At 37.8% G+C, this 60,948-nt stretch overlaps 1 protein-coding gene across 1 annotated transcript; it reads left to right on the plus strand.

Annotated features, from left to right (window-relative positions):
* The first annotated feature begins 15,517 nt into the window (after nt 1-15,517).
* On the plus strand, nt 15,518-55,647 carry LOC123588067 (solute carrier family 5 member 4). The gene is made up of 15 exons (XM_045458291.1): nt 15,518-15,652; nt 16,439-16,510; nt 18,173-18,277; nt 20,263-20,322; nt 22,638-22,742; nt 26,510-26,615; nt 34,741-34,821; nt 37,144-37,364; nt 40,415-40,550; nt 41,573-41,680; nt 43,736-43,886; nt 46,441-46,609; nt 48,205-48,420; nt 50,860-50,962; nt 54,492-55,647. Exons 1-15 carry the CDS (start codon nt 15,518-15,520, stop codon nt 54,704-54,706), a joined length of 1,983 nt encoding a protein of 660 aa, XP_045314247.1. The 3' UTR covers nt 54,707-55,647.
* Nucleotides 55,648-60,948: the final 5,301 nt, after the last annotated feature.

Here is a 60,948-nt window from a genome sequence, read left to right on the forward strand (position 1 = left end):
GGGCTTTGGCTCAGGTCATGACCTCGCAGTCTGTGAGTTGGAGCCCCGTGTAAAGCTCTGTGTTGACAGCTCAGAGTTTGGAGTCTGCTTCAGATTCAGTGTCTCCCTCTCTCTCTCTCAGCCCATCCCCTGCTCATGCTCTGCTCTCTCTCAAAAACAAAAAAAAATTAAATAAATAGATAAATAAACAGAAAAATTAAAACATAAACTAAAATAAAAACAAAAAAAGAAAACTTTTAATATAATATGCCATGTTAATAAGCCAAAAGATAAGATCATATTGTCTCAATAGATTCTGAGTCTTTCACCAAATTTAATAACTATTCCTAATTAAAAAAAAAAGGTAAGAAAATAAAAACAGACAGATACATTTATAATATGAAATACATTGTCTCACAAACACATATAATTTAGTCCCAAAGTTAGCATCTTACTTAATGGAGGTATCTCCACAAAAATCAGGAAAAAAGAGGGTTGCTCATTACCTCCATTATTAGTCAACATTGTTCTATAACTATTAGACAATGCAATTTTTAAAAGTGAAATCAATGGTTAGGTCTAAGCCTTGACAGAACCACATGAGTAGACATTGCTAAAGACCTAAATGCCTTAGATCTTCCTGTGCTGGTAGCAGAAATGACAGCAGAAACATCTCCAGTGAGCTAGTGTTAGTCACAGGTTGTGATAGGGGAGTAAATGGGTAGGCAAAGGAGGCTGAGAGGATGCCTTGGCCCCTTCTGTAGAGCCAAGAACACAGTACAATCTCTGAAGAGGCTATAATTTCAGGTCTGCCCCTCAGGCTACAGTCAGGGAACAACAATCATCGCATTTATAGTGCTTCAAGTTGACAGCTATTGATGCAAGATTGCATTAAAATTACCCACACTTTTAAGGCTTCCACTGAAGAAGTTGGAGACCTTCCGTCCAAGTGACCAATACACTGAGACAGAGGGTTGTGAGTCTAGTATCACAGCACACCTGATTCTTGGAGGCCAGAGGAAAAAAAGCAGATCCTGTGTGACCTTAAAGAACCCCTCGGGGCGCCTGGGTGGCGCAGTCGGTTAGGCGTCCGACTTCAGCCAGGTCACGATCTCGAGGTCCGTGAGTTCGAGCCCCGCATCAGGCTCTGGGCTGATGGCTCAGAGCCTGGAGCCTGTTTCCGATTCTGTGTCTCCCTCTCTCTCTGCCCCTCCCCCGTTCATGCTCTGTCTCTCTCTGTCCCAAAAAGGAATAAACGTTGAAAAAAAAAAATTAAAAAAAAAAAAAAAAAAGAACCCCTCACCTAAACCTCTGGCAAATTCTCCATTTACAAAAGACTGAGGAGAAAAAGCTCCAGGGCATGCTGGAGATGCCTCAGAGCTCTGTCTTCTGAAACTCCACTGTGGGGATAATGCCAACAAACTGTCATAGCCCCTAGCCAGACTCTCACAAGAGCAGACTTACTCTGTCCCCATATATTCTGGGTCTTTATTGTCTATCAGCCCTTTCTAGACAGATTTGAGTGAAGACTTTGCAAAAGAAAAGGATACGACCCAAATCTGAACCAGTAGGAAAGCCAGACCCAGAAGCTCATGGGATGATGGGGGATTGGCATCACAGGTGGAGGAAAGTCACACATCAGTGAGGACACAGTTTGCCCAAATTCCCTAGAGCCGGCTGAGCGGTTTACCAGCTATCTGGCATATTTTAGGACGTCACACAGCACCCCCAGCTGGCCACAGTGCCCACATTCTCCAGTCACTGTGGTAACACTGTGGTAAGCACAAGGGACAGTGTCTTTGCACTGTATTTCTTCCTAGTGTCACTACCCAAGACAATAGAATGAGAAGAGACCTCAGTATGTCCACCATTGGAATAGTGATAACCTAACACCTAGATTTTTACCTTGATGGAAAACTATCATTTTTTTTCAAACTGTCAGTCTCTGCCAACTGTATCCCTATAGGTCCAATTCTGCCTGCTCTTTCCAGACACACTGTATATGGTATGTGAAAAGACAGTTTAATTAAGGGTGCAACAGAAACACAAATATGGGGACATTTCTCTGTGTGCATATTGATAGGTACAGAAAGTTGAGTCAAAAATCTCAAAAAGAGGGGAGGCTGGTTGTTGGTGACCCTGTAGAAAGGCCACTTGAGGTTGCAGAGTTGAACAATCTGAGCATGTGAATCCAGCACCTCCAAGTGGAATAGAAAAGAAAAATCTGGGAAAAAAAAATATTCCGTTAGTTTAAATCTTGTATTCCTTTTTATCAATTTTAAATGCATGTGAATGTACATATCTTTAAATTGCCATAAATATATTCACAATGATATTTCCTATATATATTTGCCAATTGTGTAGGTCCAGTCATTTTAACTCATTATTTTTTAAAGTACTTTGTGGTGGTAAGATCTTGCTTTTTAGGTTTATTTATTTATTTTTGAGAGAGAGAGCACCAGCTGTGGGGGAGGAGAAAGAAAGAGGGAGACACAGGATCCAAAGCAGGCTCCAGGCTCCAGGCTCCAAGCTGTTAGCACAGAGCCTGATGCAGGGCTCAAACTCGCAAACCAGGAGATCATGACCTGAGCTGAAGTCAGACACTCAGCTGACTAAGCCACCCAGGTGTCCCTCATATTATTTTTAATACTTTTGAATAGTACACTCTGCTGTCACTTGGAACTCAGCCTTATCTTTTCATGGGTCCAAGCTCTGTGTGCTTCCCAATGCACTGGGTGAGGTCAAGAGAGCTCAGGTTTTGTGTTTCACTTCCCCACTGGCCTGAATCACTGTGTAAGTGCTGAGGCTGCTGTCCCCATGCTGAGCAGTAATAACCAGCCTCATCATTAGGCTGGAGCCCAGACATGGTCAGGGAAGCCATGCTGCCTGAACTGGAGCAAGAGAATCAGCTTGATATATGATACAATTATGATATGATATGATATGATATGATATGATATGATATGATAATAATATTATCATGATGCATTTGGGGAACCAAAGAAAGAAAATTCTGAACCACAGAACCAAGCTGCTTATTTTAGAACTGAAGACTTAGGAAAAACCTAGTAAGGCTACCAAACTTCTGCTGGAATTATTCATGCTTCTGCTGATTCATAGATATCTCCTATGACTCTATCGATGCCCTTCCTCAGGGTAATGACAGCTGTGAAGTCACCAACAGTAAGAAGTCTCCACCTTTAACATTGGGGTTCATCCAGCTGGCAAGCACTAAGAGCAGACTATCCATGATTAGTCCCACAGCACCCCCAGCTAGTCCAAGCCAAACCCCCTCTCCTCCAAGACCTGATAGTCCTGGAGCTTTCCTTGTTTTAACTGGTTTCCTAGAGTTTGCAATGCACATTTTTTACATAACTCCAGTGTGCCAGGCACTATCCTAGGCCTTAATATTAGAATAACTAACATAGTCCCTTACTGTGTGACTCTTTATATTTGGGTCTCCCAGAGGAGTTGGAACGTGTTCTAGTTCTAAAGGGCTAGCAGAAAGGACATTGTAAGAAATGGAAATAGAAGGCCTACAACCCCTGCAGCATTCAAGATCCGGGACATCCAGGAGGTGTCAGGAATCTGCCTGTGGGTGCCAACTGGAGATAGGGTGAGGTGGAGAAGGGCTAAGCAGATAAAAAAACAAGATAGACTTGTGGTGAGGGAAGCCAGAAAAGTGCTTTATATGCCATCTTTGGGACTTAGGGCTTCAATTACTTGAAAGGACACTGAAAAGTTTAAACATTGCAGTGACATTTTCAGGTTTCCATATATGAAACTTTTAAAAACATAGCATAAAATGGAGAAACACAGCAAGAAGAGAGTATGGCTGTGTGATAGCGTCCCTGGCATGGAAATCAAGAAGAGATGAGTTTGGAATGTGATTAGGAGTAGAATCTACCCAGCTGGTGACTACATGGATCTGGTGGGTGAGAAAAAGCTAATTAAGTTTGAAGTTAACTAAGGTGGTGGGTTTGAGTGACTGTGTCAATGACTCTAAACCAGAGGTGATTTTGTCCCCCAGGGGACTTTTGACAATGATCATAGACATTTTTGGCTGTCATGCTTGGGGGTAGGAGGAGGGGTTGCTAATGGCATCCAGTGGATAGTAGCTGGGAATGCTGTTAACATCCCACAATGCACAGGGCAGCCTCCCACAACAAAAAATTATCCAGCCCAAAATATCAATAGTGGTGAGGTTGTGAGATCATGACTGATATGGGAAACATTTGGGAAACAGTAAAATTGAGAAAGTCAGTGATGAGTCTGGTTTTGTACTTGTTGATTTATGGAACCTGGTAGCATTCAGTGGAAATATGGGGGTAAAACTCAGGGAAAGATCAGGGCTGCAGGTACTCTATTTTCTCCTCCTATGGGAAAGGTATGAAAATAGCCCACTTTCCAGGGTCTTAGCATTCATTAATTCAGTAAGTAATTGTTTAAGGAATGTCTAGTATATACCAGTGATAGGACAGGTGACAGACGGAAGGCCACTGTAGCTGTAGCAGGGAGATGAGGACACAGGAAGTGGATGGAACCATCCCCAAATGCTAACCCAGACTCACACATATGCAAAAATAGTTTTCAAACCAACTCTTCCATATAGATCTCCCAAGGAAAGCAGAAGAATTTGCTTTTCTTTTGGATGGCCCAAAGATTACTTTATTAATTTTTCAGTCTGGTCAACAGGAACTATAGACCCAAAGGTCTCTGAGGTCTCTTCATATCAGATTCTCTCCTCCTCCTTCTTCCCTCTGGCCTTGGGCCTGAGATGAGAGTATATAAGTATGTGAATGCACAGTGGTGGGAACGAGGGAGGCTGAAGCCACATGGCCTGGAGTAGCAAAGGCTTCAAAAGGCAGGGAAGCTACACCTTCAGACTCCACTCTTCCCCCAGGATAAAGTTGGGGCCCAAATGATCAAAACTCCAGGCCTTTAGGCGGAAGGCGATGTGTACCCAACAGAAACTTCTTACTCAGACAGAAAAAATGATCTAAAGGAAACCATTGCTTTCTTTCAACAAAGTTAATTTAATGGGTTAATTTGATGGGTAAATGGAAGTTGTGACTATGCATCAATTTATGAGAGCTTACCACATCTTTTATTTCTTGTGGATTTTCTCACCTCACATGAAGGTTTCAGACCCTGGGCTCTTAGGGTCTCTAAAAAGTGACATATTCTTGCCTTATTCTGAAGCCAACCTTAATTTTTTTTCTAGTGAAACAGAATTGGGCCGGAGCTTCTTCTGTGTTAAAATAAGGGTTAGATAATTTAGCTCTACTCTTATTCTCCTGAATCAGGATCTATTAGATTTTCCACTCGGCTCTTATTGAGGCTTACATTTCATCAGTCTTACACTTTATCCTGCATTTAAATGGTCAGAAATGGACCTAGGGAGGAGTTAAGATGGGGAATAGTAAGAGGACCCTGGGTTTTTCTTGTCCCTCAAACACAGCTAGATCAACATCAAAACATTTTGAACACCTAGGAAATTGATCTGAAGATTAACAGAAAAATCTGCATAATTTGAGAGAGAGAATGTGGCAGGTATGGGGTGCAGAGAGGTGAAATGGGAGAGAGGAGCCCTGGTGCCACGGAGTTGGGGGAGCCCTTTTCATGGAAAGGAGAAAGAGGGAGGGGGAGATTGAGCAGGTCATCCGGTCCATGCAAGAAAAAGACTCCCCCTGAAAGTAGTTAGAAAGAGTGAAAACAAGTGCAGGGACGCACAAGAAAACTTTTCCCCCAAACCACTGGCAGAGAGAAAGGAAAAGGTTTCAATACTTCCAGTTTTTTGGCCAACTGAGTCAGAGTCTGAAGGTTTGGAGGTCAGCACCTTTTTGGAGTGCAGAGTCTGAAGGTTTGGAGGTCAGCACCTGGCAGTGCTACAGTGACAGAATGGGGAGCATGGTCTGAAGATCCTCCTAGGTCACCCAGGGAGAAGTGGTTCCTCTGCTTAGAGTGCATTTGGTAGGGATGATATGGTCTCCCCACAGGCAAAAGAATAGTGAGCACCATAGAGCTGCCCCATTTATCCATATAGGAACAAAAATGCAGCTCAGGACAGCAAACCCTGGCACCAGCTGTCTGTTTTGATTTGCCAAAGTGTGGGGTTTTGAAACACAGCCACACCTGAGATAAAACTCTGAGGGAGGCACCACCTGGCAGGTGGACAGCTCAGACACTGACAAAGGGAAGGTGGGGAGCTGATGGAAGCCAGGGACACAGGAAGGGTGATGGATCACAGGTATGTACGAACTTCCCACTCTAGAGACTAGAGAGTGGGACAAAGCCATTTTCACCCCTAACCCAACAGCACTGATCCACCCCAGTGAGTTAAGCAGTGCTACCAAATGGAAGAGGAGATGTTACACCAAGCCACACCTCGCTGAGCCCTCTAGGTACCTCTCCATTAAGGCAAGTCCCCCTGAGAATCAGAGCAGCAGACTCCTTCCCCAGAACCAGCACAAACCCCTTCCATGCACTAAGCTTACTGATCATCGAGTGCTGCAAAGTTTCAGCTCTAGGGGAAACTGGATCTAGGTTTATTTGTGACTGTTTGTTTGTTTGTTTGTCTGGGGTTTTTTGTTTGTTTTGTTTTGTTTTATTTTTTCTTCTGTTTTTTTTTCTGTTGTGTTTTGTGGTTTTTCTTCTTTGATACAGAAAAAGCAAATTTTTTAATTTAATTTAATGTTACTTTTATTTATTTTATTTCTTTTGCTCTTTTCTCTTTTTCCTATCAAGCTTCTCTTAACAAACAGACCAAAACACATCTAATATCTAGTTTCCTTTATGTGTTTTTTAAAAATTTTATTTCATTTTATTACTTTTTTCTCTCTTCTTCCAAAATAACAAGATGAAGAAGTTCACCTCAAAAGAAAGAAAAGGAAGAAATGATGGCCAGGGTTTTAATCAAGACAGTTAAAGGTAAGATGTCTGAACTAGAATTTAAAACAATTATAAGAATTCTAGCTGGGCTTGGAAAAAGCATAGAACACAGTACAGAATCCCTTACTGCAGAGATGAAAACTAAAATCTAGTCAGGCCGAAATTCTATAACCAAGATGCAAATGGGAATGGATGCCATGACAGTGAGGATGGGCAAAGGAGAGGAGTGAATTAGTGATATAAGAGATAAAACTATGGAAAATAATGAAGCTGAAAAGAAGAAGGAAAAAAAGATAATGGATCCCAAAGATAGACTTAGGGAACTCAGTGACTTATTAAAATGAAAAAAACATTCATATCATAGGTGTCCCAGAAGATGAAGAGAGAGAAAAGGGGGCAGAAGGTTTGTGTGAGAAAATTATAGCTGAAAACATCCCTAATCTATGGAAGGGCACAGACATCAAAATCCAAGAAGCATAGAGAACTCCCATTAAATTCAACAAAAGGCAGCCATCACCAAGACATATCATAGTCAAATTCACAAAATACAAATATTAGGAAAGGATCCTGAAAGTAGCAAGGGAAAAGAGTCTTTAACCTACAAGGGAAGACATCAGTTTCACAGCAGATTTGTCCACAGAAACTTGGCAGGCCAGAAGGGAGTGGCAGGATATACTCAATATGCTGAATGGGAAAAATATGAAGCTCAGAATTCTTTATCCAGCAGGCTGTCATTCAGAATAGAGGAGAGATAAAGAGTTTCCCAGACAAACAAAAAACTAAAAGAGTTTATGATCACTAAACCAGCCCTGTAAGAAATATTAAAGGGGAACCCTTTGACTGGGAGGGGAAAAAAAGACCAAAAGGAACAGAGAACATCACCAGAAACACCAAGTTTATAGGTAATGCTATGGCACTAATCACCCTGAATGTAAATGGACTAAATGCTTGAATCAAAAGGCATAGGGTATCAGAATGGATTGAAAAAACAAGACCATATATATGCTGCCTGCAAGAGACTCATTTTAGACATAAGCACATTGGCAGGTTGAAAGGGAGGAGATGGAGAACCACCTATCATGCTAATGGACAGCAAAAGAAAGCCAGAGGAACCATACTTGTATCAGACAAACTAGATTGTAAACCCAAGACTATAACAAGACAAAGAAGGGCATTATATCATAATTAAGGGGTCTATGGATCAAGAAGATAAAAACTATTTTTTTGAAAGAATAAACAAAATTTATAAACCTCAATTGTAAATATTTATGCCCCATCTTGGGCCACCCAAATATATAAATCAATTAATAACAAACATAAATAAACCCATGACAGTAATACAATAATAGTAGGGGACTTTTTTTAACGTTTATTTATTTTGAGAGACAGAGCATGCACGGAGGAGGGGGGCAGAGAGACAAGGAGATCCAGAATCCAAAGCAGGCTCCAGGCTCTTAGCTGTCAGCACAGGGCCCAACAGGGGGCTCAAACCCATGAACCATGAGATCATGACCTTAGCCGAAGTTGGAAGCTTAATCGACTGAGCCGCCCAAGTACCCCAATATTAGGGGACTTTAACACCCCACTAACAGCAATGGACAGATCATCTAAGCAGAAAATCAACAAGGAAACAATGGCTTTGAATGACACACTGGACCAGATGGACTTAACAGATATATTCAGAACATTAATCTTAAAGCAGCAGAATACACATTATTCTCAAATGCATATGGAACATTCTCCAGAATAGATCACATGCTGGCTCACAAATCAGCCCTCAACAGATACAAAAATATTGAAATCATACCATGCATAATTTCAGAATACAACACTATGAAACTTGAGGTCAACCACAAGAAAAACATTGGAAAGCCCTCAAATACATGGAAGTTAAAGAACATCATACTAAAGAATAAATGGGTTAAACAAAAAATTAAAGAAGAAATAAAAAATACAGAGAAGCCTATGAAAATAAAAATATGACAGTCCAAACCCTTTGGAATACAGAAAAGGCAGTCCAAAGAGGAAAGTATATTGCAATTTAGGCCCATCTCAAGAAGCAAGAAAGGTCCGCAAAACACAACTTAACCTTAAACCTAAAGGAGTTAGAAAAGGAACAGCAAATAAACCCAAAAGCCAGCAGAAGAAGAGAAATAATAAAGATTAGAGCAGAAATAAACAACAGATGGAGAAACAACAAAAACAAACAAACAAAAACCAGTAGAACAGATCAACGAAACTAGGAGCTGGTTTTTTGAAAGAATAAACAAAATTTATAAACTCTAAGCCAGACTTATCAAAAAGAGAAAATAACCCAAATAGATAAAATCATGAATGAATGAAAGAGGAGAGATCACAACCAACATCACAGTATAAAAACATTTGTAAGAGAATACTGTGAAAATAACATGCAAACAAACTGGGCAATCTGGAAGAACTGGACAAATTCCTAGAAACTCACACACTACCAAAACTGAAACTGGCAGAAATAGAAAATTTGAACAGATCCATAATCAGCAAAGAAATTGGAACACTGAGCAAGAATCTCCCAACAGTTAAGAGTCCTGGGCCAGATGGCTTCCCAGGGGATTTCTACCAGACATTTAAAGAGTTAATACCTATTCTTCTCAACGGTTCCAAAAAAAAATACAAATAGAAGGAAACTTTCAAACTCATTCTACACAGCCAGCATCACCTTGATTCCAAAACCAGACAAAGACTCCACAAAAAAGGAGAATTACAAGGCAATATCCCTAATGAACATGGTTGCAAAAATTCTCAACAAAATACTAGAAAATGGAATTCAACAGTACTTTAAAAGAGTTATTCACCATGATCAAGTGGGATTTACTCCTGGGCTTCAGGGGTGGTTCAATATTTGCAAATAAATCAATGTAATACACCACATTAATAAAAGAAAGGATAAGAACCATATGATCCTCTCAATAGATGCAGAAAAAGCATTTGACAAAATACAGCAACCACTCTTGATAAAAACCCTCAAGAAAGTAGGGATAGAAAGACCCCCCTAAGTTCAGGAGCATGACAGGGATATCCACTCTCACCACTGTTGTTCAACATAGTACTGGAAGTCCTAGCCTCAGCAATCAGACAACAAAAAGAAATAAAAGGCATCCAAATTGGTAAGGAAGAAGTCAAATTTTCACTCTTCCCAGACAAACAATACTCTATGTGGAAAACTCAAATGACTCCACCAAAAAACTGCCGGAGCTGATACATAAATTCCACAAAGTCTCAGGATATAAAATCAACATATAGAAATCAGTTGCATTTCTATACATCAATAATGAAGCAGCAGAAAGAGATATCAAGGAATTAATCCCATTTATAATTGTACCAAAAACCATAAGATACTTAGGAGTAAACTTAACAAAAGCGGTAAAAGATCTGTATACCGAAAACTATAGAAAGCTTATAAAGAAATTGAAGAAGACACAAAATATGGAAAAAACAATCCATGCTCATGGATCTGAAGAAGAAATATTATTAAAATGTCTAGGGGCACCTGGGTGGCTCAGTCGGTTGAGCGTCCAACTTCGGCTCAGGTCATGATCTCACAGCTTGTGAGTTCAAGCCCCGTGTCAGGCTCTGTGCTGACAGCTTGGAGCCTGGAACCTGCTTCGGATTATGTGTGTGTGTGTCTCTCTCTCTGCCCTTAACCCACTCACATTCTGTCTCTGTCTCTCTCAAAAATAAATAAGAATTAAAAAAAATTTTTAATAAAATAAAAAAATAAAATAAAATAAAATGTCATATTACCCAAAGGAATCTACGTATTCAATACAATACATATGAAAATAATACCAGCATTCTTCACAGAACTAGAACAATTCTAAAATTTGATGAAACCAGAAAAGACTCCAAACAACCAAAGTAATGTTAAAAAAGAAAACCAAAGCTGGAGGCATCACAGTTCCAGACTTCAAGCTGTATTACAAAGCTGTAGTCATGAAGACAGTATGATACTGGCACAAAAATGACACATAGATCAATGGAACAGAACATAAAACCCAGAAATGGACCCACAAATGTATGGCCAACTAATATTCAGCAAAGCAGGAAAGAATATCCAATGGAAAAAAATACAGTCTCTTCAGCAAATGATGCTGGGAAAACTGGACAGTGACATGCAGAAGAATGATACTGGACCACATTCTTATACCATACAAAAAATAAATTCAAAATGGATTAAAGACTTAAATGTAAGACAAAAAAAATCATCAAAATCCTACAGGAGAAAACAGGCAGCAACCTTTTAGACCTCAGCCACAGCAATTTCTTACTAGACATGTCATTGGAGGCAAGAGAAACAAAAGCAAAAATGAACTATTGGGATCTCATCAAGATAAAAACCTCTTCAGGGTGAAGAAAACAATCAACAAAACTAAAAGGCAGCCAATGGAATGGGAGACATATGCAAATGACATATCAGATAAAGGGTTGGTATCCACAATCTATAGAGAACTGAGAAAACTCAACACCCAAAAACAAAAAATCCAGTGAAGAAATGGGCAGAAGACATGAATAGACGCTTTTCCAAAGAAGACACCCAGAGGGCTAGCAGACACATGAAAAGATGCTCAACATCACTCATTATCAGAGAATACTAATCAAAAGCACAATGAGATATCACCTCACACCTGTTAGAATGGCTAAAATTAACAACTCAGGAAACAACAGATGTTGGCAAGGATGTGGAGAAAGAGGAACATTTTTGCACTGTTAGTGGGAATGCAAACTGTTGTAGCCACTCTGAAGAACAGTATGAAGGTTCCTCAAAAAATTTTAAATAGAACTACCCTATGACTCAGCAATTGCGCTACTAAGTATTTCTCCAAAGAATACAAAAATGTTGATTTGAAGGGGCACATGCACCCCAATGTTTATAGCAGCACTATCAACAATATCCAAATTATGGAAAGAGCCCAAATGCCCATTGACTGATGAATAGGTAAAGAAGATGTGGTATATATATACAATGGAATATTGCTCAGCGATCAAAAAGAATGAAATCTTACCATTTGCAACAACATGGATGCAACTAGAGTGTATTAGGCTGAGTGAAATAAGTCAGTCAGAGAAAAACAAATATAGTATGATTTCATTCATATGTGGAATTTAAGAAACAAAACAGATGAATATAGGGGAAGTAAAGGAAAATTAAGATAAAAACAGAGAGAGGCAGACCATAAGAGATTCTTAAATACAGAGAACAAACTGAGGGTTCATGGAGAGGAGGTGGGTGGGAGGAGGGGCTAAATGGGTGATGTCATTAAGTAGGGCACTTGGGATGAGCACTTGGTGTTATATGTAAGTGATGAATCACTATGTTCTACTCCTGAAACCAATACTACACTGTATGTTTACTAGAATTTAATTTTTTTTAGTTTATTTATTTTTGACAGAGACAGAGTATGAGCATGAGCAGGGGGAGGGACAGAGAGAAAGAGAGGGAGACACAGAGTCAGAAGCAGGCTTCAGGCTCCAAGCTCCAAGCTGTCAGCACAGAGCCTGATGCGGGGCTCGAACTCACAAACTGTGAGATCATGACCTGGGCCAAAGTCAGATGCTTAACTGACTGAGCCACCCAGATGCCCCTAAAAGAAAGAGGAAACAAACCATGAAAGATTCTTAAAAATAGAGAACTGGGGAACCTGGGTAGCTCAGTCTGTTAAGGCTCTGACTCTTGATTTCAGCTCAGGTCATGATTTCATGGTTTGGTTCGTGGATTTGAGCCCCACATGGGGCTCCACGCTGGTGGTGCAGAGCCTGCTTGGGATTCTGTCTCTCCCTCTCTCCCTGCCTCTCTCAAAATAAATAAATAAACTTTAAAAGGGAGGCCTTGGAGGTTTCACACTTTGTGATTTCAAAACTTACTACAAACCCACCTACAGTAATCAAAACAATGTGGTACTGGCTTAAGAACAAACATACAGAACAATAGAAAAGAAAAAGATCCCAGGGGAAAAAAGAAAAAAAAAACCTTGTTTGTGGCACTAAATTATTTATTTTTTTTTTAATTTTTTTTTCAACGTTTATTTATTTTTGGGACAGAGAGAGACAGAGCATGAACGGGGGAGGGGCAGAGAGAGAGGGAGACACAGAATCGGAAACAGGCTCCAGGCTCTGAGCCATCAGCCCAGAGCCTGACGCGGGGCTCGAACTCACGGACCGCGAGATTGTGACCTGGCTGAAGTCGGGCGCCCAACCGACTGCGCCACCCAGGCGCCCCCTAAATTATTTTTTATAAGGGTAAAAAGGTCACTCAACGGGGGAAAAAAAGTCTTCAATAAATAATAAAAACTGGATATGCACATGAAATTGGACCCTTGCCTTACATCATGTTCAAAAATTAGATCATATTCTAGATCTAAGAACTAGAACTATAATACATAGGGTAAAATCTTTGTCATTGGATTTGGTGATGATTTCTTGAATATGACACTAATAGCACAAGCAAAAAAAAAGAAAAAATAAGAAAAACTGAACTTCACTATAATTAAAAATTTTGTGCAAAAGACACTATCATAGGAAATAAAATACAATCCATGGAATGGGAAAAAACTGCTTTCAAACTCTCTGATGAGAGATTAACATCCAGAATATCTAAAGAACTCCATTTTCAACAACAAAAACAAAAACAAACAATCCAATTCTAAAATTGTCCAATTCTAAAAGCAGAAGACTTGAATAAACATTTCTTCAAAAATATATACAAATAGCCAATAAGCACATGAAAAGATGTTCAACATCATTATTGTTGCACTAAAAGTAGAAATCAAAACCACAATGAGATACCACTACACACCTACAAGGATGGCTATAATTTTAAAAACTGAAAATAACACATGTTGGTGAGTTTATGGAGAAATTGGAAATCTTGTGCATTGTTGCTGGGAAAGTTAAATGATGTGTAAAAAAAGCATGGTGGTTCCTTAAAATGTTAAATATAGAATTATCATAAAACCCGGTGATTCTAGGGGCGCCTGGGTGGCTCAGTCGGTTGGGCAGCCGACTTCGGCTCAGGTCACGATCTCGCGCTCCGTGAGTTCGAGCCCCGCGTCGGGCTCTGTGCTGACAGCTCGGAGCCTGGAGCCTGTTTCGGATTCTGTGTCTCCCTCTCTCTGACCCTCCCCCGTTCATACTCTGTCTCTCTCTGTCTCAAAAATAAATAAACGTTAAAAAAAATTAAAAAAAAAACCCAGTGATTCTAATTCTAGGTGTGTACTCAAAAAATTGGATGTAGGCACTCAAACAGATACTTGTACACCAAGTTCATAGCAGTAGTATTCACAATATCTAAAAGGTACAAATAACACAAATGTTCCTTAACAGATAAATAGGTAAACAAAATGTGATATATCCATGCAATGGAATATTATTCAGCTTTGCAAAGGAATCCAGTGCTGATACATGCTACAGCATGGATGAATCTTGAAAACATAATGCTAAGCAAAATAAATCCAACACATAAAGGCAAATATTATAAGATTCCACTTATTTGAGGTACCTAGAACAGGCTAATCTACAGAAGGTAGAACAGAGGTTACCAGAGGCTGGGAATAGGGAGGAATGAGTTTTATTTATTAGGTGCTGAACTTCTGTTAGGGATGATTACAAGTTCTGAAAATGATAGTGGTGATGGTTGCACAACATTGAGAATGTACTTAACACCACTGAATTATACACTTAAAATATGACAACAATGGGGACCCCTGGATGGCTCAGTCAGTGGAGCATGCAATTCTTGATCTCAGGATTGTGAGTTCAAGCCCCACATTGGGCATGGAGCTTGCTTTTAAAAAATGGCAACAACGGCAAATTTTATATTATCCATATCTTACCACATTATTTTACCCAAAAATATGGAGGGAAAAAAATAAAATGATTTACTTTTAACTTTAGGCAGTCAGTAGGGTCCTGGGTCCCCAGATAAACAAAATATGGTATATACATCCAATGGAATATTATTCAACCTTGAGAAGGAATTCATTAGTAATACAAGTCACTATCACATGCTTTTAGGTTGATTCACTCATTGTCAAAACCGGCCCCGTCCCACAACAGCCCTGCTTGTAGAGCCACTTCCCTTTCCTACATGGGCCACCATGATCCTAATGTGTCATATAAAGCCCATTTAGATTACCTGTTCAAAGAAATATAGGCTTTGAAACCCATGAAATGCACAATTAACTTCATTTTCAAGGGATATAATTCCTTGGTCAGGAATCGTCTGTTCCATGAAAGACTCTCACCCCATCCTTCTTGGCTCTTTTCTTGACCTTTCACTCTGTCCTTCTTCTTTCCTTGTCCCTTTCATCTCTCCTTAATCCCCACTCAACCTGGTCAAATCTTAAAAACCCATCTTTCCTTTCAGTGAACTCCCCACTCTTGACCTGCAATTCTTATCCCATTTCTTATCTTTCACTGCTCATTCCCACTTTCCATAAGACTTAGGTCAATATTGATTGCTGGAAGACCAGGGTCTCAGAGTTTCAAAGAAGAGGTTTAAAGGTCTCCCATGCCCAGGAGTTTGTTCTGATAGCATGCCCCACCTGCTCAAGGCTGATTATTAACCCAGAGCTTATATAAAGGGCCATCCCTGGGATGGGAAAGTACCATGGCCATGGCCAGCACGTTAAGCCCCAGCACCATGACTGGGACCCTGGGTCCTCCTGAGATGTCAGAGCGCATCCAAAATGCTGCTGACATCTCTGTCATTGCCATCTATTTCATGGTGGTGATGGCTGTCGGGCTGTGGGTATGTAGGAGTCCAATGGGGTGTTCTGGGTGGGCACCAAGTTTGGGGTTAAAATGTCTGAGGGAGGGAAGGGTGTGGTATAACAATGTGACAATGCTGAGAAAACACTAACAGCTGTCAGATTTCATATCCTTTTCTCAGAACCATTGTCTCATGTGTGACGTAAATAATATTTACTCAGTTAATTTATTCTCCTACCAACACCATCATTTGAACAGAGCCAGCAGTGAGAACTTCAGACATATTCTGTTTGGCGTGTCCAGTACCTGGCATAATGAATAAGGATGTTATTTTCATTATCTCACATCTTTTATTTTCCTTTGTTTTTTTGCTCACTTTCTTTTTTCAAATTTTTATTTAAACTCTAGTTAGTTAACATCTAGTGTAACATTGATTTCAGGAGTAGAATTTTGCTCACTTTCTAAATGATTCAGTTGGATGCCTAATTCATTTACACTCATTCTTTCTATTTAGTAATGAGTGTAAGGCTGCAAAATTACTTCCAAGCACAGATTTACTGATACCTTGCATTGTTTTTATAAATGAAAATAAACAGAGCAATTAGGACAGATGTTGAGGAATATGATTTCTTAAAGTCCCTCCATTTCGATGAAACTATGATTTTCAAGTCCTTTTAAAATTGATGCTATATCACAGTTTCTAAGAAAATGTTTCTCTTTAAGAGTGTTGAAAAAGTGACCACTATGAATATTCTGACCAGAGCATCTGTAACATCCTGGGTGAATTTGCGGTGTTTGACCCTCACATGTCTTCCTTTCTGCTTAGGCAATGCTGAAGACCAACCGGGGCACTGTTGGAGGCTTCTTCTTGGCTGGTCGAGATATGACCTGGTGGCCGGTGAGTGCGCCAGAGTTTCCCAGAGATAAATTTCCTATGTGTGTGTTTAAGAGTAAATAGAGAAGACACTGGGAATGCTGATAGTTTCTGAAGTGCATTGGTTGCCTACTTGCTGGTGTCTCTTCCTAAATCCCTGACCCCAGAGTTCTATTCTGCCATTCCAGTAAATAATAGTACATCACCTATTATGAGAGCAAGTATAGTGTGGCATTTGAGAAGACTCAGTTAATCTCTGTGTCATATTCTTTTTCCCTGGTCCTCATCAAGAATCTTCTGCCTTAAGCTCCTTACCATCCCCAGCACATTCCTTCTTTGCTCCCAAACCCGAACTAGTGCCACCCCTCTTGTTTGGATGAACATCCGCCTCTCTGCTCTCCTCCTTCAACACCCAACTCAAGCCCTGCTTCATCTGAGAAGTCTCACCCTGCATTCCAGCCTGTCTAGTCCTTATAATCCATGCAGTTATGATAGTGGATGTGTGTGTTCTCTGTGATGTTGTGTATGGTGGTATCTCTTTGACTCTTGCCCAGTTGATCTCTTCCTTTCTGGGTTTTTATGTCTGGCCTCCTTGGCAAGAGTCCCATTGCACCAAAGAGTGCATCTTCTTCTCTGAATCCATACTGTGTCAGCAGTCAGTTGGGTATACAGTGGATGCTCAGTACATTCTTCCTTCATGAATCTGCTGACTAAATAGTATGAATGGAAGCAGAGACTGGGAAATGACCTGGCAAGAGTGGTTGAAGCAGACCACCTCCAAGCTTGAAATGGATTTTAATTGGAATGTCCAATCAAGCATTGCCTTCTAAGGACTGTTTCCGTGAAACATTCAAGACTCAACCAATCCTATAGCCAAAAATGAGTTCAATTCCAACCCCTAGCCCCAAATGTCTGAATAGAAAAGATGTCTTTACAGAGGGCTGAAAAGATGGGAATGGAAGAGTGGGCATTGCAGTAACCCTACACCCCAATTGTGCTTTGTGAGGACTAGAGCTCATCCCTGCCTACTCAAGAAATTTCTCTTGATATTTGAGACTTAAGAACAGTTGACAATGTGATATAAAAGGAGGTGGATGAGAAAAAAGTCCTTAAGGCCAGAATTATTCATAGTAACTTCTTCCTACCCAACTTTGCAGTCCTTGAGGATGACTGAAGGAGCCAACAGGAGCTCTGGCAGTTCCTAGCCAAGGACAGGCTCAACCCAGAGCACCCAGGTAGATAAATTAAAGTTCCCCTAAGGCAGGGGTCAGCAAGCTTCTCTGTAAAGTGCCAGACTGTAAGTATTTTAGTTTATGAGCCATACAGTCCATTGCAACCACACAACTCTGCTGTTGTAGCACAGAAGCAGCCATAGTGAATATGTAAAACCAACAAGCATAACTGTGTTCCAATGAAACTATTCACGAACACTGAAACTTGAATTTCATGTAATTTTACACATCACAAAATATTAGTCTTCCTTATATATTTTTAACCATTCAAAAATGTAAAAAAAAAATTTTTTTTTAGCTTACCAACCACACAAAAACTGGTAACTGGCTGGATTTAGCCCACAGGATTCCTGCCTTAAAGAGGTATGATGGAAAATCTCAACATTTACCTGCTTTAAAGAAATCTGATTTGGGTCTTTTAACTCTGATCCTAGTCTGTTCCCTTGGATTGCAGATGGGCGCCTCTCTCTTCGCCAGTAATATCGGCAGTGGCCACTTTGTGGGGCTGGCTGGGACGGGAGCAGCTTCAGGAATCGCCACTGCAACATTTGAATGGAATGTAAGTGACATAACAGGCTTTTTCCTTTAAATCCAAACTCTGTCCAGGTATGTTCTTCTGGGAGTCTGTATAGGGTATATCTTTCTTTGATTTCTAGTTTTCCTTCTAACCAACCCCTAGTTTGAAACGCAGAGTCTTCTCTGAATGTGGCCCCATTCTGCCTGCCTGGGACAATCCAGTCTCATTCTCTACTTCTGAGATTTTGCTCAAGCAGTATTCCCACCAGGAATATCATTTCTATATGATTGAATCCCCACTTTCACTTGACCTCCTTGATCATTTTTAGTTCTCACTTGTTTCTTTCCTTCCTGAGCTATTACACTACGTGTCCGGCTCTGAATTAGATGCACAGAATAAAAACATGTAAAAGCAATGATCCCTTCTTTTGAGAAGCTTATATCCCAGTGGGAGAGACAGATACACATTCACTATGGTGTAGGAAGTACAAGGAGAGAAGCACACATTGAGTGTTGGGAGAGCTCACACAGGAGGGAATCTATCCTAGATGAAGGATGAGACTTGGCACATGTTAAGGGAGATGGCACTCATCCATTCGGATAGATGAATAGAAATTGACCAAGTGGGACTTGGCTAAGGACATGAGAGCTGAGTAAGGAGTAAATGATTTAAAGATAGTAGATAGAATCTAAAAGACTTTGTGTTTGAGTTCTCAATTGTTCTACTGCCATTTCACCAGTAGAAGCTGTGTCCCCTTAATTAGACACGAAGTCCTTTAAGGGCAGGGATCAATTCCTCTCATATCATTCATATCACCACATCATCTAGCCCTTGTCTGGGTACATGCATTAATATTTCTTGAGGTGCCTGAGCTTTTTCTGTTCTTGTATCCCTTCTGGTGTTTGCAAATACACATTATGCATTTCGGTCAGAGGAAGATGTTTATGTGGAAACAAGTCAGATCACAGTGAAAGTATAAACAGACCATGCCTGAATAGACTCAGGAAATGACTTTGAGTCATCCAAAAATACCTGTACCCATCCCTTGTTGAAGATTTTCCCCTTAGCTTTGCTTTAGTAGTATCAGGGACTCCAGAATGGACCCAGTCTGCAGACATGCCCTATGGCCCATGTTTTGTTTTGATAGTGCCATAAACTGGACAACATGCCCTATGGCCCCAGTGGGTGTGATTATCAGGTTGCCAAGGGTCTAGCTCTTTTAGCCTGTGACCTTGGGCTTCCTTAATCTCTGTGAGGCTCAGGTTCCCCCTCCATAAAACAGGAATAACTACTTACCTTATCTGCCTCATCTGGTTGTTATGAGGACAACACAAGTGATATATGTGAAGACTTTGTATATATTAACATTAATGCAAGATTATACTATTACCATTATTATATGTGACATGACTTGGGAGACAGTAGGAATATTCTTCTTTCATCAAACTGCTTTCTTATTGCTTTGTCACTCTATATATAACTTCTCCCATTCAAGAATTATTCCTGTTGGGGGCACCTGAGTGGCTCAGTCAGTTGAGCATCTGACTCTTGGTTTCAGCTCAGGTCATGATCCTAGGGCCGTGGGATCAAGCTTCACATAGGGCTCTGAGTTAAGCATGGAGCCTGCTTAGGTCTCTCTCTCTCTCTCTCTCTCTCTCTCTCTTTTTATCTCTCTCTCCCTCTGCCTCTCTCCCCCACCCATGATCTCTCTCTCTCTCTCTCTCTCTCTCTCTCAAAACAAACAATAATAAATTAAAAATAAAATAAAAACTATTTTTAAAAAGAATTATTCCTATTGGCAAAAATAGTATGAACTTCCTGGGTCCAGCTGGTCTCAGATCTCTTATCTTCTGTATCTAAATTACAGAAACAGAGGGAAAGAATCTGTAGCTGTCTTGGGCTCATAATTGGTTGAGTGGGACAGGATCCATGCAAACTTACTTTGTTTTCTGATTCAGAGGTCATGAAGTGATAAGTCCCACAAGCCAAGCCCCTCGAACTTCACACTGTTTTCTGGGATTTTGTAGGCTTTGCTGCTGTTGCTGGTTCTAGGATGGTTCTTTGTCCCCATATACATCAAGGCAGGGGTGAGTACCTGCAGGTGTTCTCAGTTCTCATCTGTCAGGCATTCATTTATTCACTCATTCTTTCTGCTCAATCATGAAACCTGGGTAATATCACTTGTCCCAGGATTTCTGGGCTTACATTTACATAAATCCACTAAATGCTACCAGATTGCTCTTCAAAGTGGCTGCAGTCAGCTGTCCTCTTTCCTATGACTATTGTGAGGGTTCCCATTTTCCCACATCCTCACCAACACATGTTATTTTTCTTCATTCTAATTTTTGCCGTTCTGAGATTTATAGTTTCTTTTTTTAATTAGGAGTGGGATATACCATAGCTCTGTGAGCTCCCCTTCAACCCAGGTATCACCAACCACTGTTCTGCCTTTCCAAGCAGACCTCCCACATTTATTCTTCTACTGCTGGTACTCAGACCATGGAGTGCTATATCCTGGAATAATTCCTGGGATTAGGGTGTTCAGGGGCAAGCCTTCTGGCTCATACCTTTGCAGGTCACCATATATTCTCCTTTTGCTCATCCTGGGTCCCTTCTAGTACCAGATTTGAACAATTTCTGTAGAATGATGCTCTCCTTGGTAAAAGGATCAATGCCACAGAACTCATGCATGTGTTTTTGGAAGTAGTTTACCACGTTTGAGGTCTCTGAGCCACCAAGAGTTATCCTTTTTGTTTTTGATATTATATAAATACTTATTTAATGTTCTTTTAAATTGGAGGAAATTAAATCATAAGCTTAATCTGCTATAAAAACCTAGCAAGCTGCACCTTTTATAATACACATCACATAGTTGATCTCATATTTCAGTAATAACCTCAGACTTTTTTCCAATTAGAGATTTAATTTAACTCTCTTTTCAATAAACATAATCACATAAATATATACCCAAATAAGTGCAAACCTGTGCAGCCACTCTGGAAAACAGTGTGGAGAGTCCTCAAAAAATTAAAAATAGAACTACCCTACAACCCAGCAATTGCACTACTATGTATTTATCCAAGGGATACAGGCATGCTGTTTTGAAGGGGCACATGCACCCCAATGTTTATAGCAGCACTATCAACAATAGCCAAAGTAAGGAAAGAGCCCAAAAGTCCATCGATGGATGAATGGATAAAGAAGATGTGGTATATATATAGTGAAGTATTACTTGGCAATCAAAAAGAATAAAATCTTGCCATTTGCAACTACGCGGATGGAACTAGAGGGTATTATGCTAAGCAAAATTAGTCAGTCAGAGAAAGATAAATATCATACAGCTTCACTCATATGAGGACTTTAAGACACAGAACAGGTGAACACAAGGGAAGGGAAGCAAAAATAATATAAAATCAGTGAGGGGGACAAAACATAAGAGACTCTTAAATGTGGAAAGCAAACAGAGGGTTTACTGGAGGGATTGTGGGAGGGGGGATGGGCTAAATGGGTAAGGGACATTAAGGAATCTACTCCAGAAATCATTGTTGCACTATATGCTAACTTGGATGTAAATTAAATATATTAAATTAAATATATATATATATATATATATATATATATATATATATATATGTGTGTGTGTGTGTGTATACACATATATACACATACACACACAAATATATATATATATATATATATATATATATATATATATACACACACACACACACACACATATATATATACCAGATAGAGGTGGATGGGAGATGGGCTAGATGGGTAATGGGTAGTAAAGAGGGTAACTGTGATGAGCATTGGGTGTTGTACATAAGTGATGAATCACTGAATTCTACTCTTGAAACCAATATTGCACCATATGTTAACTAACTAAAACTTAAATTAAATATATACATATATGCCAAATATACATTTGCAATTTGTTTTATTATCAATTTATTATGTAACCATTAATTGTGGTTCATTATTTTTAAGTAATATTGCTTTTACTGGCCTGCAAAATTATTGATGAAAATAATAAAAATTATTTGTTGAACATCTACCATGCATTTGGTGTTGTTGTGGGTATTTTACATATACCTTCATATTAAATCCCTACTTTATAGATGAGAAAAAGGAGGTTTGGAGAAATTGTCAATTTCCAAAGGTCTCACTTGTAGTAAATGCCAGATCTGGGAATGGATCCTAAGATTGTCTGATTCCAATGCCTGTGTTTATTCCAGGCTTTCTGCTCTCCCAAGGGACTGTGTTTTACTCACCTCTGTATTCCTAAGGTACCAGGTACAGTCAGAAGTGCAGATGCACATAAGTACTTAGTAAGTGTTGAATAATCTGAATGCGCTGGGCTCTGAAGGTGAATCCCTGTCGATGTCTGTCTCTGCAGGTGATGACTATGCCAGAATATCTGAGGAAGAGGTTTGGTGGGAAGCGACTCCAGATCTACCTCTCTGTCCTCTCCCTCTTCATCTGTGTGGCTCTGAGAATCTCAGTGAGTTCAGTGCGCCTGGCATTCTTGCTTCTTGCAATTACCTGGGTGAGGCTAGAATACTAGAATCAGAGAAATGAGTGTATAGACTATCGATAGCCCTGATAGGTCTAGCCATATGGATATCTTAAACTAGCTAGGGCCTTTCTACTAAGGAGTTTTAGAAACCCTAAATTCAGTTACAAGTCATGAGAGACTCCAGAGTATAAACCACCTTTTCATTAAGGATATGAAAAAACAATGTACAGGAGGAACAAAATGTTTCATTCAAGGAACACAGTTATTAAGTAGTAGAAAGGAGGAGGATTCTCTAGTCCCCTGCCTTTCTATATACAATAACCTCTTTATTCTCTTTGTTGGAAAGATTTATATTTATATTTTCATTTCATTGATTACCTGGCACATGAACCAGAAGGAAAGTGCTTTGTATTATTATAATGACTTCTTAAATTTACTCTATTTTATCTAAGACTGTCCCTATAGCACAGATGTCACAAATAAATGTCAGAAGATTTCTAAAGTTGTTGGAAAGTTAAATTCCTTGGAGATAATCATTGAGGAGAAAAGAAAGAAATTTGAAGAGTCAGCAATACATGTAGAAAACAAAGAGTAACATTTGATCCTCATGTATTGGTGACTAATGAAATAATTTTCTCCAAGTTTATAGTCTAGGCAGTTCATGAAAGAAGAAGCTGAAGTGCATTTTTGTTTTTCTGTTGAGTCATTCTTGTAAATAAACCAGTTGCTCTGATTAGATGGCATGAGATTCTTAATACAACATGAGCATTTTCCAGCACTCACTGTATATTATTGAGTATCTGTACTAGGGGTAATAAAGATTCTTATGCACTAGGAGTTCACTATATGGTTAAGAATATAAGAATTATAGGGACGCCTGGATGGCTCAATCAGTTAAGTGTCTGACTTTTTATCTCAGCTCATGTATTGATCTCAGGGTTGTAAGTTCAGACCATATTGGGCTCTGCACTGGGTGTGAAGCCTACTTTAAAAAAAAAGAATATAAGAATTATACACATGAAATCATTAGCACTTTATGACGGTATATGAAAATATATTAAGATGTGAACTGGAATAGACCGTGTGGACAAACATAGGAGACATTCTAGGGACACCCAGGAAATGGAGTGGTCCCTGCTGGGTGGAAATGGAGGCATGGTGGGGGGGGGTGGGGTGCTTAAACAAGTCCTCAAGATAAGAAACTTAGGAGAGGCCAAGCAAAGCAGAGAAGCCTATATATTCCACAAGTGGGTGGGATTCAGTGATCTCCCGTTTTTCCTCTGGCTCTGACATGTACAGCTTTGTGATCCTAAAGAATGTGAACAAGGTGCTGGAGCAAAATGGGACCCTGAGGAATGCAGTCTCCTGAAGTGGAAAGTTCCTAGTGGCAGGGAAGGGATGGATTCTTGGGGAGCTGGACGGAGGAGCAGGAAAGGCAAAGAACATGTGTGTAACTTAGCTGGAAAGACACAGTGGCAGCAGTCCATTCTTACCTACGAGGCTATGTTTCAAGTGATATTAATAGTGATTAATCTTAGACATGACCTTTTGTGTATTATTACACTTTGATAGCAGAGACTGTCCTAGTTATTCATTAAACAGCTCATTATGAGGAGTTAAAACAGGGTAACTTTCAGTCTCCCCTGCATCAGGTTTGAAAGAGATCATCTTTTCACTGGTTCTCAACCTCCACTAATACCTATACTGAGAATCATAGCAGACCTGGTACATCTTGATCCCTAAATATTTCAGTCTGAATGCCTTACACACACTGATATTCTTTTAGAAAACCACACTGCAAATTTTAAGATCAGGAACTTAATCTTGATACAAACATACATAACCTACAGACTTTATTCAGATATGACAATTGTCTTAAAATATCTTTTAACAGCAAAAGAAAATCCTGTAGCATTAAATGCCTTCCTTTCATGAGAAATATTTTATGATCATTGTAAATGTAATTAATTCCATTGAATTGTACATGCAAAAATGGCAAGTTTTATGTTATTTATCTTGCCACCATAAAAAAAATCATCGGTAATATGTTTATATATCATTTTGTAAATATTAATTTAATGCTTTCATTGTACTATATAAGAGAGAAGAAAGTCAAGAAACTCATAATATGATAATATGTGTTTTCATATGTAAATGATTCAGCATGAATATACAAGCCCTAATGCTGTGGTTGAATAACTCCCCACTATGTAAATCTGTATGAACATGACAGCTATAAATGCAGACAAATGCAGGTGTGTTTTATGGCAATTGAAATGCAATGAGTGACATCTCAGTAGGTGATATCTATTCTAAAATGGTAAATAATTTCTTTGCAAATATCCAATTTATAAAAAGTTAAATCTTGCCTCAATTTACATAGTGGTTGAACTCCTTGTAAACCCAGTGATAAAGTTGCAGAAAGTACTTTGGGTTTGTAACTCAGCGTTAGGTTCAAGAATAGGCTTTTCACCCATACAAATACCTACTGGGATGATAAAACGTTAGGTTTTATTTCAAATATTAGGGGGGAAAGTTAACGATATACTGTGACACCACTTCCAAATTCATGTTCTACAAAGAAACCTACCTCTAATTCTTCTAATCCTGAATCCTGATATCTTATCCTTTCCCTCACCTCAGTCATGCTTTCCTTTTTCTTCAATTCCATCCTTATAATCACTCTTTGGCACATAGCTTCAATTTATTTGCATGTCTTTCCTTTCATTGAACTCCCCTAGAAAAACTCCAAACCTGGTTTAATCCAGCTTCCCACTTACTCTGTGCATGCACCCAGGGATTTTACTCCTGTGTTTCTAACTAACATGCTTATGTGATGTTTCTAGGGTTTTGGTTTGGTTTGGAGGTTTTGATATGGAATCTGGGAGGATCAGAGTTGAAGGGGCAGATCCAAGTGGGGCTAGCACAAGTTTGTGTTGAAGATCCAGGAGGCTGGAAAGCACACTTTGGGACACAGGGATCCAGGTAGTGCAGGGTGCACATGATCTTACATCTTAAGGTCTCTCTGTAGGACCCCTTCCTGGCCTCTAAACCTCAACCAATAATCCTTTTATTGTATTTCTTAATGATTTTTCTCTGGTGCTCTCAATAACTGTCCTAAATGATCCACAACCTTTTTTAGCTACTAGTCCTCTGCCTCTTATCAAAACATCTCATCTCCCTTTTTATCTAGAAAATTTAAGCATGAACCACTCATCCCCCACTTAAAAAGTCTACATTTGCCTCATTCTTTCCTTCTTTACACCAGTCTGAAGATGAAGAGTCTTCCTTTTTGTAAAAGGCTAACGCTTGACTTTATGCCTATTCTTGATCCCATCTCTTCTCAATGTTTCTGGCATTTGCTTCATAATTACCCCCTCTATCATATTCTCCTGTTATTTTCTACTATCCTAAGTGTGCTCAAGTATCTTCCTCCTGAACAGAAACCATTGCTTTACTGTCTCATACTACTCTACTTTTAATCATTGTTTCTCTGCTGACAATCATGAAAGAGTAGTCTATGCAAGCTATAGCATAGACATTTCTTACTTTCTGTTCACTCACCCATTGTTCCTATCTATGATCAGTCCAATAATTAATCCCCTGAGGATTAGATCTGGCTTCCAAGGAGTTCATAATTGCATTGCAGAGATGTCATGTATAGATACAGCAAATATTAGTGGGAAATCACCACTAAAGAGCTAAATGATGTGGTGCATGTTTCTTTCCCATCCTAACTATTCCCTTTTTAGTCAGACATATTTTCTGGAGCCATATTCATCAAGCTGGCCTTGGGATTGGACCTTTACCTGGCAATCTTCATCCTCTTGGCTATAACTGCTATTTACACGATCACTGGTAAGTTTGCTGCCAGTTTATCTCAGTCATGCTGTCTTCTGCTGATCTCACACCAACCTGCAATTAGCAACTCAGTGTTAGCCTTGTTACCACCAAGGTTATGGATATCCCTTTATTCCCACTATGAGAGTCAGGCACAGGCCCAGAAGCACAACCAGAGCAAAGCAAACAGAATCCTCAGTATTATAGAGTGACAGAATCAGCTTAAAAAACAAGACTCATCTATATGCTGCCTGCAAGAGACTCATTTCAGACCTAAAGACACATGCATATTGAAAGTGAGGAACTGAAGAAATATTTATCATGAAAATGGATATCAAAAGAAAGCCAGAGTAGCAATACTTATATTGGGTAAAAAAGACCTTAAAACAAAGACTGTAAAAAGAAGCAAAAAAGGACACTATATAATAATAAAGGACACAATCCAACAAGAAGATACAATAATTGTAAATATTTGTGCACCCAACATAGAAGTGCCCAAACATATAAAACAGTTAAAAACAAACATAAAGGAACTAAATTAATCCATTGTAATACAATAATTGTAGGAGACTTTAACACCCCACTTACATTGATGGACAGATCATCTAAACAGAAGAACATAAGGAAACTGTGACTTTGAATGATTCACTGGACCAAATGAATTTAACAGATATTCAGAACTAAAACAACTAAAACAGCAGAATACACATTCTTTTCAAGTGTACATGGAAAATTCTCCAGAATAGATCACATACTAGGTCATAAATCAGGCCTCAACAAATACAAAAAGATTGAAATAATACCATGCATCTTTTCTGACCACAACACTATGAAACCAGAAGTCAACCACAAGAAAAATATTTGGAAAGACCACAAATACATGGGGGTTAAACAACATCCTACTAAACAATGAATGGGTCAGCTAGGAAATCAAGAAGAAGAAAGAAAGAAAGGAAAGAAAGAAAGAAAGAAAGAAAGAAAGAAAGAAAGAAAGAAAAAGAAAGAAAGAAAGGAAGGAAGGAAGGAAGGAAGGAAGGAAGGAAGGAAGGAAGGAAGAAAGAAAGAAAGAAAGATACAGAAGGGGCTGGGTGGCTCAGTCAGTTAAGCATCCAACTTCAGCTCAGGTTATGATCTCACAATTCGTGGGTTCAAGCCACTTGTTGGGCTCTATGTTGACAGCTCAGAGCCTGGAGCCTGCTTCAGATTCTGTGTCTCCCTCTCTCTCTCTGCCCCTTCCCCACTTGCTCTCTGTCTCTCTGTCTCTCAAATATAAATAAAACATTAAATTTTTTTAAAAAATACATGTAAACAAATGGAAATGAATGACAGTCCAAAACCTTTGGGATGCAGGAAAAGCAGCCCCAAGAAGGAAGCAAATAAAAATATAAGCTTACGTCAAAGCAAGAAAAATCTCAAACAGCCTAACCTTACATTTAAATGACCTAGAAAAAGAACAACAAACAAAACCCAAAACCAGCAGAAGGAAGGAGATAATAAAGATTACAGGAGAAATAAATGATTTAAAAAAATAGAACACCTCAAAGAAATGAGGATCTGGTTCTCTGAAAAGATTAACAAAATAGATCAACCTCTAGCCAGACTCATCAGAGAGAGAGAGAGAGAATTCAAATAAACGAAAACACAAACAAAACAGGAAAAATAACAACCAACAACACAGAAATGCAAACAATTGTAAGAGAACATTATGAAAAACTGTATGCCTACTTATTAGACAACTTAGAAGAAATGGATAAATTCCTAGAAACATATAAACAACAAAAACTGAAGCTGAAAGAAATAGAAAATGTGACCAGACCACTTACCAGTTACAAAATTGAATCAGTAATCAAAAAACTCCCAACAAACAAAAGTCCAGGACCAGATGGCTTCACAGGCAAAATCTACCAAACATTTAAAAAACAGTTAATAACTATTGTTCCCAAACTATTTCTTTTTTTTTTCAATATATGAAGTTTATTGTCAAATTGGTTTCCATACAACACCCAGTGCTCATCCCAAAAGGTGCCCTCCTCAATACCCATCACCCACCCTCCCCTCCCTCCCACCCCCCCCCCATCAACCCTCAGTTTGTTCTCAGTTTTTAAGAGTCTCTTATGCTTTGGCTCTCTTCCACTCTAACCTCTTTTTTTTTTTCCTTCCCCTCCCCCATGGGTTTCTGTTGAGTTTCTCAGGATCCACATAAGAGTGAAACCATATGGTATCTGTCTTTCTCTGTATGGCTTATTTCACTTAGCATAACACTCTCCAGTTCCATCCATGTTGCTACAAAGGGCCAGATTTCATTCTTTCTCATTGCCACGTAGTACTCCATTGTGTATATAAACCACAATTTCTTTATCCATTCATCAGTTGATGGACATTTAGGCTCTTTCCATAATTTGGCTATTGTTGAGAGTGCTGCTATAAACATTGGGGTACAAGTGCCCCTATGCATCAGTACTCCTGTATCCCTTGGGTAAATTCCTAGCAGTGCTATTGCTGGGTCATAGGGTAGGTCTATTTTTACTTTTTGAGGAACCTCCACACTATTTTCCAGAGCGGCTGCACCAATTTGCATTCCCACCAACAGTGCAAGAGGGTTCCCGTTTCTCCACATCTTCTCCAGCATCTATAGTCTCCTGATTTGTTCATTTGGCCACTCTGACTGGCGTGAGGTGATATCTGAGTGTGGTTTTCATTTGTATTTCCCTGATGAGGAGCGACGTTGAGCATCTTTTCATGTGCCTGTTGGCCATCCGGATGTCTTCTTTAGAGAAGTGTCTATTCATGTTTTCTGCCCATTTCTTCACTGGGTTATTTGTTTTTCAGGTGTGGAGTTTGGTGAGCTCTTTATAGATTTTGGATACTAGCCCTTTGTCCGATATGTCATTTGCAAATATCTTTTCCCATTCCGTTGGTTGCCTTTCAGTTTTGTTGGTTGTTTCCTTTGCTGTGCAGAAGCTTTTTATCTTCGTAAGGTCCCAGTCATTCATTTTTGCTTTTAATTCCCTTGCCTTTGGGGATGTGTCAAGTAAGAAATTGCTGCGGCTGAGGTCAGAGAGGTTTTTTCCTGCTTTCTCCTTTAGGGTTTTGATGGTTTCCTGTCTCACATTCAGGTCCTTTATCCATTTTGAGTTTATTTTTGTGAATGGTGTGAGAAAGTGGTCTAGTTTCAATCTTCTGCATGTTGCTGTCCAGTTCTCCCAGCACCATTTGTTAAAGAGACTGTCTTTTTTCCATTGGATATTCTCTTCCCAAACTATTTCAAAAAAATAAAAGAAGAAGGAAAATTTCCAAGTTTATCCTATCAGACCAGTATCATCCTGACATCAAAACCAGATAAAGACATTACCAAAAAAATAATAATAATAATAAATAAATAAATAATAAATAAACAGAACTTTAGGCCAATATCTCTAACAACCATAAATGCAAAAATCCTCAACAAAATACAAGTAAACCAAATCCAACAAAATATATTTTAAAAATCATTCACAATGATTAAGTGGGATTTATTCCTGGGTTGCAAATATGGTTCAATATTCGCAAATCAATCAACATCACATCAATAAAAGAAAGGATAAAAACCATGTGATAATTTTAGTAGATGGATGCAGAAAAAGCATTTTACAAAGTACGACATCCATTCTTGGTGAAAAACCCTTAACAAAATAGGTTTAGAGGGAACATACTATAACATAATAAATGCCATATGTGAAAAACCCACAGCGAACATCACACTCAATGGGGAAAAACTGAGAGCTTTCCCCCCAAGGTCAGGAACAAGACAAGGATGTCCACTCTCACCACTTTTATTCAACATAGTACTGGAAGTCCTAACCACAGCCTTCAGACATTGAAAAGATATAAAAAGCATCCAAATCAATAAAGAAGTAAAACTTTTACTATTTACAGTATGACATGATACTGCACATAAAAAACCCTAAAGACTCCACCAAAAATCTTCTAGAACTTATAAATGAATTCAGTAAAATCACAGGATACAAAATAAATGTATGAAAATCTGTATTTCTATACACCAAAAATGAAGCAGTAGAAAGAGAAATTAAGAAATGAATCCCACGGGCACCTGGGTGGCTCAACCTGTTAAGCATCCGACTATGGCTCAGGTCATGATCTTGCGATTCTTGGGTAGGAGCCCAACGTCGGTCTCTGTGCTGACAGCTCAAAGCCTGCAGCCTGCTTTGGATTCTGTGTGTGTGTGTCTCTCTCTCTGCCCCTCCCCCATTCATGTTCTGTCTCTCAAAAATAAGTAAATGTTGGGGCGCCTGGGTGGCGCAGTCCGTTAAGCGTCTGACTTCAGCCAGGTCACCATCTCGCGGTCCGTGAGTTCGAGCCCCGCGTCGGGCTCCGGGCTGATGGCTCAGAGCCTGGAGCCTGTTTCCGATTCTGTGTCTCCCTCTCTCTCTGCCCCTCTCCCGTTCATCCTCTGTCTCTCTCTGTCCCAAAAAAAATAAATAAACGTTGAAAAAAAAATTAAAATTAAAAAAAAATAAGTAAATGTTAAAAATTAAAAAAGAAAAAAGAAATGAATCCCATTTACAATTGCACCAAAAATAATATGATATGTAGGAATAAGCCTAGCCAAAGAGGTGAAAGACCTGTATTCTGCAAACTATAAAACACTGATGAAAGGAAACAAAGACAACACAAAGAAATGGAAAGTCATTCCATATTCATGGATCAGAAGAATGAATATTGTTAAAATGTCTATACTACCCAAAGCAATCTACATATTTAATATAATCTCTATCAAAATACTAAAAGCATTTTTCACAGAGCAGGAACAAACAATCCTAAAATTTGTATGGAACCTGAAAAGACCTCAAATAGCCAAAAGAATTTTGAAAAAGAAAAATCAAAGCTGGAGAAATCACAATTCTGGATTTCAAGTTACATCACAAGGCTGTAGTCATCAAGACAGTATGGTACTGGCACACCAATAATACATAGATCAATAGAACAGAATAAAAAACCCAGAAATAAACCCACAATTATATGATCATTTAATCTTTCACAAAGCAGGAAAGAATATCCAATGAGAAAAAGACAGTCTCTTCAGCCAATGGTGTTGGGAAAACTGGATAGTGAACATACAGAAGAATGAAACTGGACCACTCACTTACACCACACACACACACACACACACACACACACACACAAATCAAAATGGATGAAAGACTTAAATGTGAGACTGGAAACAATAAAAATACTTAAAGAGAGCATGGGCAGTAATTTCTCTGACATTGGCCATAGCAACTGCTTTCTAGATGTCTCCTGAGGCAGTGGAAATAAAAACAAAAATAAACTATTGGGACTTCATCAAAATAAAAACCTTCTGCACAGCAAAGGAGACAACCAATAAAACTAAAAGGGAACCTACCAACTGGGAAAAAATATCTGTAAATGATATATTCTATAAAGGGTTAGTATCCAACATATATAAAGAATTTATCCAACTCAACACCAAAAAAATAAAAAAATAAAAAATAATCCAGTTTAAAAATGGGCAGAAGACATGAACAGACATTTCTCCAAAGAAGACGTACAGGTGGCCAACAGACACATGAAAAGATGTTCACCATCACTCACTATCAGGAAAATTCAAATCAAAATTCCAATGAGATTCACCTCACACCTGTCAGAATGGCTAAAATCAACAACACAAGAAGCAAGTTTTGGCAAGAATGTGAAGAAAAAGGAACCCTTGTGCACTGTTTGTGGTAATGCAAACTGGTGCAACCACTGGAAAGCAGTATGGGGTTTACTCAAAAAGTTAAAAATAGAACTACCCTATGACCCAGTAATCACACTGGGTATTTACTCAAAAAAAGACAAAAAACAAAAACTAATTTGGAGGGATACATGCACCCATATGTTTATAACAGCGTTATTTACAATAGCCAAATTATGGAAGCAGCCCAAGTGTCCTTTGATAGATAAATGGATAAAGATTATGTTGATACACACACACACACACACACACACACACACACACACACACACACACATCATGGAATATTATTCAGCCATAAAAAAGAATGAAATCTTGCCATTTGCAGCAACACAGATGGAGCTAAGGAGTGTAATGCTAAGTGAAATAAATTAGTCAGAAAAGACAAATACCATATTATTTCACTCATATGTGGAATTTAAGAAACAAAACAAATGAGCAAAGGAAAAGAAAAGAGAGAGAGAGACAAACTAAGAAACAGCCTCTTAACTATAGAGAACAAAGTGATAGTTATCAGAAGGGAGGTGTGTTGGGAATGGGTGAAATAGGTGGTGGGGCTTAAGGAGTGCACTCATTGTGATGAGCAATGGGTGATGTATGGAATTATTGAATCCTATATTGTACAACTGAAACTAATATAACACCATAAGTTAACTATATTGGAATTAAAATTTTTTAATTTTTTTTTCAACGTTTATTTATTTTTGGGACAGAGAGAGACAGAGCATGAACGGGGGAGGGGCAGAGAGAGAAGGAGACACAGAATCTGAAGCAGGCTCCAGGCTCTGAGCCATCAGCCCAGAGCCCGATGCGGGGCTCGAACTCACGGACCGCGAGATCGTGACCTGGCTGAAGTCGGACGCTTAACCGACTGCGCCACCCAGGCACCCCAAAATTTTTTAAAGTTAATTACTAAACTGAGAAGGAAGCATTTGACTCTGCATATCCAGAACATTTCCATTTCAAAAAAAAAAAAATCCTCACTATTAGGTGTAAGCACCTTGACTGAAGATAATGATGTGGTAGGTACAGTGGGGAAATGGTGATTTGTCTCAGCTTTTTGTTTAGGGCCCAGATTGCCACTTGGAATCCAGCATAGCATACACATGGAAAGTCAAAATGAAATAGCAGCTCAGACATGGGATTGACAAATCCAAGGCAGCGCCCAAATAAGTACAGGATGCCTGGGCTCTGAAAGGCAGAATCAGGAGAGAAGAACTGGAGCAGTGAGTTGGTTGTTGGGATAAAGTATGTGGCAATGGTCCAAGCAGACTCTCATGGGCCTAGCATCCAACACTTACTAACTTATGAAAATGAAACTGTACAAGTTTAGTTGGAAAAAATAAAGAAAAATAACAGCTGGAACAATCAAGATAGTTCTAGAGCAATTTTCATACATATAGCATATGTTTCAAAATAAATGAAAGATGAAGACATAAGTCTTCTATTTACGATCAGCCTTGTTTTCCCATGATACTCTTAGAAGGAAATAGCTTGTTGGCTGAGAGTCTAGCAAGTCTAGAGTTGAAAAAGAAGTTGCTGTTTGCATAACACTCGAGCAAAACACAAGTCAACAGCTATATCTGGCATTCAACTTATGAAACAATGATATGTTCCAATACTAGAGCAAAAATTGCTTTGCCCTATTTTTTGAGAACTAGTATACTGTGCTAAATGGAGTGAATTGAGAGATAGTTAAGGGAAAAACTTTCATGATAATGAAGTATTGCCTTTTCTTTCTTTTAAATTTTCTTTTTCAATTCAAGTTAGTTAGTATATATTGTAATAATGGTTTTAGGAATAGAATTTAGTGATTCATCACTTATATAACACCCAGTGCTCATCCCAGCAAGTGCCCTCCTTAATGCCAATCGCCAGTTTAGCCCATCCCCCCACCCAACTCACCTCCAGCAACCTCAGTTTGTTCTCTATATTTAAGAGTCTCTTATGGTTTGCCTCCCTCTCTGTTTATATATTATTTTATTTTTCCTTCCCTCCACTATGTTCATCTGTTTTGCTTTTTAATTATGAGCAAAATCATATGGTATTTGTTTTTGACTAACTTATTTCACTTAGCATAATATACTCTGGTTCCAAAAGTCTTGCCTTTTCTGTTATTTGGTATTCAAAAACTCACATAAGGGTGAAATTCCAGTATAATTCATAGAAACTTTGAGTCAAGCCAAGATAAGAGAGACAAGAGGGTTAATGTGACACATAAATACTAAGGAGATAATGATGCCAAGAGGAGCTTGTGGCCCAGTCAAGAACTTTTCATATATTCTTTGCTGAGTTTCTAGGGTTTGGTTTGAGGAAAACCTAAAAGTGAAGGCAAAGAGATGAGAGTATAGGGAAAAAATATCCTAATTCTTTTCTTTCTCTACACAGGGGGCTTGGCCTCAGTTATTTACACAGACACCCTCCAGACCATCATCATGCTGATCGGTTCCTTTATTCTCATGGGGTATGGTAAGTGATGACAGTGGGAACAGTGCCCTGGGGCTGGAAATCATGAGATTTGTGTCTGTTCAGTCCATCTGCTCTTTACTACTGCCTCCCTGTTCTACCTGGTCATACTTTTTGATATACATATAATACATCATTGAAGCATCTGCCTAACTTCTTGCTGTACTATCTCAGCATGAGAAAATGAGGGGGGAAGAACTTTACTTTCTTTAAAAAATTATTCCTTGGTTTTAATCTTAATATGTTTGTGTTTGAAATAGACAAAATCAGTGTCACTGGGTTGATAATTTTACACAACTATTGGTGCACTGGATTCAATGCACATAAACCATTATGTAGAATCTTCATAAAAATAAGTATTAAATAGTAAGAACAGTTTAAGACAACTGACTATTAACTTCACTGTGACTGTTTCAGATGGAAATTATTAAAGTATGTTACTCCCTCTATTGTTAGAATATACAAACACAGTTTGTATATTTCTCTTAAGTCATGCAGCAAGCACTACTGATGAATTTAACTTATAGCTTGCCTATTTTTGTTTTCTTTTATTATGCTACTTATTTAACTTTGGACAGGAAATCCATGCATACAGTAAAAAGGATATAAGATGAAAATAAGTGTCTTTTCATCTCTCCTCTGTCCTGCAGCCACCATATTCCATCCACTCAAGCTGCACTGAATACAGTTGTGAATATTCATGAACCCTAATCACAGGGCTTGAAGATAATATGAAGCAAAAACTGACAGAACTGCAAAGACAACAAATGCACAGAAAGAGTTGATGATTTTGACACAAAATGAATGCGATTGGTCACATATGGCTATTTAAATTAAAAAACAATAAAAAATAAATTAATCAAAATGTAAAATTCAGTTTCTGATTTGCCTAGCCATATTTCAAGTGCTTAATATATAGCTAGTAGTTTTCATATTTGACAGCACAGATACAGAATATGTAGAATTCTATCATTACCGAAAGTTCTATCATTACTGAAAGTGCTGCTCCAGAGGCCATTGCTAGGACCAATTCTTTACAAACTTTCTATTTAGTTAACCAGGACTTCTTTGATATTCTTATTTATGGTTCTTTGGTGTCTGGCTTTGGTGATGGACCTCTGGCATCAACCTCTCTAAGCCTTCTCCCATCCTTAGGATGGAATCTCTCATCTTCCAGCATTCTTCATGTATTGTTGTCACAAACAATATTCCCCTTAACAGAACAATTTCCTTGTATTGTCTGTATCCTCCTTTGTATTGAGATCCTGCCTTGTACATTCATTTTGCATATAATCCCATCACAATGTTTGGCACATGCAAACATTTTTGATGCTAAATGAAATAAGTAATGAAAAAGTAAAATAACGTCAACCTCAACTCTACAGATACATGATACTCAGATGAATTTTGCACTATTTGAAACTATACTAAGTGGGCTGAGAAGCCTGGGCTCATCCTTCTTCTTTCTAAGGTTTCCATCCATTATCGTTCTTTTTTTTAGTTAATTAATTAATTTATTTATTTTGAAAGAGAAAGTGCAGAGAGAGAATCCCAAGCAGGCTCCACACTGCCAATGCAGAGCCTGATGTGGGGCTCGATCCCACAAACCATGAGATCATGACCTTAGCCGAAATCAAGAGTCAGACACTTAACTGACTAAGCCACCCATACATTCTCATTATGGTTCTTTTCTACACCTGTCTTGCCTTTCCAGCCGCCACCCGCCCCCCCTCCGCAGGCTGAGCCTCACCATTTCACCTCACCATACATAAACTGCTGCCTCTAATTTCTGCTCCTTATCTTCCCGTTTTTTGTTGTAACATAGAAAGAATACAGTCAGTATTGCACCAAAAAACAGACTGTGCATAAAGTCAAAACAGCCAGACTTTGTATCAGGAACAGAGACCATTACTTCTGGTCCATTCAGAGGAGTAGGGGCTTTCTGATGGCTAACTGTTAGGCTCACTCTGTTACCTCATCTTCATGTTTTATCTCTGTTCTAGATGGTTGTGAGATATCAATATCAGTCTGTTGGATAACAATTTTTATTTTTACCATAAGCATAGACACTAAAAATTTTCAAGAGAAGAAGAAAATTTTCAATAAGAAGAAAAGTTAAAGGGTGATTTGCTTCCTGTACATTGTGAAAGCATGATAGCATTACCAATGCCAGTGGTATTGAAAGACATGAGTCCTCTGAGAACACTAAGGATTTGACCAGGCTGATTGGAGATGATTGGACACTTCCACCACAAAGGAATAATTATGAATAACAGATGTCTTAGATTTGTGTATAACATTTCATTTTATCCAATACCTTTGCAGCATTTGCTAAAGTGGGAGGCTATGAGAGTTTTACAGAGAAGTACATGAATGCCATCCCATCCATAGTTGAGGGGGACAACATGACAATCAATCCCAAGTGCTACACTCCTCAGGCTGACTCCTTTCACATCTTCCGAGATGCTGTCACTGGAGATATTCCATGGCCAGGAATGATATTTGGAATGACCATTGTTGCTGTGTGGTACTGGTGCACAGATCAGGTGAAGTATGTGTGTGGTGTGTAAATATGTTTATGTTGTTCTTTTTCTCCTCATAGAAAAGCATCTAGTTTCTATTTTGTACACATATATACACATACACATGCACAAACACACATCATTTAAAGAGTCAAACACTTCTACAAGTCTTGTTATGATAAATAGTTGTCTGGTGTCCTGCTCTCTACTCATTTCTTGACTCTCAAAAGCAAACATTATTGACTCCTTCAGTTAGGTATTTTGGTATGTATGTTTCTTCTCTAAATCCTTGTACTCAATGCATGGCCTGTGTACCATTGGAGTGAATGTCACCTTGAAGCTCATTAGAAATAACTGTTCTCAGATGCTACCCAGACCCACTGAATCAGAATTTGCTTGTAAATTTGTTCCCCAGGTGATTTAAATAAATGTTTCTATTGATCCCTTTTGGTTTTCCAGTTTTAGGATTTTTACACTGGCTTCCAATAATGAAAGATGAGGGTTTAGCTCTTTCTTTTCTTTTTTTTTCTTTTTTTAATGTTTTTATTATTTATTTTTGAGAGAGAGACACAGACAGAGTGTAAGCAGGGAAAGGGCAGAGAGAGAGGGAGACACAAAATCCAAAGCAGGCTGCAGGCTACGAGCTGTCAGCACAGAGCCCAACGCGGGGCTCAAATTCACAAACTGTGAGGTCATGATCTGAGCTGAAGTCGGACGCTTAACTGACTGAGCCACCCAGGCGCCCCTAGCTCTTTCAATTTTTTATCGTCAATCCTCCATCTTCCAGTAAAACTAATTCACAATTTTGGTGAGATCAGCATTCAGTGCTACCATTTTTGTGGCTACATAAATATAATCCACAGCTAAGCCACATGATATTCTCTGATTGATTTTTCTTTAGCTTTTTCTTTTCTCTAGAATAAATAAGTCTTATTTTTTGTGTTTTAAATTTTCTTGGTAATTATTACTCATTAAACACCAAGCTTTCTGCAGATTGCCTAAATCTCCTTGATGTGTACTTGCAAACACATCAAATATCCTACCAACTCTTTTTCTCATTTTCTCTTAAAACCTTCGGCCTCTCACAAACTGCTGGGTTGTTCTCTGTGCCTAGTGCCCATCCTAATCCAGGACCCCCTTTACTACCATATTTGGGGTTCTCTTTGGCTCATCCTTGGATTATATATCATATTTCAAGTATCCCACATCATCTTCTTTCTTGGTTTACTTCTTTCAGGGCAATTGAATTCTCCAGTAAGTTCCTGAGAAACACAGGAGATACATCTATTGTGAATTTGTCTTCATGTTTGAAGATGTCTTCACTCCAACTTTTCCCAAATTGATCCTCTGGCCATGTACACATTTCTAGGCTTTAAATAATTTTCCAGCCATAAATTACCATCTTTTGACTTCCACCATTGCTGTTGAAAAGCCTGAAGTTATTCTTGATCCTTTGGATGTAACGTGTCTTTTCTCTCTGGAAGTTTATCTTGCCTTTGTCCTCAGTGTTCTGAAATTTCATACAATGTGCTATTGTGTGTAGGTCTTTTTTTGTTCACTGTGATGGGCTACTGTGAACAAGTTTAATATAGTAATGGATGTCTTTAATGAATTGGCGGAATTCTTTGATTTCTTGCATTTTGTTTTCCTTTGGAGAACTTCCACTTTGGGTGTTGGTTTTCCTCAACTGGTTTTCTAGTGTTCTTATCTTTCCTCCACATCTACCATATCTTGGTCTTTTTGCTCTATTTTCTAGGAAATTACCTCAATATTATCCCTCAGTTTTTCTGCCTTTGTATTTATGACCCCCAAGATCTTATTTTTGGTTTTCTGTATGTTCCTTTTTATAGCATGTAAGTTTGTTTTGTTTTCTGTTTTGAAGTTTTCTTCACCCCAGATAGTCTCTGTCAAGTCAAACTTAAAATTTCACATTTTGGGATCAATGGTCCAAAATGGACTATCTTGGATCAATGGTCACTTGTATCAGTGTGAGATAATTTTTCTTTTTCTCTATATAATAAACTGATTTTATCAACATGTCTCCCAAAGAATGTACTCTTTCACTGATTTGTGCAAAAATCTTTATTGTTTATATTTTGCCACTGACCACATGACTTATCTCCTATATTTAGGTGGCCTCATATTCACCCTTAGATCTGATACCTGGACCCTGCTTATTTTCTGACAAGAATCCCCTGTTTTACATATAATTTGTATTGTCCCTCCAACTTTCTGCTTCAAGCCTTCTATCTAAGGATAGTACCTGCTCCCCCAGCACTGAGTGACATTGTTGCTATCCCTAATAGATTTGTCTCTCCAAAGAAAAGTAAGCAGAAAAAGTCATCGCCATTTTCTGACATTCCTTGAGAAGAAAAATGTCAAGAAGCAATGGCATTATGGGTAGAAATCCTGTTTTTCTAGAAAATTCTTAGTCAAGAGATTACACAAGTGGAAATTATGAGATTATATGCATTGAATTTCCCAGGACCACAATATTTTATTCATAACTGATTCATATCTAGAGATGAATGTCTCAAGGTTCTCTTCTGATGGCTGCCTGACTCTGTTGTTTCTATGGCAATGGGGTTGATTTTCCAAATGGACAGTTGATCCCTAACAGTAGAGAGATACTGATGAGTATGTGGCTTATTTGGTGCCTACAACATTAAATGCACAACTTAAACACATGACTTGTGGCAAAGATCAGTAGTGACAGCTTTGTACCTGGACAAGTACATGGTCATTGTTGCAATGCAGCCTAGGAGCTGCAATCATTTTGATAGTAGTGATGGGTATTGACTTCTATGTACCAAGAGTCTTACAAACATTATACCAAATATTCAGAATATCCTACAAGAGATAACCCTCTTAAAGATGAGAAAGCTGAGTCTCACAAAGTCAAATATTCATGTAAGAGGAGCAGGGATTAGAGTTCTGATTTTACTCTGAAGCTGATTATTTTCCACTACTCATGATCCCATATCTTATTGTAACATTAATCCTTGAAAAGAGGCACTCCCCTTCTTTGGATCATCCTCTAGTTGCTTCATGACTATGTCATGTTCTTCTGGCAGGTTATTGTGCAGCGCTGCCTATCAGGCAAGAACATGTCTCATGTGAAAGCTGCCTGCATCATGTGTGGGTACCTGAAGCTGCTGCCCATGTTCCTCATGGTAATGCCAGGAATGATCAGCCGCATCCTATACACAGGTAAGCCATTGATTCATAAATCCTCTTTCTTGTATGCTTGAATTCTAAATACTGGTTTTAATATGTATTAAAACCTTGATAAGCTAGAAAACCCATTATGTATGGAAGTTAAAACACAAATCCAGGTGAAGAGAACAGATTTTGCAGAATGTCAGAAGCAGGAAAATTTGGCATATTTGACACATATATATCCAACTAATAAGGAATGGCCAAAGAAATTATTAAATACCCCCTTTATGGAAAATTACATGTAAGGACTGAAGACTTTCTCAAATTGTGGTCAAATGCTGAAGTTATTATGTTTAAGGGTAAAAAGCAGACTACAAAATATTATCTCAACAATTGCCATAGTTATGCAAAAAGACATTTCTGTCTGGAAAAAGATTAGAAAGGAATAAAAAAACTAAAAGAAGCTAATGTGTTAAGGTGTCAGTATTCTATGGGATTTTTTAAATCATTTTTTGCTATCTGTTGTCATAATATTGTTTAAGTAAAAAAAGAATCAACAAGGTATTGTACAACTGCCACAGTAAAGGGAGGCCTCATCCCACATGAGCAATCACCCCAATAATGATCACAAATGACACTTCTTAGCTGTAGGTAGAAAACACTGAACTAAATGACTAGACACAAAACTAATTTCCATTTTGTTGTTGTGGCTGTTGTGATTGTTTCATCTGGAGTTCTGTGCCTCTGGGAGAATTTATGTTCTTGCAGCTTTTCTGGAGGATGGAATCAGCTCCCCCTAATTGCTCTAATGCAATAGCTGGGCCACATCCCAAAGAGGAGCCCTGCCCCTTAGGTCAGTGCAAGGGGAGGTACAGGTATGAGACACTTAGGAAGTCATATTCTGGGTAAAGAGGGACCAGCTCTATGGTATGGAGTTCAAGGTTGAATCTCCAATTTCCAAGCAAATGTCTCTCCTCTTATCATCTTACAACTTGTCTCTATGTCAAATGGTTGTAGATCTTACCTGTTTGGGCCCCACTCACTGAACCCACTTATCTGAATTCCCCCCTCAGAGAAGGTGGCCTGTGTTGTACCTTCTGAATGTGTGAAACATTGTGGCATTGAAGTCGGTTGTACTAACTACGCCTACCCAGTGATGGTGCTGGAACTGATGCCTGATGGTAAGAAAAGGTCCACACTCAAATGAATGGAGAAAATGTGATGAGAGTTAGATAGATAGATAGATAGATAGATAGATAGATAGATAATAAGTATAGATATAGATAATGGAATATCATTATTAATGTCAGCCTTTAAAAAAAATGAAAATCTGCCAAGTGCAACAACAATATAGATGAACCTGGAAGACATTATGCTAAGTGAGATAAACCAGATACAGAAATACAAAAAAGCACACAATGTCGCTTATATGTGGAATCTAAACAAGTGGAACTCATACAAGCAGAGAGTACAATGGTGGTTTCCAGGGGCTGGGGGTGGGGGAAATGGGAAGATTTCAAAGGGTACAAACTTTCAGTTACAAGATGAATAAGTTCTGGAGAACTAATGTACAGTAGGGAGATTATAGTTAATAAGAATGTATGTTTAAAGTTTGCTAAGAGAATAGATCTCAAGTATTCTCACCACAAAACAAGAAAACTGTAACTATGTGAGGTGACGGTTATGTTAACTAGCTTGATTATGGTAATCATTTCACAATGTATACATGTATAAAAACATCACATTATACATCTTAACTATATACAATTGTTATTTGTCAGTCATACCTCAATAAAGCTGGAAAAAATATGTTCATGCTGGGACTGCCTCAGAGACCTAGTGTATAAATGGTCCATGAGGAAAGATTATGGCGTAATCCTTAATAATCCTAACTTCCATTAATTCAATTGGCTTCATCAGACATTTCTTGAGCACTTTCCATAGGCTACCAGTCTGGTGCTGAGCCTGGGGAATACAGAGATGAATCAGATATAATTCCTATTAGAAGAATCCTTACTCCTTTGGATTCAAGATTGTCTTCCAAGACAATCAAGAGCATTTAAGTGATGGATTTGTCAATAAAAGAGTTGCATAAACACAAACTTACAAACTCAGAAAACTAGATGTTAATGATTTAGCCTGCTTTCTCTAGACCAGTTATACCCAAATAATATGCCTCAATATATTTAATTTACAGCTATTTATTGAGTGCCTACTATGTGTCAGAGCCTGCCCTGGTGCTTAGAAAACATCAGTGAGGGGCACCTGGGTGGCTCAGTCGGTTAGGTGACTGACTTCAGCTCAGGTCATGATCTCGCCATTTCCGAGTTCAAGCCCCATGTTGGGCTCTCTGCTGATGGCCCAGAGCCTGGAGCCGGTTTAGATTCTGTGCCTCTCTCTCTCTCTCTCTCTCTCTCTCTACCCCTTCCCCACTCATGTTCTGTCTTTCTCTCTCAAAAATAAATAAACATTTAAAAAATTAAAAAAGAAAAGAAAACATCAGTGAAATAAGCACAAAATCCCCTATACCTTGGAACTCACATTCTAGTTTCATGAGATATAAAATAAATGACACATGTGGCAAAAGTAAATTATTAGGATGCTAGAAGGTGATCTGTGTGGTCAGTAACAGAGAAGAGTATGGGGCTCAGGAACAACCAGGTGATCTTATACCTTCAAAGGTCAGCTAATACTTCTTCAATCTTTCTCCTCCCTGACACACATGAGCATTGTCAGGAAGAAGGGAACATGACCCACAAGTAACATCACCCATCCATCTCATTCCATACTTTGTCTTAGGAGTTTTAGGGGCATTATTAATAAGCAGAGGGAAGTGGAGGATGAAGTTACCATAATATCCCAAAACTCTTTGCTTTTCCCAACAAAAACTTCTTTAACAGAACTGCTTACTAGGCTTTTCCCTCTCTAGTTCTCTAAGTCTTCAGGAAGCCAAGAGGTTCTCCCCAAAGAGAAATGGTACAACACTGTTCCTCTCTCCCAAATTTAGGTTCCAGCAAATGATCTCTAAGTTTACATTTAAAACTAAAATTCTGTACTGGATCATTCTCAAATCACCAGGAAATTTGCAGGAAATGCTACATGATGATATGCGTTGACAGGCACATCAGTTGGTAAATGTTCCAGGTGACACTTTTGAATGACTCTGGTTTAGCAAGGCCTTCATAAATCATGGAGTCCAATTCCTAACTAATGTTTGCACTCTTATCTGGCCCCAGGACTGCGAGGTCTGATGCTGTCAGTCATGTTGGCCTCTCTCATGAGCTCCATGACCTCCATCTTCAACAGTGCTAGCACCCTCTTTACCATGGACCTGTACACCAAGATTAGGAAACAGGCATCAGAGAAAGAGCTTCTTATAACAGGACGGTGAGAAAATCCTGGTTTCTGTCTAAAATTTCTCTGGAAAGCACAGAAATACAAGTGAACTAGAACCTTCTCTTTCTTGGGTTCAGTGAAACAAATAATAGAATTCTAGAGTGGGAAAGGGATATTAAGAGGTATTTAATCCAACTTTCTTTCTTTCCAGATAGGAAACTTGAGGCCATACTTTTTTTTTTAAGGTTTATTTATTTTTGAGAAAGAGAGACACAGAGTGCGAGTGGGGGAGGGTCAGAGAGAGAGGGAAACACAGAATCCAAAGCGGGCTCCAGGTTCTGAGCTGTCAGCATTGAGCTTAACACGGGGCTTGAACTCAGGAACAGTGATCAGACCTGAGCCAAAGTTAGATGCTCAACTGACTGAGCCACCCAGGCACCCCAGGGTCATACTTTTAAACGAAATAGTTGCTTTTAAGGGTTTTCAAATGCCTCTGATTGTCTCTTATTTCTTCCTCCCCTCACACTCTCTTCCAACCATATCTTCATGAAACTCCAGTGGTTTTCATGGGGTATAAAGTTTCATGGGGTTAAAGCAGTCTCTAGAAGTTTCCATGTATATCACATGAAGGAAGTCACAGATTAAGTCATCCACACACTACTACACAGTAGTTTATCAACTGCACTCATTAAGAAATGGAGTATCAAGAGGGGGCACCTGGGTGGCTCAGTCAGTTAAGTATCTGATTTCAGCTCAGGTCACGATCTCATTGTTCCTGAGTTCAAGCCCCGTGTTAGGCTCAGTACTGATAGCTCAGAGCCTGGAGCCTGCTTTGGATTCTGTGTCTCCCTCTCTTCCTGCCCCTCCCCTACTCATGCTCTGTCTTTCTCTGTCTCTCAAAACTAAATAAATGCTAAAAATTAAAAAAAAAAAAGAAATGGAGTATCAAGAGAATCTGACTACCTATGTAAAAGATACTGCTTTGCTGAAGACAGTAACAATCACTTAGTAAATTAAGCATTTGCAAGGAAAATTCCAAGGGTTCACTTGGTCCAGATCTTCACTCTGGACATTATAGGAGAGGAAGAGCAGTAAAGCATCTGTGTTTCTGTAGTGGAGAAAGTGTTGGACCCTGAATTCAGAAGCCCAGGATGCAGAAGTCTACCAATAGGCATATGATCTTGGGTATGAATACCCTTTAAGTCTCTATTTTGAATTAATGAGTTTCTCTCTCTCTCTCTCTCTCTCTCTCTCTCTCTCTCTCTCTTATTAAAAGCCTTCTATATCCCAGAATACAATATGGAAAAGGACATATATGTAAAAAATAATGTCCTGCTTTGTGGGATTTACATCTTTGTTGGCAAGACAGACAATTAATAAATATGTTCTATATCTGATGGCAAAAGTGGCAGGGAGAAAATTAAAGTGAGATTAAATATGGGGGTTACTTAAGACAGGTGTTCAGGGAGTCTTCCCTGAGAAGGTGGCCTTTATGCACAACCATCAGGGAAGTGTGGGAATGAGCCCCATGGCTCTGTGGGGATGGAACAGTAAGTGCTGAATTCTTACAACAGTCATATGTGTGGTGTGAGGACAGTAGGAGTGAGGTTGGCACATACAAGCAAGTGGAAGAGTGATAAGAAACATGATCTGAAAGATAGCTAGAGGTGAAATTATGTAGGGCCATTTAAACCATAACAAGATTTTGGATTTTATTTCACATATGATGGAAAACAACTGAAGATAAGCGAGCAAGGGAGGTACATGACAAGGACAGTGGGTATTATTTATTGAATCCTTATTATACTCTACGCATCATGCTCAGACTTTCCATGGTTTATCACATTTAATTATTACAAGGTTGCAAAAGTTTTGTGAACTTTCAATGAGACACTTGTGCCTCAGTCTCCTGCCCAAATGCCTGTCCCCCATTTCTCCCAGTCCCCACCTCTCTGTTTCAGATAAGCACAGAGAAGTAATGACCTTTTGCAGACAGTTCAGTAAATTATGTGTGTTTCTTCGCACAATAAGTACAGAATATTGAGCTTATTCTCCCTGGACCACAGGACCTGTAAAAAGTTTTTTACTAACTCCTTCTACCTGCCAGAGTACTCAGGTAGTAAAATGCACAAATTAGCATTTCTGGCCAATTCACTCAGCATTCTAGGAGAAAGTATATTTTAATTCCATCCTGTGAAAACTGACTTAGTTTCTCTCAAGCTAGGAAAAAAAAAGATCAAAATGGGGATCTGCTTTCTTTATCATACAAATGATTACTTACCATAGAAACAGTGTGGTGTTTTTTTCCTAACTGATACATTACATAAATTGCACTAGAAAATTATTAACCAGTTGCTGACATTTGAACTGTTTTATGAATGGATATTTAACCTCACAGTTGAAGCTATTTACAGAGAAGCAATTGCTTTATTGGCATTTTACTAACCTATGGTCATTAAGCATTCCATGGCTTCATGTGAGGTCAAGGAGTGTGATTTTATTTGGAAAATCAATGCATGGCCACAAGAATCAAGAACTGTAAAGCACAGTGGAAGTGCCAATAATGCTTTTGTTTAATATTTAAATCATTTTGCTTTCTCTCCAGGCTATTTATCATTCTATTAATTGCCATCAGCATTTTGTGGGTCCCATTAGTGCAGGTATCTCAAAATGGACAACTATTCCATTATATAGAATCAATTTCTAGCTACCTTGGGCCTCCAATTGCGGCTGTCTTCCTGCTTGCCATCTTCTGTAAAAGAGTCAATGAACAGGTAAGTAAAAATTCGGAAAACTTCTTCCCTGCTGGAGTGAGAATATTTTCTTTCACTGGTAGGAAAATGCATTCTTTCCACCCTGTTTATATAACTCAAAGCCCATCTCAATTTTAATTGTATTCAGCTATAATTCCTGATTCTCTTTAAAGTGTGTAAATACATAGGGCACACTTATAGTACAGTCTGTATATTTCTTACAAAATATATACATATATGACACAATACTAAGGAACACAAGTTTTGGAGTAAGACTGACAGAATCCAGTCCTGGCCCTATCAATCCTTTGATCTTAAGCAAACCATTTGATTCTGTGTAGAATGAAGATAATCACAGTGCCTACTTTATAGGATTGCTGTGAAGATTAAAAGGGATTTATTTTAATTTTTTTATGTTTATTTATTTTTGAGAGTGAAAGCAAGAGAGAACATGAGTCGGGGAGGAGCAGAGAGAGGGGGAGACACAGAATCCAAAGCAGGCTCCGGGCTCCAAGCTGTCAGCACAGAGCCCAACACGGGGCTGGAACCCACAAACTGTGAGATCATGATCTGAGCGAAGTCGGACATTCAACTGAGCCACCCAGGGGATTTATCACCCCAAAAGGGATTTATTTTAATGTGAAGTGCTTAGAAGAAAACCTACCACTCTAGTAACAATTAAAAATGTTAATTTCTAGGGGCGTCTGGGTGGCTCAGTCGGTTAAGCCTCCGACTTCGGCTCAGGTCATGGTCTCGCGGTCCGTGAGTTCGAGCCTGGCGTCAGGCTCTGTGCTGACAGCTCAGAGCCTGGAGCCTGTTTCAGATTCTGTGTCTCCCTCTCTCTCTGATCCTCCCCCGTTCATGCTCTGTCTCTGTCTCAAAAATAAATAAACGTTAAAAAAATTTTTTTAATGTTAATTTCTGTATTAATATATGTAACTGATTATTTTGGATCGTGGGCATTTAATCCCTTAATTGTTTCCAACTGTTAACTTTATTATAATTTTGAAATGAAGAATAGGTACAGAGAGGTTATTATCTTATGTGCTTTTCAAATGTTATTTAGTATTAGTAAGTAGTATTTTGGGATTCAGATTCAGGTCTTCCTCCAACTAAAGCTCATGCTTTTAATGTCTATGCAATACCATTTCCCCTTGAACATAACATCTTGATCAGAGGACTAGAGGACATATGTTTCCAAGCCCACCAGCTTCTCAGAGAATACAGATGCTCTTAATTGCCAAAAGCTTAATAGAACTATCATAATTATCTAATATCAACTCTGTAAATTGTGTAACATAAGCCATAGTTCTGTTTATTCTATAAAATAAGCCACAACTTATAAAATCTATATATAAAATAAAATTCAAGGTAAACTTAAGCTTGGGTCAGAGTGTACAGTAGTGCCCTGAAGTAGTGTCTGATGCAATGAAATTTCAGTATCACTAAATAAACACATGTATCTATACCTTTTTCTTGCTTTGGTGACTTTATGCTCAGGGTTAGCCATTATTGGTTCTTAATGGAGAAAGTAGGTAGGATGATAATTGTTACCTACTCAAATGAGCTTCTCATCTTTTCTAAGTACTCTGATTTTATTCTTGTTTCTTTTGCAGGGAGCCTTCTGGGGTCTAGTCATTGGACTTGTGATTGGCCTTATTCGCATGATTGCAGAGTTTGCCTATGGAACAGGAAGTTGCTTGGCTGCCAGTGACTGTCCCAAGGTCATCTGTGGAGTGCACTATCTGTACTTTGCCATCATCCTCTTTTTTGTTTCCATACTAGTTGTCCTAGGAATTTCCCTGTTAACAAAACCCATTCCTGATGTACATGTGAGTACTCATTTTAAAATAAGAGTTCTTGGTGTGCCTGGGTGACTCAGTCAGTTAAGCAACAGACTCTTGATTTTGGCTTAGGTCATGATCCCAGCGTCATGAGATCAAGCTCCGTGTCAGGCTCTGCACTGGGCATGGAGCTTGCTTGGGGTTCTCTAAATAAATAAATAAATAAATAAATAAGGGTTCTTTGCCTTCTGGGGTATTAGGAAATGGGCTTCACCCTCAAAAAACTTCACAATGCACTTAGTAGGTAAATCTTTATCTTTGTTACAGGATACCAGAAAGAGAGTAATTAGTGTTGCCTAAGAGATTGGAAAAGACTTCACAGCAGAGTTGCAATCTGGCCTGGGACTATTTGGGGATGAGTAGAATTTCATACACAATACAACTACACCAATACAGAGGTTAAAAAAAAAAAAAAAAGTACATGGTACCAGGTGGCAGGAAAAAGACAAATAGAATGAGATGCCTTTCAAATTGGCAAAAAAGTTTAATATGAATATGTCTAATGTTGGTAAGAATGTTGGGGAATGTCCACACTCCAAAATCATTGGTGAATGTATGAATTTCATAATTTGTAGAAAGGCAATTGGGGAGTATTTATCAATTAAATTTAAAATTCTCATACCTTATGAACCAACATCCCCATTTCTAGGAACTTATTGTGTAGAAATACTTCTACAAGTAGGAAATATATATATAAATTTTCTCTGCAAAGGTTTCTAGTAGAAAAAGATGGAGACAAATTTCCATTGCTAGTGGAATGGATACACAATAATAGTACACCAAATATTATGCATCTGTTCAAAAACCTGAGGAGCTCAATCATTTCCTTTTTAAATGTCCATGACATGAGTAAGTGGGGAAAAAATGCTTGCAGAATATAGTATTATATAATACCACTTTTTGAAAATAAAACACACAAAATGTGTATATACACATTTTGTGTGTTTTATTTTCAAAAAGTGGTATTATATAATACTATATATATATATATATATATATATATATATATATTTGTCTAACAATGGAAAAAATACCTTAAAGCATATACACCACAAACTTTCAATAAAAGGTATCTCTGGGGGAAACATTATAGAGGACCAGCAAATATTAGTCATTTTTTTAACTTAAATACTGCTTATATACTAACACTGAATGTATTACTAACATGTATAACTTTTATTTATTTTGCATGTATCACTCGATCTTTGAAGCAATATTTATTTGCATATTCCTTTAGAAAGTAGTAAATATTATTTGTGGATGGGGAAACCTGAAACACAGAATGGTTCAAATTACTTTTCTAAAGACATGTCACCAGAAGTCACAATGAAATATTTGTGTTGAATATTGGGAGTTGAATGAAAAAAAAAAAAACACTAGAAAATATGTTATATTTTTCAAGGAAATATAAATATTAAGCTTTTTATGGCAATAAAAATAATATAACTTATTATTGATTTTTTAAATGTGTCTAAAGGACCAATAAGACCATTTATCTAATTTATGTTTATGTTTCATAAATATACTGTGAGGTTTGAATTTTCAAAGTCAACTGATAAATATCAATAGTCCTGTCAGAGAAGGTCATGAGTAGTGTTGTGGATCTAACCTAGCTGTGCAGTAAAAAGAAATCTCAGGGGATGCATGGAAATATTAATCATATTTGCAGAAAACAATTAAATTCTATAAAGCTTATAACAGTTTTAAAATAATGATACAGTTGACAAAAGCTTGGAGGTTGGCTGGAAAATGGATGTATAAGGGCACAAATTGTTATCATAACTTAATAGTAGTACATAGATATTATCTAAACATGATGGATCCAGAAATGGAGCTAAAGAAGATATTTTAAAAGCTACAAAGGTACCCATTAGACAAACTGAAAGTAATAATAATGCAACTAATAACAGCTGAATGATAAGGACAATGAGTGAAGCAAAGGTATATGTAAGTTAGATAAATATTTGACTTTTATGAAATTATAAATCCAGAAGTAAGAGTTTTAAGAATATTGCTTAAGATGGGGCACCTGGGTGGTTCAATCACCTCACGGTTTGTGGGCTCGAGCCCTGCGTCAGGCTCTATGCTGACAGCGCAGAGCCTGGAGCCTGCTTCAGATTCTGTGTCTTCCTCTCTCTCTGCCCCTACCCCGCTCATGCTCTGTCTCTCTCTGTCTCTCAAAAATGAATAAAGGTTAAAAAAATTTAAGGAATATTACTTATGAGTGTTTAATAACTACTGGAAGAGTTAAAAACATAAATAATTTTAAATGGTTAGTGTGTTTTTGTGAATTTGTGTGGTAGAAGACTATACATATACTATGTAATGTCATTTGATTTTCTTGCACTATAAAATAAATGAATGTACCATCATATTATTTAAACATTTGCTCCATCACTAATGTGCTTGTCTATGGTCTTTGTGTAGCTGTATCGTCTGTGCTGGGCTCTTCGGAATAGTACAGAGGAACGAATTGATTTAGATGCAGAAGAGAAAAGACATGAGGAAGTTGATAATGATGTTGATGAAGGTAATATCTGGTTTACATTTGGTTTTCATGTAGAAATTCTGTGTACCTGAACTGGTTTCATGTTTGCTTTATTTTTTTAATGCCACTAAATTCAGTTTCTGAAAAAGCTGTTAGATTTATGGTAAACTGAAACTTTAAAATCTTATCTTCCCCAAAGCTAAGATAATTCATTACAAATGAAATATCCCCATTCATCCACCTGTCCATCAGTCTGTCTGTCCATTCAACCATCATTTATCCATGGAACTGTGTACCAGCTCTAACATGAAAATCAATCCAGTGTCTCCTATTCCTAGTCACATATTAAATGTTCAACAAATCAATCTTGATTGATAGTGATTAAGCATCTAGCATCTAGTCCTACCTTTTTCTTCAACTTTTTTTTCTCACTATTCTCTCCAATATACCATCCATTCCAGCCAGGCAGATTTCTTCACCTTCCCGCCATGTATACCAAGCTCTTAGAATATTTCTACTTCCTCTCTGAGAGAGAAAAAGTTGCCTATTCTTTGACACTAGGTTCTAATTCCATTGCCTTCATTGAAACTTCTCTAGCATCCACCCCCATAGCTCTTTGTTTACCTGGATTTTTTTAACTTATTTTATTTTATTTTTGAGAAACACACAAAGAGAGAGAGAGACAGAGAGAGAGAGCACACACTAGTGGGGAGGGGCAGAGACAGAGAGGGAGACAGAGGATCTGAAGCAGGCTCTGTAATGACAGCAGAGAGCCTGATGTGGGGCTCAAACCTATGAACCGTGAGATCATGACCTGAGCCAAAGTTGGATGCTCAACCGACTGAGCCACCCAGGTGCCCCTACCTGGAATTTTTAAAACCATTGACAAAGTTTACCACTTCAGGATATGTTGTCTGGAACTCCACACTAATTGTTTCATTTGATTTGGCTTGGGATCTTCAACTTGAAGGAAGGATAAATGCCTTCTACTGCTTTTGGATTTTTATATTAGTATTCCTGAGTAAGACTGGACTACATAGTTTTCCTTTTTTGTACTTTATCTGGTTTTGGTATTAAGATCATAGTGTTCTTGGGGCATTTAGGTGGCTCAGTCAGTTAAGTGTCCAACTCCAGATTTTGGCTCAGGTCATGATCTCAGGGTTATGGGATGGAGCCCCGCATTGGGCTCTGCACTGGGCTCCACGCTGAGTTCCACACTGGGCATGGAGCCTGCTTAAGATTCTCTCTTTCTTCCTCTACTGCTCTCTCTCTCTCTCCCAAAAATAGGTCTTAGTGCTCTCATAGAATGAATTGGAGATATTTCAATAAGAGTGGAATGATATCTGCATCAAAATTTTGGTATTTTGCCAATAACAGCATTAGGCATTAGGGGGGCTGGTGAGTGTGTGTGTGTGTGTGTGTGTGTGAGAGAGAGAGAGAGAGAGAGACTTTTAAACTGATTAAATCTGTGTTTAATCAATGCCTATAGAGCTATTAAAGGTTCCATTTCTTGGTTAATCAGTTTGGGAAAATTATGTTTCCTAGGATTGTGTCTATTTAGTACACACTTTAAATATAATTACATGAAGTTATTTATACTATTTATTGGCTTTTCTATCCCTACTACCTCTGTAGTTATGCCTTCCCTTTTATTTTTTATGTAATTATTTATGATGTCTCTTTTTTCTTGATAAATTTCACTAAAGACTAGCCTATTTTACTTCTCTTAAAGGACCAACTTGGACTTTGTTATTTTTCTCTATTGTTACCCTTCTTTTCTATTTTATTACTTTCTGTCTCATTTGTATACCCTTCCATTTACTTTATTTGGGTTTATTGTTATTTTTTTCTAACTTAAATTGAATATTATTTCATTAATTTTCAGTCTCCCTTCTTTTATAATGTAAATAAGTAAGGCTACACATTTTCCTCAGAGTGATGTTTTTACTACATCTCACTTCTTTTATTTTGTAGAATTTTCTTTACCATTCATTTATAAGAATAGTCTTACATTCATTATGGTTTTTCATGGAAATTTGAACTTGGAAGTATGTTTTAAATTTTCTAATGCACAAATAGCGTTGTACTTAGAGCTTTTGTATTTTTGCCAATTTACCTTCAGGACAGACTTTGAGAAGTTTGAGTTTGGGGTCAAAGGGCTAATGCCAATGTAATTTTGCTGTACACTGCCAAATTCCTTTCCATGAGAGTTGAACAATGCTTTCCTAGCAACAATGTGTGAGAGTACCTGCTTCCACGCAGACTAACATAGTATATTGTGAAACTTTTTTTTAATGTTTTATTTATTTTTGAGACACAGAGAGAGAGAGAGAGAGACAGAGCACGAGAAGGCAAGGGGCAGAGAGAGACGGAGACAAAGAATCCAAAGCAGGCTCCAGGCTCTCAGCTGTCAGCACAGAGCCTGACGTGGGGCTCGAGCCCATGAACTGTGAGATCATGACCTGAGCCAAAGTCAGATGCTTAACCAACTGAGCCACCCAGGCATCCCATCGTGAAACTTTTTAATTGTTGTCACGGACAAATGAGTAGTAGTATTTCAATGTCATTTTTTTTCAAATTTCTCTTTTTTGAGTAAATTTAAGAACTGTTTATTGATGTATGTATATATGTCTGCATGGAGTTGTTGGTAGTCTTTTATTCTCTACTTCAAAGGCCCATTGTACATTAAGGATATTAAACCCTTTGTAGTATAAGATGCAAATATTTTTCCTCAGTTTGTCACTTGTTTTTACTTTGTTTATTGTATTTTTACTTTGTTGTATTGTGTTGTATTGTATTGACATAAGTCATGCAAAAGTTTTCTATTGTTATATAATCAAAGTTATCTATATTTTTCTCAGAGATTCTTCCAACACTTAAAAGTGTTTGTAAGTTTTTTAAGTTTTTTTTAAGTTTTTCTTAAGTTTTTATGTATCAGTTTCTTTTATTTTTTTTATTATATGAAAATTATTGTCAAATTAGTTTCCATACAACACCCAGTGCTCATCCTAAAAGATGCCCTCTTCAATGCCCATCACCTACCCCCCCTCCCTCCCTCCCTCCCTCCCCCCATCAACCCTCAGTTTGTTCTCAGTTTTTTTTTTTTTTCAACGTTTATTTATTTTTGGGACAGAGAGAGACAGAGCATGAACGGGGGAGGGGCAGAGAGAGAGGGAGACATAGAATCGGAAACAGGCTCCAGGCTCTGAGCCATCAGCCCAGAGCCTGACGCGGGGCTCGAACACACGGACCGCGAGATCGTGACCTGGCTGAAGTCGGACGTTTAACCGACTGCGCCACCCAGGCGCCCCTGTTCTCAGTTTTTAAGAGTCTCTTATGCTTTGGCTCTCTCTCCCACTCTAACCTCTTTTTTTTCTTTTTTTTTTTTTTCCTTCCCCTCCCCCATGGGTTTCTGTTAAGTTTCTCAGGATCCACATAAGAGTGAAAACATATAAAAAAAAAAAACTTAAAAAAAGTGATTGTAATCATCCTTTACAGTCATCTGTACTACATTGGCAGGGATATTATTTCCCATGTTTTGTGATCATTCACTTATCTTTCTTTGTTTCAGATAATCCTGAGGAACCTCATGGATGTCTCAAGAAGGCTTATGACTTATTCTGCGGTTTGCAGAAGAAAAGCCCCAAGTTGAGCAGAGAGGAGGAAGAAGCCCAGAAAAAGAAGTTGACAGACACATCTGAGAAGCCTTTATGGAGGGCTATAGTGAATGTCAATGCCATTCTTCTCCTGGCAGTGGCTGTCTTTGTCCATGGGTATTTTGCCTGAACTCTATCTAAGCCACTAAATATTTATTAAGCAAAGGATAATTTTATTGATTTTTTCACTTTTAGAGTTTGTTGTGTTTCAGAAGGGAGATAATTTCAAAAGGGATGAAGCAGTGGGTAATTTTATCATATGAGATGACTAGACTATAGACCTGATTTTTAGTTTTTGTTGTTCTTTTGTGTCAATTAAAAAAAGAGTTGATAATTTAGAAAGCCAGGGAGCTGACTCTATATTTTTGTGTAAACTAGAAGCATTGTGTCTAAATTTTTTTATAGCTCACCAGGTAGATTTCCCTACCTTACATTTGCTTTCTATTCCCGAGATTTCCATGTAGAAGGAATGCCTCTCCCAACTCTGCCTCACATAGTAACCTCCTCATCTATAAAACAGTGAACATTTCCTCTCAACTTCACTTCACTGACCTCAAGGAAAGTAGGAATATTTCCTAAGAGTTGAGGAGAGGTGAGCTAGAAATGTCTGTTGTAAATATTTTTATGAATTTACTGGAAATTATTACCTTATGTCTTAAATAAAACCATCCCAGTAAATGTTAGCATATTAAGCCATTGATTTCTTAAGCTACTTTATAAAAATATAATTCACATACCATAAAATGCACCTACTTACAGTGTACAATTCAGTGTATTTTAGAATATTCACAGAGTTATTCAACAATTACCACAATCTAATTTCATATACTAACATTAATTTGTTTATTGACATTGTTATTTGGGAATATATATTTCTCTGTATTTCTGTGTTATTTTGACATTCTGAATGACAGTTATCTTTTTGTAGGATTATATGTAGTTTTAAAACACACCTTTTTAGAAGTAAATCAGCACATTAAAATATTTTTTTAAAATTGCATAAGAAACATCTATCATGGGTTTGAGTGGAAGAGAGCCAAAGCATAAGAGACTCTTAAAAACTGAGAACAAACTGAGGGTTGACGGGGGGGTGGGAGGGAGTGGAGGGTGGGTGATGGGTATTGAGGAGGGCACCTTTTGGGATGAGCACTGGGTGTTGTATGGAAACCAGTTTGACAATAAACTTCATATATTGAAAAAAAAAAGAAAGATCTATCATATTGCTACAAAATTCAAACAATTCTTTGTTCTGTAGAATTAAATATAATACTCTCCACTGACAATCTATCACTCCCATCTACTCCCACTAACTTTACAGAAGAATAACTGTTAATAGTTTAGAGCATATGTTAAAGTAATTTTTCTATTTTTACACATATTTTCACACTCTGCAATCTTATTCTATATGTTGTACTGTGACTGGCTTTGCCATATAAAATTTATCTTGGAGATCTTTGCCTGTTAATACATATGGGTACAGCTCCTTTTTAATAGTTGCACATTATTCCATGAAATCATTTGCCACAACTTGACCATTTTTCTACTGAAAACCATGCATGTTGTTTTCAATTATTTGCTATTATCAATGATACTCTACCATATGTACCTGTATATTCATCTTTTGGTACATTAACAGCTTTGTTTTCTTTAATAATTGATTCTTAGGAAAGGAATACTGGAACAAGGGGTATGAACATTTAATAATTTGATAAATATTCAAAAGTTATGTTCCAAAAATGATTCACCAATTTATATTCTCACCATCAGTGTATGAAAATTCCTATTTATTCACACCCTTAATTACAGAGTATGTTATCAATCTTAATTCATTTTTGTCAATTTGATGAGTGAAAAATAATTTAATTTTTTAAATTTATGTTTCTCCACTTAATGAGATTTTATGTATTTACACATATTTGTTAGCTATTTGTGTTTTTTTCTTCTGTGAATTTCTTGATATATTTTACCAATTTTCTAATTCATTTATAGACATTCTTTAGTCTATATACTTATTATTTGCATTTGAATTGCAAATATTTTTTCTTGAAGTCTTGCCTTTTAATTTTATGCTGTTCTTGAGTATACAGAAGCTCTAATTTTTATTTAGTAAGATGTATTCATCTTTTCCTTATAGCTTCTGGGTTTTGTGGCTTATTCTCAGTGGCTTACTTTGTCCTTTGGGAGTTTTTTGTCACTGTTTTGTTATGCTGTAAACAATGTTGTCGCACCCTACTCTATTTTGCAATTTATTTTTCTCTCTTTATAATATGTGCTGGACTTAATTAAACCCAACTAATGTAAATCACAAGAATTCATTTTAATTTCTGCCTAATAACATTACATTAAATGCATTCTATTTCCTTAACAATGTCCCCTTTGGATGGATATCCTAAATATTCTAAATATCTTTTCCACCACAAATAATGTTGCAATAATTACCCTTATACATAGATCCCCACTGATGATTTTATAAGACAGAATCCTCAAAGTAGTATAATTGAGCAATTGAGATAGTTATTTATATTTTAATAGATATTGGCAAATAACTTTCAAATTTTGAAGTAATTCACATTCCTATCAACAACAGGGAATGAGTAGGCTAAGTAGTGCAAAAAGTTGTTGCTTTTTGAAAAATTGCTGATCAGTCCGGCTGGTAAAAAATCTTATAGAAGCTCTAATTAATCATATATTTTCACTTCAGTGAGTTGCCTATTTATAACCTTTTTCTGGTTTTCTATCTGGTGGTTTTTGATGGGAAACATTCTAAAGCAAAACAGGAAACCTAGAAACCATAAGAGATGAAAATACATATTTAACTAAACAAATCGTTGAATTTTTTATATCAGAAGGTAGTCCAAACAGAAGTTAACATATGGAGCCAAAAGGACATTGCAACACAAGAAAAAGAAAGAACTCCCATAAATAAATGAGAAGACAGCTAACAAGCCTGATTGTGGCACTGTATCTGGAAGGAAAGATACAGAGTTGGGCTTCTCTGCATGTCATGTAATTCTGATAGTCTAGAAAGCAGTCTACAATGGTCAATAAGTACATGCCCAAGGAAGCTATTTTCACAAATTATTCCAAGAGATTTACTCCTTTGGTGAGTGATGTTTGTTTATCCTGATTTAAATGGAGCTCTTCTAATGTGAAATCAATAAGAATTATTTAGGTTTATAAAATTTTATCTTATTATGTTAAGGAAGTTCTTTTTAATTCCCAATTTGCTAAGAGGTTGTTTTAAAATCACAAACAGGTGTTGAACTTTAACAAAAACGTATTGAGTTAATAATGGGTTTTCTTTCTTTAAATGAATCATTGAATTACTGTCTTGAAATAAAGAACACTGACAACTGCTTCACACTACATGCAAAAAGTAATTTCATTCAAATCACAGCCCTAAATATAAAAACTAAAACCATAAGAAATCTAAAAAAGTATAAAAGAATATTTTTGTGTCCTTGGAACAGATAATGTCTTTATAGAGAGGACATTGAAATACTGAACATAAGAGAAAAACTGATACATTAGACTACAACAAAATTAAAAACTTTTTTCCAGCTTTATTCAGATAAAAACAATATATAATATTGTGTAAGTTTAAGATGTAAAGTGTTATCATGAGATCGTGACCTGAACTGAAGTCAGCTACTCAACCAACTGAGCCACCCAAGTGCCCCTCAAGATAGTGATTTCATCTTCTTCAGATATATACTCAGAAGTGGGATTTTGGGGTCATATGATAATTCTATTTTTAATTTTTTTAGGAACCTCCATATATTTTCCATGTGGCTGGACCAATTTGTATTCCCACTAGCAGTGCACAAGGGTTCCATTTTCCCTGTATCATTGCCAGAATTTATTATCTCATCTCTTTCATAGCCATTCTAACAGTTTTGACCAATATCTCATTGTGGTTTTGACTTGTGTTTCCTTGATGATTAGTGTTGTTGGGTAACTTCATGTACGTATTGGCCATATGTATGTGTTCTTTGGAAAAATGTCTGTTCAAGTCCTCTGCTATTTTTTTTAACTGGATTGTTTGGGTTTTTGCTAGTGAGTTGCATGAGTTCCTTGTATTTTGGAATGTTAACCGCTAATAGATTTATAAAATTTTCTTTCATTCCACAGGCTGTCTTTTCATTTTGTTTATTGTTTCTCTTGCTGTGCAAAAGTAAACAGTTTTAGTTTAATGTGGTCCCACTGGGTTTTGGCTTTTTTCTTGTGCTTTAGGTATCATATCCAAAATATCATTTCCAAGATCAATGTCAAGGAGGTTTTGCCTGTTTTCTTCTAGGAGTTCTATGGTTTCAGGCCTTATATTTAAGTCCTTAATCCATTTTGAGTTAGTTTTTGTGAGTGCTGTAACAAGAGTCAAATTTCATTCTTTTGCATGTGGATATCCGATTTTCCCAGCACCATTTATTGAAAAGACCATTTTTCCCCAAGTGAATATTCTTGGCTCCCTCAACAAATATTAGTTGACTATTTATGCATCGGTTTATTTCTGGGCTCTCAATCCTGTTTAATTTATCTCTGTTCTGTGTTTATACTAGTACCATACTGTTCTGATTACTATAGCTTTATGGTAGCTTGAAATCAGGAAGTGTGAAGTTTCTAGCTTTGTTCTTCTTGCTCAAAGTTTCTTTGGCTATTCAGGGTCTTTTGTGTTTCCATATGAATTTTAGCATTATTTACTCTATTTGTATGAAAAATGCCATTGGGGAGGGGGCCAAGATGGTGGAACATCATGGAAGTTTTTCTTGCATCTCTCATCCCTGAAATGCAGCCAGATCAACATCAAACCATCTTGTCATCTTGCACACCTAGAAAACTGATTTGAGGATAGCAGCAAAGGCAGTTATAATAGGTAAGTATATAGCTATCCAGGCCTTCCTAAAGAAGGAAGAAAGGTCTCAGATACACAACCTAACCTTAAACCTTAAAGAGATGGAAAAAGGACAGCAAATAAAACCCAAAAACAGCTGAAAACAGGATATAATAAAGATTAGAGCAGAAATCAATGCTATCAAAACAAACAAACAAACAACAACAACAAAAACAGTAGAATAGATCAATGAAACCAGGAACTGGTTCTTTGAAAGAATTAACAAAATTGATAAACCAATAGCCAGTTTGATAAAAAAAAGAAAAAGGAAATAAATAAAATCAAGAATAAAATCAAGAACCCAAATAAATAAAATCAAGAATGAAAGAGGAGAGATCACAACCAACACAGCAGAAATACAAATAATAATAAGAGAACAGTATGAGCAATTATATGCAATTGGGCAATATGGAAGAAATGGACAAATTCCTAGAAACATATAAACTACAAAAACTGAAATAGGAAGAAATAGAAAATTTGAACAGACCCATAATCAGTAAAGAAATAGAATTAGTAATCAAAAATCTCCCAAAAAACAAGAGTCCAGGGCCAGATGACATTCCAGGGGAATTCTACAATACATTTAAAGAAGAGTTAACACCTATTCTTTTGAAGCTGTTCCAGAAAATAGAAATGGAAGGAAAACATCCAAGCACATTCTATGAAGCCAGCATTACCTTGATTCCAAAACCAGACAAAGACCTCACTAAAAAAGAGAAATACAAACCAATTTCCCTGATGAACATGGATGCAAAAATCCTCAACAAGACACTAGCCAACCGGATCCAACAATACATTAAAAGAATTACTGGGGCGCCTGGGTGGCCAGTCGGTTGAGCGTCCAACTGGCTCAGGTCATGATTGTGGTCCATGAGTTTGAGCCCCGCATTGGGCTCTGTGCTGACAACTCAGAGCCTGGAGCCTGTTTCAGATTCTGTGTCTCCCTCTCTCTCTGACCCTCCCCCGTTCATGCTCTCTCTCTGTCTCAAAAAATAAAATAAACATTAAAAATTTTTTTAAAATAATAATTATTCACCACAACCAAGTGGGACTCATACCTGGAATGTAGGGCTTGTTCAATATCTACAAAATAACCAATGTGATACATCACATCAATAAAAGAAAGGACAAGAACCATATGATCCTCTCAATAGATGCAGAGAAAGCATTTGACAAAATACAGCATCCTTTCGTGATAAAAACCCTCAAGAAAGTAGGGATATAAAGATATACCTTAAGATCATAAAAGCCATATATGAAAGACCCACTGTTAATATCATCCTCAACTGGGGAAAAACTGAGAGCTTTCCCCCTAAGGTCAGGAACAAGACAGGGATGTCCACTCTCACCACTGTTATTCAACATAGTATTGGAAGTCTTAGCCTCAGCAATCAGACAACGCAAAGTAATAAAAGGCATCCAAATTGGCAAAGAGGTAGTCAAACTTTCACTCTTCGCAGATGACATGATACTCTATGTGGAAA

The sequence above is a fragment of the Leopardus geoffroyi genome, chromosome D3, assembly GCF_018350155.1.
Source record: "Leopardus geoffroyi isolate Oge1 chromosome D3, O.geoffroyi_Oge1_pat1.0, whole genome shotgun sequence".
NCBI classification, from domain to species: Eukaryota; Metazoa; Chordata; class Mammalia; order Carnivora; family Felidae; genus Leopardus; species Leopardus geoffroyi.

Coding starts and splice junctions, on each gene's coding strand:
- LOC123588067 (XM_045458291.1), top strand. CDS start 15,518: ATGGCCAGCACGTTAAGCCCCAGCACCATGACTGGGACCCTGGGTCCT. Junction 18,278..20,262: donor CTGCAACATTTGAATGGAAT/GTAAGTGACATA, acceptor GGGATTTTGTAG/GCTTTGCTGCTGTTGCTGGT. Junction 41,681..43,735: donor GCTGGAACTGATGCCTGATG/GTAAGAAAAGGT, acceptor ATCTGGCCCCAG/GACTGCGAGGTCTGATGCTG.